The sequence below is a fragment of the Procambarus clarkii genome, chromosome 63 (genome assembly GCF_040958095.1).
Source record: "Procambarus clarkii isolate CNS0578487 chromosome 63, FALCON_Pclarkii_2.0, whole genome shotgun sequence".
Taxonomy (NCBI): Eukaryota; Metazoa; Arthropoda; class Malacostraca; order Decapoda; family Cambaridae; genus Procambarus; species Procambarus clarkii.
Window position 1 is genome coordinate 29221049 of NC_091212.1, and position 60948 is coordinate 29281996.

General features: G+C 57.2%; 11 protein-coding genes across 11 annotated transcripts; 7 read left to right on the forward strand and 4 right to left on the reverse strand.

The window, feature by feature from the left end:
* Positions 1-25949: 25949 nt before the first annotated feature.
* On the forward strand, positions 25950-26276 carry LOC138354587 (putative per-hexamer repeat protein 5). The gene has a single exon (XM_069308961.1). The coding sequence runs from the start codon at positions 25950-25952 to the stop codon at positions 26274-26276; it is 327 nt and encodes a 108-aa protein (XP_069165062.1).
* A 117-nt stretch (positions 26277-26393) lies between these two features.
* LOC138354588 (MAGE-like protein 2) lies at positions 26394-27674 on the reverse strand. Its single transcript, XM_069308962.1, has 2 exons — positions 27330-27674; positions 26394-26510 (listed from the first exon to the last, which is right to left on the reverse strand). Exons 1-2 carry the CDS (start codon positions 27672-27674, stop codon positions 26394-26396), a joined length of 462 nt encoding a protein of 153 aa, XP_069165063.1.
* A 42-nt stretch (positions 27675-27716) lies between these two features.
* Positions 27717-30921, reverse strand: LOC138354589 (MAGE-like protein 2). Its single transcript, XM_069308963.1, has 3 exons — positions 30523-30921; positions 28935-29321; positions 27717-27842 (listed from the first exon to the last, which is right to left on the reverse strand). The coding sequence occupies exons 1-3, from the start codon at positions 30919-30921 to the stop codon at positions 27717-27719; spliced, it is 912 nt and encodes a 303-aa protein (XP_069165064.1).
* Positions 30922-31079: 158 nt separating this feature from the next.
* Positions 31080-34599, reverse strand: LOC138354590 (soluble scavenger receptor cysteine-rich domain-containing protein SSC5D-like). Its single transcript, XM_069308964.1, has 3 exons — positions 34201-34599; positions 32289-32657; positions 31080-31253 (listed from the first exon to the last, which is right to left on the reverse strand). The coding sequence occupies exons 1-3, from the start codon at positions 34597-34599 to the stop codon at positions 31080-31082; spliced, it is 942 nt and encodes a 313-aa protein (XP_069165065.1).
* Positions 34600-34757: 158 nt separating this feature from the next.
* On the reverse strand, positions 34758-36344 carry LOC138354591 (E3 ubiquitin-protein ligase RNF12-B-like). The gene is made up of 2 exons (XM_069308966.1): positions 35967-36344; positions 34758-34931 (listed from the first exon to the last, which is right to left on the reverse strand). The coding sequence occupies exons 1-2, from the start codon at positions 36342-36344 to the stop codon at positions 34758-34760; spliced, it is 552 nt and encodes a 183-aa protein (XP_069165067.1).
* A 7913-nt stretch (positions 36345-44257) lies between these two features.
* Positions 44258-44671, forward strand: LOC138354592 (putative uncharacterized protein FLJ45035). Its single transcript, XM_069308967.1, has one exon. The coding sequence runs from the start codon at positions 44258-44260 to the stop codon at positions 44669-44671; it is 414 nt and encodes a 137-aa protein (XP_069165068.1).
* Positions 44672-46810: 2139 nt separating this feature from the next.
* On the forward strand, positions 46811-47503 carry LOC138354593 (putative uncharacterized protein FLJ45035). The gene has a single exon (XM_069308968.1). The coding sequence runs from the start codon at positions 46811-46813 to the stop codon at positions 47501-47503; it is 693 nt and encodes a 230-aa protein (XP_069165069.1).
* Positions 47504-47563: 60 nt separating this feature from the next.
* On the forward strand, positions 47564-47923 carry LOC138354594 (putative uncharacterized protein FLJ45035). The gene has a single exon (XM_069308969.1). It carries the CDS (start codon positions 47564-47566, stop codon positions 47921-47923), a length of 360 nt encoding a protein of 119 aa, XP_069165070.1.
* Positions 47924-47959: 36 nt separating this feature from the next.
* LOC138354595 (putative uncharacterized protein FLJ45035) lies at positions 47960-48613 on the forward strand. Its single transcript, XM_069308970.1, has one exon. It carries the CDS (start codon positions 47960-47962, stop codon positions 48611-48613), a length of 654 nt encoding a protein of 217 aa, XP_069165071.1.
* Positions 48614-48949: 336 nt separating this feature from the next.
* Positions 48950-49363, forward strand: LOC138354596 (putative uncharacterized protein FLJ45035). The gene has a single exon (XM_069308971.1). It carries the CDS (start codon positions 48950-48952, stop codon positions 49361-49363), a length of 414 nt encoding a protein of 137 aa, XP_069165072.1.
* A 36-nt stretch (positions 49364-49399) lies between these two features.
* Positions 49400-49843, forward strand: LOC138354597 (putative uncharacterized protein FLJ45035). The gene has a single exon (XM_069308972.1). The coding sequence runs from the start codon at positions 49400-49402 to the stop codon at positions 49841-49843; it is 444 nt and encodes a 147-aa protein (XP_069165073.1).
* Positions 49844-60948: the final 11105 nt, after the last annotated feature.

Genomic DNA, 60948 nt, shown 5'->3' on the forward strand with positions numbered 1-60948 from the left:
GCATGAGTGGTACAGTGTAACTACCTCAGTGTTACAGGAGGGTACAGCATGAGTGGTACAGTGTAACTACCTCAGTGTTACAGGAGGGTACAGCATGAGTGGTACAGTGTAACTACCTCAGTGTTACAGGAGGGTACAGCATGAGTGGTACAGTGTAACTACCTCAGTGTTACAGGAGGGTACAGTATGTATGGTACAGTGTAACTATTTCAGTGTTACAGGAGGGTACAGTATGTATGGTACAGTGTAACTACCTCAGTATTGCAGGAGGGTACAGTATGTGTGGAACCATTACCCAACTATCCACGCTCCGGTGTTTCCAACCTGCCCTCTGCCCTCTGTTGGTTCGGAGCACCACTGTCCCTGCGGCCCGGTCTCTGACCTCCAAGTTGGTGGTCTGGTCAACCAGGCTGTTGGACGCCGCTCCTGGCAGTCTTAAGGCCACCAACGGTGTTATAGATCATTGTTCACTGTCCACAGTGTTCCAGATTTTACATTCCTAAAGTTATGATTTTTTTTATTCATTTTAAAACTTGTAATGAAAGATTTTTATTTCATGCCAAATTCTTTATTAAACGACGACCATCTGTGGCTAGTTGGCTAGTACACTGTGGCATGACTACCATCTGTGGCTAGTTGGCTAGTACACTGTGACATGACTAACATCTGTGGCTAGTTGGCTAGTACACTGTGGCATGACTACCGTCTGTGGCTAGTTGGCTAGTACACTGTGACACGACTACCATCTGTGGCTAGTTGGCTAGTACACTGTGACACGACTACCATCTGTGGCTAGTACACTGTGACACGACTACCATCTGTGGCTAGTACACTGTGACATGACTAACATCTGTGGCTAGTTGGCTAGTACACTGTGACATGACTACCATCTGTGGCTAGTTGGCTAGTACACTGTGACATGACTAACATCTGTGGCTAGTACACTGTGACATGACCACCATCTGTGGCTAGTACACTGTGACACGACTACCATCTGTGGCTAGTACACTGTGACATGACTAACATCTGTGGCTAGTTGGCTAGTACACTGTGACATGACTAACATCTGTGGCTAGTTGGCTAGTACACTGTGACATGACTAACATCTGTGGCTAGTTGGCTAGTACACTGTGACATGACTAACATCTGTGGCTAGTACACTGTGACATGACTAACATCTGTGGCTAGTTGGCTAGTACACTGTGACATGACTACCATCTGTGGCTAGTTGGCTAGTACACTGTGACATAACTAACATCTGTGGCTAGTTGGCTAGTACACTGTGACATGACTAACATCTGTGGCTAGTTGGCTAGTACACTGTGACATGACTACCATCTGTGGCTAGTTGGCTAGTACACTGTGACATGACTAACATCTGTGGCTAGTACACTGTGACATGACCACCATCTGTGGCTAGTACACTGTGACACGACTACCATCTGTGGCTAGTACACTGTGACATGACTACCATCTGTGGCTAGTACACTGTGACACGACTACCATCTGTGGCTAGTACACTGTGACATGACTAACATCTGTGGCTAGTTGGCTAGTACACTGTGACATGACTAACATCTGTGGCTAGTTGGCTAGTACACTGTGACATGACTAACATCTGTGGCTAGTTGGCTAGTACACTGTGACATGACTAACATCTGTGGCTAGTACACTGTGACATGACTACCATCTGTGGCTAGTACACTGTGACATGACTAACATCTGTGGCTAGTACACTGTGACATGACTAACATCTGTGGCTAGTTGGCTAGTACACTGTGACATGACTACCATCTGTGGCTAGTTGGCTAGTACACTGTGACATAACTAACATCTGTGGCTAGTTGGCTAGTACACTGTGACATGACTAACATCTGTGGCTAGTTGGCTAGTACACTGTGACATGACTACCATCTGTGGCTAGTACACTGTGACATGACTAACATCTGTGGCTAGTTGGCTAGTACACTGTGACATGACTAACATCTGTGGCTAGTTGGCTAGTACACTGTGACATGACTAACATCTGTGGCTAGTTGGCTAGTACACTGTGACATGACTAACATCTGTGGCTAGTTGGCTAGTACACTGTGACATGACCACCATCTGTGGCTAGTACACTGTGACATGACCACCATCTGTGGCTAGTACACTGTGACATGACTAACATCTGTGGCTAGTACACTGTGACATGACTACCATCTGTGGCTAGTACACTGTGACATAACTAACATCTGTGGCTAGTTGGCTAGTACACTGTGACATAACTAACATCTGTGGCTAGTTGGCTAGTACACTGTGACATGACCACCATCTGTGGCTAGTACACTGTGACATGACCACCATCTGTGGCTAGTACACTGTGACATGACCACCATCTGTGGCTAGTACACTGTGACATGACCACCATCTGTGGCTAGTACACTGTGACACGACTACCATCTGTGCCTAGTTGGCTATTACACTCTGCCTTAACTATCAGCTGGGACTAACAATCCACACACGTATAATTCTGTGGTGGAATTCTGTTTTTCTTTCATCCTGAGGCAAAAAAATCACCTTTAAGACAAAAAAGATGGAAGCCAATGTCCTCCCTTAAAAAAAACTCTACATCATCATGTAATCTAAAAAAATAAAAAAATAGAGGCGTGAGGCTAGAATTCTCAAGGAAACTTTTGAAGAAATAGAATATTGTTTCTAGTAAAAATAATAATAGAAAACTAGAATAGTAATAGAACACGGAGGGCTGTGGAAAGTCCCGCCCTGGTGGTAGTGGACCCCATACCTGTCCTGTGAGTGGTAGTGGACCCCATACCTGTCCTGTGAGTGGTAGTGGACCCCCATACCTGTCCTGTGAGTGGTAGTGGACCCCCATACCTGTCCTGTGAGTGGTAGTGGACCCCATACCTGTCCTGTAAGTGGTAGTGGACCCCATACCTGTCCTGTGAGTGGTAGTGGACCCCATACCTGTCCTGTGAGTGGTAGTGGACCCCATACCTGTCCTGTGAGTGGTAGTGGACCCCCATACCTGTCCTGTGAGTGGTAGTGGACCCCATACCTGTCCTGTGAGTGGTAGTGGACCCCATACCTGTCCTGAGAGTGGTAGTGGACCCCCATACCTGTCCTGTGAGTGGTAGTGGACCCCATACCTGTCCTGTGAGTGGTAGTGGACCCCCATACCTGTCCTGTGAGTGGTAGTGGACCCCATACCTGTCCTGTGAGTGGTAGTGGACCCCATACCTGTCCTGTAAGTGGTAGTGGACCCCCATACCTGTCCTGAGAGTGGTAGTGGACCCCCATACCTGTCCTGTGAGTGGTAGTGGACCCCCATACCTGTCCTGTGAGTGGTAGTGGACCCCATACCTGTCCTGTGAGTGGTAGTGGACCCCATACCTGTCCTGTGAGTGGTAGTGGACCCCCATACCTGTCCTGTGAGTGGTAGTGGACCCCCATACCTGTCCTGTGAGTGGTAGTGGACCCCATACCTGTCCTGTGAGTGCTAGTGGACCCCATACCTGTCCTGTGAGTGGTAGTGGACCCCCATACCTGTCCTGTGAGTGGTAGTGGATCCCCATACCTGTCCTGTGAGTGGTAGTGGACCCCATACCTGTCCTGTGAGTGGTAGTGAACCCCCATACCTGTCCTGTGAGTGGTAGTGGACCCCATACCTGTCCTGTGAGTGGTAGTGGACCCCATACCTGTCCTGTGAGTGGTAGTGGACCCCCTATACCTGTCCTGTGAGTGGTAGTGGACCCCATACCTGTCCTGTGAGTGGTAGTGGACCCCATACCTGTCCTGTGAGTGGTAGTGGACCCCCATACCTGTTCTGTGAGTGGTAGTGGACCCCATACCTGTCCTGTGAGTGGTAGTGGACCCCCATACCTGTCCTGTGAGTGGTAGTGGACCCCATACCTGTCCTGTGAGTGGTAGTGGACCCCCATACCTGTCCTGTGAGTGGTAGTGGACCCCATACCTGTCCTGTGAGTGGTAGTGGACCCCCATACCTGTCCTGTGAGTGGTAGTGGACCCCCATACCTGTCCTGTGAGTGGTAGTGGACCCCATACCTGTCCTGTGAGTGGTAGTGGACCCCATACCTGTCCTGTGAGTGGTAGTGGACCCCATACCTGTCCTGAGAGTGGTAGTGGACCCCATACCTGTCCTGTGAGTGGTAGTGGACCCCATACCTGTCCTGTGAGTGGTAGTGGACCCCATACCTGTCCTGTGAGTGGTAGTGGACCCCATACCTGTCCTGTGAGTGGTAGTGGACCCCATACCTGTCCTGTGAGGGGTAGTGGACCCCATACCTGTCCTGTGAGTGGTAGTGGACCTCCATACCTGTCCTGTGAGTGGTAGTGGGCCCCCATACCTGTCCTGTGAGTGGTAGTGGACCTCCATACCTGTCCTGTGAGTGGTAGTGGACCCCCATACCTGTTCTGTGAGTGGTAGTGGACCCCCATACCTGTCCTGTGAGTGGTAGTGGACCCCATACCTGTCCTGTGAGTGGTAGTGGACCCCCATACCTGTCCTGTGAATTGGTAGTGGACCCCATACCTGTCCTGTGAGTGGTAGTGGACCCCATACCTGTCCTGTGAGTGGTAGTGGACCCCCATACCTGTCCTGTGAATTGGTAGTGGACCCCATACCTGTCCTGTGAGTGGTAGTGGACCCCCATACCTGTCCTGTGAGTGGTAGTGGACCCCATACCTGTCCTGTGAGTGGTAGTGGACCCCCATACCTGTCCTGTGAGTGGTAGTGGACCCTATACCTGTCCTGTGAGTGGTAGTGGACCTCCATACCTGTCCTGTGAGTGGTAGTGGACCCCCATACCTGTCCTGTGAGTGGTAGTGGACCCCATACCTGTCATGTGAGTGGTAGTGGACCCCATACCTGTCCTGTGAGTGGTAGTGGACCCCATACCTGTCCTGTGAGTGGTAGTGGACCCCATACCTGTCCTGTGAGTGGTAGTGGACCCCCATACCTGTCCTGTGAGTGGTAGTGGACCCCATACCTGTCCTGTGAGTGGTAGTGGACCCCCATACCTGTCCTGTGAGTGGTAGTGGACCCCCATACCTGTTCTGTGAGTGGTAGTGGACCCCATACCTGTCCTGTGAGTGGTAGTGGACCCCCATACCTGTCCTGTGAGTGGTAGTGGACCCCATACCTGTCCTGTGAGTGGTAGTGGACCCCCATACCTGTTCTGTGAGTGGTAGTGAACCCCCATACCTGTCCTGTGAGTGGTAGTGGACCCCATACCTGTCCTGTGAATTGGTAGTGGACCCCATACCTGTCCTGTGAGTGGTAGTGGACCCCATACCTGTCCTGTGAGTGGTAGTGGACCCCATACCTGTCCTGTGAGTGGTAGTGGACCCCATACCTGTCCTGTGAGTGGTAGTGGACCCCCATACCTGCTCTGTGAGTGGTAGTGGACCCCATACCTGTCCTGTGAGTGGTAGTGGACCCCATACCTGTCCTGTGAGTGGTAGTGGACCCCATACCTGTCCTGTGAGTGGTAGTGGACCCCATACCTGTCCTGTGAGTGGTAGTGGACCCCCATACCTGTCCTGTGAGTGGTAGTGGACCCCCATACCTGTCCTGTGGGTGGTAGTGGACCCCCATACCCATCCTGTGAGTGGTAGTGGACCCCATACCTGTCCTGTGAGTGGTAGTGGACCTCCATACCTGTCCTGTGAGTGGTAGTGGACCCCATACCTGTCCTGTGAGTGGTAGTGGACCCCCATACCTGTCCTGTGAGTGGTAGTGGACCCCCATACCTGTCCTGTGAGTGGTAGTGGACCCCCATACCTGTCCTATGAGTGGTAGTGGACCCCCATACCTGTCCTGTGGGTGGTAGTGGACCCCCATACCCATCCTGTGAGTGGTAGTGGACCCCATACCTGTCCTGTGAGTGGTAGTGGACCTCCATACCTGTCCTGTGAGTGGTAGTGGACCCCATACCTGTCCTGTGAGTGGTAGTGGACCCCCATACCTGTCCTGTGAGTGGTAGTGGACCCCCATACCTGTCCTGTGAGTGGTAGTGGACCCCCATACCTGTCCTGTGGGTGGTAGTGGACCCCCATACCCATCCTGTGAGTGGTAGTGGACCCCATACCTGTCCTGTGAGTGGTAGTGGACCCCATACCTGTCCTCTGAGTGGTAGTGGACCCCATACCTGTCCTGTGGGTGGTAGTTGACCCCCATACCCATCCTGTGAGTGGTAGTGGACCCCAAACCTGTCCTCTGAGTTGTAGTGGATCCCCATACCTGTCCTGTGAGTGGTAGTGGACCCCATACCTGTCCTGTGAGTGGTAGTGGACCCCATACCCATCCTGTGAGTGGTAGTGGACCCCCATACCTGTCCTGTGAGTGGAGGTGGACCCCCATACCTGTCCTGTGAGTGGTAGTGGACCCCATACCTGTCCTGTGAGTGGTAGTGGACCCCCATACCTGTCCTGTGAGTGGTAGTGGACCCCATACCTGTTCTGTGGGTGGTAGTGGACCCCCATACCCATCCTGTGAGTGGTAGTGGACCCCATACCTGTCCTGTGAGTGGTAGTGGACCCCATACCTGTCCTCTGAGTGGTAGTGGATCCCCATACCTGTCCTGTGAGTGGTAGTGGACCCCCATACCCATCCAGTGAGTGGTAGTGGACCCCATACCCATCCTGTGAGTGGTAGTGGACCCCCATACCTGTCCTGTGAGTGGTAGTGGACCCCCATACCTGTCCTGTGAGTGGTAGTGGACCCCATACCCATCCTGTGAGTGGTAGTGGACCCCCATACCTGTCCTGTGAGTGGAAGTTGACCCCATACCTGTCCTGTGAGTGGTAGTGGACCGCATACCTGTCCTGTGAGTGGTAGTGGACCCCATACCTGTCCTGTGAGTGGTAGTGGACCCCATACCTGTCCTGTGAGTGGTAGTGGACCCCATACCTGTCCTGTGAGTGGTAGTGGACCCCCATACCTGTCCTGTGAGTGGTAGTGGACCCCATACCTGTCCTGTGAGTGGTAGTGGACCCCATACCTGTCCTGTGAGTGGTAGTGGACCCCATACCTGTCCTGATGATCTGAGAGCATATTGCAGTTCCAGTAATAGTCTACATGTAAACTGGCAAATGAACCTTTGTCATAAACAGAGATAATTCTCATGATATAACTTTATTGCACTATAAATCGCTGGTTTAAAATATAAAAGGTGTATGCTGAAAACGTTCCTTTTAAGATTTTGGTTTTCTGTAAACGGAATTCTCAGGTACACTTAAATAGTTTTTTAATTCAATATTTGTCATTATCGTCAATATTAGTGTATTAACATTGTTTTGGAATATACTGAGATTAAATGCATGAGGAGAATTACATAGGACCTAAAATGAGGTTACTAGAACCATGAATTTTAAATTAAATAATTATTGAAATGGATAATAAAGTAGAACACAAAAGCTCTTAGCTGAATACATGGGGCCAGATTCACGAAGAAGTTACGCAAGCACTTTCGAACCTGTACATCTTTTCTCAATCTTTGGCGGCTTTGTTTACAATTACTAAACAGTTAATGAGCTCCGAAGCACCAGGAGGCTGTTTATAACAATAACAACAGTTGATTGGCAAGGTTTCATGCTTCTAAACTGTTCAATAAAAGTAACCAAAGCCGCCAAAGATTGAGGAAAGATGTACACGTTCGTAAGTACTTGCGTAACTGCTTCGTGAATCTGACTCATGGTTCCTATGCTGGAAGGTAAGTCGACTCCTGTGTGACCTTGACACTGGTAATGAGCTGGAGCAGGCAGGTAGGGTCCTACACAACACAATATACCTGCGGCTACACCCACACATGTAACGTAATTTTTACATGTATATGATAAGACAGTTCTATGACTGCAAGCACTGGTAAGGTTCATGATGGAGGACCTCAACTACACACACACACACTAGGCTGGTCCTGGGAACATGTGTGCTCTTACACACAAGGTATAATTAAATAAGGCGTATGTAAATTTGCATACAACAATTATTATATGCAATAAAATAAACTAACTTGATAAATTAAGATAAAGGATAAGGATAAAGGATAATTAAATGTTTGATAAATTAAAGTAAAGAATTATATACACAAGATATAAATATTCAGCAATGTAGGTGGTTCATTCACTGTAAAAGATTAAACTCAGAACTTACTGGATGATGAGGCGTTGCCTCGCTGCCTAACGACTCTCAATATATATATATATATATATATATATATATATATATATATATATATATATATATATATATATATATATATATATATATATACTTATATATATATATATATATATATATATATATATATATATATATATATATATATATATATACTTATATATATATATATACTTATATATATATATATATATATATATATATATATATATATATATATATATATATATATATATATATGGATGTATTAATGTTATAAACCATGTTAATTGGCCAACCTATGCTCTTAAACAATTAATAACTTATCCTGACATTAAGAACCGGAGCCTAACTGACAGTTGCCAGATGGTGTCTCTTCCTGATACAAGACTATATTTTAATGATGGATGTGGCAGCTTTATGTTGATTTGGATGTTGTCACAGCGTTGCTGTAAGGATTGTAATTACTTGCTCAAATATGGAGTACACTTGGTGGTTGAGGTGGTGGTGGGCCTCCTAGCTGGTGGACCTCCACACTCGTCACTGGGGATATATGTACCAGGAATTCCTCCCTATATATGGCTCAAAACCTCTCCCAGTATTCAGGGAACTATCACTGAAGATTATCAATACTTTGTGTGTAAATATCTTGCTGGAAAAAGAGTCTCTGGCCCTACACACGAGAGCACTCCAGGGTGTACACACGAGGCTGCCAGGGTGTACACACGAGAGCACTCCAGGGTGTACACACGAGAGCACTCCAGGGTGTACACACGAGAGCACTCCAGGGTGTACACACGAGAGCACTCCAGGGTGTACACACGAGGCTACCAGGGTGTACACACGAGAGCACTCCAGGGTGCACACACGAGAGCACTCCAGGGTGTACACACGAGAGCACTCCAGGGTGTACACACGAGGCTGCCAGGGTGTACACACGAGAGCTCTCCAGGGTGTACACACGAGGCTGCCAGGGTGTACACACGAGAGCATTCCAGGGTGTACACACGAGTCTGCCAGGGTGTACACACGAGAGCACTCCAGGGTGTACACACGAGGCTGCCAGGGTGTACACACGAGAGCACTCCAGGGTGTACACACGAGGCTGCCAGGGTGTACACACGAGAGCACTCCAGGGTGTACACACGAGGCTGCCAGGGTGTACACACGAGAGCACTCCAGGGTGTACACACGAGGCTGCCAGGGAGTACACACGAGAGCACTCCAGGGTGTACACACGAGGCTGCCAGGGTGTACACACGAGAGCACTCCAGGGTGTACACACGAGGCTGCCAGGGTGTACACACGAGAGCACTCCAGGGTGTACACACGAGGCTGCCAGGGTGTACACACGAGAGCACTCCAGGGTGTACACACGAGGCTGCCAGGGTGTACACACGAGAGCACTCCAGGGTGTACACACGAGGCTGCCAGGGTGTACACACGAGGCTGCCAGGGTGTACACACGAGGCTGCCAGGGTGTACACACGAGGCTGCCAGGGTGTACACACGAGGCTGCCAGGGTGTACACACGAGAGCACTCCAGGGTGTACACACGAGGCTGCCAGGGTGTACACACGAGAGCACTCCAGGGTGTACACACGAGGCTGCCAGGGTGTCCACACGAGAGCACTCCAGGGTGTACACACGAGGCTGCCTGGGTGTACACACGAGAGCACTCCAGGGTGTACACACGAGGCTGCCAGGGTGTACACGCGAGAGCACTCCAGGGTTTACACACGAGGCTGCCAGGGTGTACACACGAGAGCACTCCAGGGTGTACACACGAGGCTGCCAGGGTGTACACACGAGAGCACTCCAGGGTGTACACACGAGGCTGCCAGGGTGTACACACGAGAGCACTCCAGGGTGTACACACGAGGCTGCCAGGGTGTACACACGAGGCTGCCAGGGTGTACACACGAGAGCACTCCAGGGTGTACACACGAGGCTGCCAGGGTGTACACACGAGAGCACTCCAGGGTGTACACACGAGGCTGCCAGGGTGTACACACGAGAGCACTCCAGGGTGTACACACGAGGCTACCAGGGTGTACACACGAGGCTGCCAGGGTGTACACACGAGAGCACTCCAGGGTGTACACACGAGGCTGCCAGGGTGTACACACGAGAGCACTCCAGGGTGTACACACGAGGCTGCCAGGGTGTACACACGAGGCTGCCAGGCACCAGCGACCCTCCTCCCAGGCGCCTGCTGGCGGCCTCCCCTCCACCCTCCAGGTGACGCCAAAGATTATTTTCATTATTTAGAATGATTATTATGATAAGTTATATCACAAGATGATTACTTAGTGGATTTAAAGATTATTAACAGTACTTGATAGTACCTTGGGCTCTTTATTAAGGATTTTGAAATGCCATCAGTGAAAGCTGAAACTTTGGCTCCAGCAATATTTTTTGATTACCTGGAAGCTTCTAGATTCTGGGGATCACACGTACAATGTAATAGACACATTGACCTCAATAGAGTACTTGACCAATGGCCATGCAGGATGCTGATACAGTAGATATGATCAATAGATAATGATTCTGATATATAGATATGATATGGAATAATACATTCCTTAGATAATAATGATTTTAACATGAGTTGAATTTTCCACAAATATAACTAAATGTAATGAAACCTAACCTAACCTTAATCTAACCTAACCTTAACCAAACCTTAACCTAACCTTAACCTAACCTAACCTTAATCTAACGTAACCTTAAAATAACCTTAATTTAACCTAACCTTAACCTAACCTTACCTTAACCTAACATTAACCTAACCTAACCTTAAGCTAACCTAACCTTACCTTAACCTAACCTTAACCTAAACTAACATTAACCTAACCTAACCTTAACCTAACATAACATTAACCTAACCTAACCTTAACCTAACCTAACATTAACCTAACCTAACCTTAACCTAAGCTTACCTTACGGAGCCGGTCGGCCGAGCGGACAGCACGCTGGACTTGTGATCCTGTGGTCCTGGGTTCGATCCCAGGCGCCGGCGAGAAACAATGGGCAGAGTTTCTTTCACCCTATGCTCCTGTTACCTAGCAGTAAAATAGGTACCTGGGTGTTAGTCAGCTGTCACAGGCTGCTTGCTGGGGGTGGAGGCATGGTCGAGGACCGGGCCGCGGGGAGGTTATCTTGAGATGATTTCTGGGCTTAGTGTCCCCGTGGCCCGGTCCTCGACCAGGCCTCCACCCCCAGGAAGCAGCCCGTGACAGCTGACTAACACCCAGGTACCTATTTTACTGCTAGGTAACAGGGGCATAGGGTGAAAGAAACTCTGCCCATTGTTTCTCGCCGGCGCCCGGGATCGAACCCGGGACCACAGGATCACGCGTCCAGTGTTCTGTCCTCTCAGCCACCGGTTCCCTCCCTCCCTCGTTTCGGGGACACTAAAGCCCCGAAATCATCTCAAGATGATTGAACCAACACCCGCTGGGGCACCAACACCCGCTGGGGCACCAACACCCGCTGGGGCACCAACCCCCGCTGGGGCACCAACACCCGCTGGGGCACCAACCCCCGCTGGGGCACCAACACCCGCTGGGGCACCAACACCCGCTGGGGCACCAACCTCCGCTGGGGCACCAACACCCGCTGGGGCACCAACACCCGCTGGGGCACCAACACCCGCTGGGGCACCAACCCCCGCTTGGAAATCAACCCCAGCTGGGGCACCAACCCCCGCTAGGGCACCAACCCCCGCTGGGGCACCAACCCCCGCTGGGGCACCAACACCCGCTGGGGCACCAACCCCTGCTGGGGCACCAACCCCCGCTGGGCCACAAACCCTCGCTGGGACACCAACCCTCGCTAGGGCACCAACACCCGCTGGGGCACCAACCCCCGCTGGGGCACCAACCCCCGCTGGGGCACCAACCCCCGCTGGGGCACCAACCCCCGCTGGGGCACCAACACCCGCTTGGAAATCAACCCCAGCTGGGGCACCAACCCCCGCTAGAGCACCAACCCCAGCTGGGGCACCAATCCCCGCTGGGGCACCAACCCCCGCTGGGGCACCAACACCCGCTTGGAAATCAACCCCAGCTGGGGCACCAACCCCCGCTAGGGCACCAACCCCCGCTGGGGCACCAACCCCCGCTGGGGCACCAACCCCCGCTAGGGCACCCACCCCCGCTGGGGCACCAACACCCGCTGGGGCACCAACCCCCGCTAGGGCACCCACCCCCGCTGGGGCACAAACCCCCGCTAGGGCACCAACCCCCGCTGGGGCACCAACCCCCGCTGGGGCACCAACCCTCGCTGGGGCACCAACCCCCGCTGGGGCACCAACAACCGCTGGGGCACCAACACCCGCTGGGGCACCAACACCCGCTGGGGCACCAACCCCCGCTGGGGCACCAACCCCCGCTGGGGCACCAACCCCCGCTGGGGCACCAACACCCGCTGGGGCACCAACCCCCGCTGGGCACCAACCCCCGCTGGGGCAATAAAACCCGCTGGGGCACTAACACCTGCTGGGGCACCAACCCCCGCTGTGGCAAAAAAACCCGCTGGGGCACTAACACCTGCTGGGGCACCAACACCCGCTGGGGCACCAACCCTCGCTGGGGCACTAACACCCGCTGGGGCACCAACACCCGCTGGGACACCAACCCCCGCTGGGGCACTAACCCCCGCTGGGGCACTAACACCCGCTGGGACACCAACACCCGCTGGGACACCAACCCCCGCTGGGGCACTAACACCCGCTGGGGCACCAACCCCCGCTGGGGCACTAACACCCGCTGGGGCACCAACACCCGCTGGGGCACCAACCCTCGCTGGGGCACTAACACCCGCTGGGGCACCAACCCTCGCTGGGGCACTAACACCCGCTGGGGCACTAACACCCGCTGGGGCACTAACACCCGCTAGGGCACCAACCCTCGCTGGGGCACTAACACCCGCTGGGACACCAACACCCGCTGGGGCACCAACCCTCGCTGGGGCACTAACACCCGCTGGGGCACCAACCCTCGCTGGGGCACTAACACCCGCTGGGGCACTAACACCCGCTGGGGCACTAACACCCGCTAGGGCACCAACCCTCGCTGGGGCACTAACACCCGCTGGGGCACCAACACCCACTGGGGAACTAACACCCGCTGGGGCACCAACCCCCGCTGGGGCACTAACACCCGCTGGGACACCAACACCCGCTAGGGCACCAACCCCCGCTGGGGCACTAACACCCGCTGGGACACCAACACCCGCTGGGGCACTAACACCCGCTGGGGCACTAACACCCGCTGGGGCACTAACACCCGCTGGGGCACTAACACCCGCTGGGGCACTAACACCCGCTGGGGCACTAACACCCGCTGGGGCACTAACACCCGCTGGGACACCAACCCCCGCTGGGGCACCAACCCCCGCTGGGGCACCAACACCCGCTGGGACACCAACACCCGCTGGGGCACCAACACCTGCTGGGGCACCAACCCTCGCTGGGGCACTAACACCCGCTGGGGCACCAACCCTCGCTGGGGCACTAACACCCGCTGGGACACCAACACCCGCTGGGACACTAACACCCGCTGGGACACCAACCCTCGCTGGGGCACCAACACCCGCTGGGACACCAACCCCCGCTGGGGCACTAACACCCGCTGGGACACCAACCCTCGCTGGGGCACCATCCCTCGCTGGGGCACTAACACCCGCTGGGACACCAACACCCGCTGGGACACCAACCCTCGCTGGGGCACCAACCCTCGCTGGGGCACTAACACCCGCTGGGACACCAACACCCGCTGGGGCACCAACACCCGCTGGGGCACCAACACCCGCTGGGGCACCAACACCCGCAGGGGCACCAACACCCGCTGGGGCACCAACACCCGCTGGGGCACTAACACCCGCTGGGGCACTAACACCCGCTGGGACACCAACACCCGCTGGGGCACCAACACCCGCTGGGGCACCAACACCCGCTGGGGCACCAACACCCGCTGGGGCACCAACACCCGCTGGGGCACCAACACCCGCTGAGGCACCAACACCCGCTGGGGCACCAACACCCGCTGGGCACTAACACCCGCTGGGGCACTAACACCTGCTGGGGCACCAACCCCTGCTGGGGCACCAACACCCGCTGGGGCACTAACACCCGCTGGGGCACCAACCCTCGCTGGGGCACCAACCCCCGCTGGGGCACCAACCCCCGCTGGGGCACCAACCCTCGCTGGGGCACTAACACCCGCTGGGACACCAACACCCGCTGGGGCACCAACACCCGCTGGGGCACCAACACCCTCTGGGGCACCAACACCCGCTGGGGCACCAACACCCGCTGACGCACCAACACCCGCTGGGGCACTAACACCCGCTGGGGCACTAACACCCGCTGGGGCACTAACACCCGCTGGGGCACCAACCCCTGCTGGGGCACCAACACCCGCTTGGGCACTAACACCCGCTGGGGCACTAACACCCGCTGGGGCACCAACCCCCGCTGGGGCACTAACACCCGCTGGGGCACTAACACCCGCTGGGGCACCAACCCCCGCTGGGGCACCAACACCCGCTGGAGCACTAACACCCGCTGGGGCACTAACACCCGCTGGGGCACTAACAACCGCTGGGGCACTAACACCCGCTGGGGCACCAACCCCCGCTGGGGCACCAACACCCGCTGGGGCACTAACACCCGCTGGGGCACTAACACCCGCTGGGGCACTAACACCCGCTGGGGCACTAACACCCGCTGGGGCACGAACCCCCGCTGGGGCACCAACACCCGCTGGGGCACTAACACCCGCTGGGGCACTAACACCCGCTAGGGCACTAACACCCGCTGGGGCACTAACACCCGCTGGGGCACTAACACCCGCTGGGGCACCAACACCCGCTGGGGCACTAACACCCGCTGGGGCACTAACACCCGCTGGGGCACCAACCCTCGCTGGGGCACCAACCCCCGCTGGGGCACCAACCCCCGCTGGGGCACCAACCCTCGCTGGGGCACTAACACCCGCTGGGACACCAACACCCGCTGGGGCACCAACACCCGCTGGGGCACCAACACCCTCTGGGGCACCAACACCCGCTGGGGCACCAACACCCGCTGACGCACCAACACCCGCTGGGGCACTAACACCCGCTAGGGCACTAACACCCGCTGGGGCACTAACACCCGCTGGGGCACCAACCCCTGCTGGGGCACCAACACCCGCTTGGGCACTAACACCCGCTGGGGCACTAACACCCGCTGGGGCACCAACCCCCGCTGGGGCACTAACACCCGCTGGGGCACTAACACCCGCTGGGGCACCAACCCCCGCTGGGGCACAGACACCCGCTGGAGCACTAACACCCGCTGGGGCACTAACACCCGCTGGGGCACTAACAACCGCTGGGGCACTAACACCCGCTGGGGCACCAACCCCCGCTGGGGCACCAACACCCGCTGGGGCACTAACACCCGCTGGGGCACTAACACCCGCTGGGGCACTAACACCCGCTGGGGCACTAACACCCGCTGGGGCACGAACCCCCGCTGGGGCACCAACACCCGCTGGGGCACTAACACCCGCTGGGGCACTAACACCCGCTGGGGCACTAACACCCGCTGGGGCACTAACACCCGCTGGAGCACCAACACCCGCTGGGGCACTAACACCCGCTGGGGCACCAACCCCTGCTGGGGCACTAACACCCGCTGGGGCACTAACACCCGCTGGGACACCAACACCCGCTGGGGCACCAACCCCTGCTGGGGCACTAACACCCGCTGGGGCACCAACCCCCGCTGGGGCACCAACCCTCGCTGGGGCACCAACTCTCGGTGGGGCACTAACACCCGCTGGGGCACCAACTCTCGCTGGGGCACTAACACCCGCTGGGGCACCAACCCCCGCTGGGGCACCAACCCTCGCTGGGGCACCAACCCCTGCTGGGGCACCAACCCCCGTTGGGGCACTAACACCCACTGGGGCACCAACCCCCGCTGGGGCACCAACCCCTGCTGGGGCACTAACACCCGCTGGGGCACTAACACCCGCTGGGGCACCAACACCCGCTGGGGCACTAACACCCGCTGGGGCACCAACACTCGCTGGGGCACCAACCCCTGCTGGGGCACGAACCCCTGCTGGGGCACCAACCCCCGCTGGGGCACCAACTCCCGCTGGGGCACTAAGACCCGCTGGGGCACCAACACCCGCTGGGGCACCAACCCCCGCTGGGGCACCAACCCTCGCTGGGGCACCAACCCCCGCTGGGGCACCGACTCTCGCTGGGGCACCAACCCCCGCTGGGGCACCAACCCCCGCTGGGGCACCAACCCTCGCTGGGGCACCAACCCTCGCTGGGGCACCAACCCCCGCTGGGGCACCAACTCTCGCTGGGGCACTAACACCCGCTGGGGCACCAACTCCCGCTGTGGCACCAACACCCGCTGGGGCACCAACACCCGCTGGGGCACTAACACCCGCGGGGGCACTAACACCCGCTGGGACACCAACACCCGCTGGGGCACCAACCCCCGCTGGGGCACCAACACCCGCTGGGGCACTAACACCCGCTTGGGCACTAACACCCGCTGGGGCACTAACACCCGCTGGGGCACCAACCCCAGCTGGGGCACCAACACCCGCTGAAGCACTAACACCCGCTGGGGCACTAACACCCGCTGGGGCACTAACACCCGCTGGGGCACTAACACCCGCTGGGGCACCAACCCCCGCTGGGGCACTAACACCCGCTGGGGCACCAACCCTCGCTGGGGCACTAACACCCGCTGGGGCACCAACACCCGCTGGAGCACTAACACCCGCTGGGGCACCAACACCCGCTGAAGCACTAACACCCGCTGGGGCACTAACACCCGCTGGGGCACCAACCCCCGCTGGGGCACTAACACCCGCTGGGGCACCAACCCTCGCTGGGGCACTAACACCCGCTGGGGCACCAACACCCGCTGGAGCACTAACACCCGCTGGGGCACCAACCCTCGCTGGGGCAACAACCCCTGCTGGAGCACTAACACCCGCTGAAGCACTAACACCCGCGGGGGCACTAACACCCGCTGGGGCACCAACACCCGCTGGAGCACTAACACCCGCTGGGGCACCAACCCTCGCTGGGGCACTAACACCCGCTGGGGCAACAACCCCCGCTGGGGCACTAACACCCGCTGGGGCAACAACCCCTGCTGGGGCACTAACACCCACTGGGGCACTAACACCCGCTGGGGCACTAACACCCGCTGGGGCACTAACACCCGCTGGGGCACTAACACCCGCTGGGGCACTAACACCCGCTGGGGCACTAACACCCGCTGGGGCACTAACACCCGCTGGGACACCAACCCCCGCTGGGGCACCAACCCCCGCTGGGGCACCAACACCCGCTGGGACACCAACACCCGCTGGGGCACCAACACCTGCTGGTGCACCAACCCTCGCTGGGGCACTAACACCCGCTGGGGCACCAACCCTCGCTGGGGCACTAACACCCGCTGGGACACCAACACCCGCTGGGACACTAACACCCGCTGGGACACCAACCCTCGCTGGGGCACCAACACCCGCTGGGACACCAACCCCCGCTGGGGCACTAACACCCGCTGGGACACCAACCCTCGCTGGGGCACCATCCCTCGCTGGGGCACTAACACCCGCTGGGACACCAACACCCGCTGGGACACCAACCCTCGCTGGGGCACCAACCCTCGCTGGGGCACTAACACCCGCTGGGACACCAACACCCGCTGGGGCACCAACACCCGCTGGGGCACCAACACCCGCTGGGGCACCAACACCCGCAGGGGCACCAACACCCGCTGGGGCACCAACACCCGCTGGGGCACTAACACCCGCTGGGGCACTAACACCCGCTGGGACACCAACACCCGCTGGGGCACCAACACCCGCTGGGGCACCAACACCCGCTGGGGCACCAACACCCGCTGGGGCACTAACACCCGCTGGGGCACCAACACCCGCTGGGGCACCAACACCCGCTGGGGCACCAACACCCGCTGGGCACTAACACCCGCTGGGGCACTAACACCTGCTGGGGCACCAACCCCTGCTGGGGCACCAACACCCGCTGGGGCACTAACACCCGCTGGGGCACCAACCCTCGCTGGGGCACCAACCCCCGCTGGGGCACCAACCCCCGCTGGGGCACCAACCCTCGCTGGGGCACTAACACCCGCTGGGACACCAACACCCGCTGGGGCACCAACACCCGCTGGGGCACCAACACCCGCTGGGGCACCAACACCCGCTGGGGCACCAACACCCGCTGACGCACCAACACCCGCTGGGGCACTAACACCCGCTGGGGCACTAACACCCGCTGGGGCACTAACACCCGCTGGGGCACCAACCCCTGCTGGGGCACCAACACCCGCTTGGGCACTAACACCCGCTGGGGCACTAACACCCGCTGGGGCACCAACCCCCGCTGGGGCACTAACACCCGCTGGGGCACTAACACCCGCTGGGGCACCAACCCCCGCTGGGGCACCAACACCCGCTGGAGCACTAACACCCGCTGGGGCACTAACACCCGCTGGGGCACTAACACCCGCTGGGGCACTAACACCCGCTGGGGCACCAACCCCCGCTGGGGCACCAACACCCGCTGGGGCACTAACACCCGCTGGGGCACTAACACCCGCTGGGGCACTAACACCCGCTGGGGCACTAACACCCGCTGGGGCACGAACCCCCGCTGGGGCACCAACACCCGCTGGGGCACTAACACCCGCTGGGGCACTAACACCCGCTAGGGCACTAACACCCGCTGGGGCACTAACACCCGCTGGGGCACTAACACCCGCTGGGGCACCAACACCCGCTGGGGCACTAACACCCGCTGGGGCACTAACACCCGCTAGGGCACCAACACCCGCTGGGGCACTAACACCCGCTGGGGCACTAACACCCGCTGGGGCACTAACACCCGCTGGAGCACCAACACCCGCTGGGGCACTAACACCCGCTGGGGCACCAACCCCTGCTGGGTCACTAACACCCGCTGGGGCACTAACACCCGCTGGGACACCAACACCCGCTGGGGCACCAACCCCTGCTGGGGCACTAACACCCGCTGGGGCACCAACCCCCGCTGGGGCACCAACCCTCGCTGGGGCACCAACTCTCGGTGGGGCACTAACACCCGCTGGGGCACCAACTCTCGCTGGGGCACTAACACCCGCTGGGGCACCAACCCCCGCTGGGGCACCAACCCTCGCTGGGGCACCAACCCCTGCTGGGGCACCAACCCCCGCTGGGGCACTAACACCCACTGGGGCACCAACCCCCGCTGGGGCACCAACCCCTGCTGGGGCACTAACACCCGCTGGGGCACTAACACCCGCTGGGGCACCAACACCCGCTGGGGCACTAACACCCGCTGGGGCACCAACACTCGCTGGGGCACCAACCCCTGCTGGGGCACGAACCCCTGCTGGGGCACCAATCCCCGCTGGGGCACCAACTCCCGCTGGGGCACTAAGACCCGCTGGGGCACCAACACCCGCTGGGGCACCAACCCCCGCTGGGGCACCAACCCTCGCTGGGGCACCAACCCCCGCTGGGGCACCGACTCTCGCTGGGGCACCAACCCCCGCTGGGGCACCAACCCCCGCTGGGGCACCAACCCTCGCTGGGGCACCAACCCTCGCTGGGGCACCAACCCCCGCTGGGGCACCAACTCTCGCTGGGGCACTAACACCCGCTGGGGCACCAACTCCCGCTGGGGCACCAACACCCGCTGGGGCACCAACACCCGCTGGGGCACTAACACCCGCGGGGGCACTAACACCCGCTGGGACACCAACACCCGCTGGGGCACCAACCCCCGCTGGGGCACCAACACCCGCTGGGGCACTAACACCCGCTTGGGCACTAACACCCGCTGGGGCACTAACACCCGCTGGGGCACCAACCCCAGCTGGGGCACCAACACCCGCTGAAGCACTAACACCCGCTGGGGCACTAACACCCGCTGGGGCACTAACACCCGCTGGGGCACTAACACCCGCTGGGGCACCAACCCCCGCTGGGGCACTAACACCCGCTGGGGCACCAACCCTCGCTGGGGCACTAACACCCGCTGGGGCACCAACACCCGCTGGAGCACTAACACCCGCTGGGGCACCAACACCAGCTGAAGCACTAACACCCGCTGGGGCACTAACACCCGCTGGGGCACCAACCCCCGCTGGGGCACTAACACCCGCTGGGGCACCAACCCTCGCTGGGGCACTAACACCCGCTGGGGCACCAACACCCGCTGGAGCACTAACACGCGCTGGGGCACCAACCCTCGCTGGGGCAACAACCCCTGCTGGAGCACTAACACCCGCTGAAGCACTAACACCCGCGGGGGCACTAACACCCGCTGGGGCACTAACACCCGCTGGGGCACTAACACCCGCTGGGGCACCAACACCCGCTGGAGCACTAACACCCGCTGGGGCACCAACCCTCGCTGGGGCACTAACACCCGCTGGGGCAACAACCCCCGCTGGGGCACTAACACCCGCTGGGGCAACAACCCCTGCTGGGGCACTAACACCCACTGGGGCACTAACACCCGCTGGGACACCAACACCCGCTGGGGCACCAACCCCTGCTGGGGCACTAACACCCGCTGGGGCACCAACCCCCGCTGGGGCACCAACCCCCGCTGGGGCACCAACTCTCGCTGGGGCACTAACACCCGCTGGGGCACCAACTCTCCCTGGGGAACTAACACCCGCTGGGGCACCAACCCCCGCTGGGGCACCAACCCTCGCTGGGGCACCAACCCCTGCTGGGGCACCAACCCCCGCTGGGGCACTAACACCCACTGGGGCACCAACCCCCGCTGGGGCACTAACACCCACTGGGGCACCAACCCCCGCTGGGGCACCAACCCCTGCTGGGGCACTAACACCCGCTGGGGCACTAACACCCGCTGGGGCACCAACCCCCGCTGGGGCACCAACACCCGCTGGGGCACTAACACCCGCTGGGGCACTAACACCCGCTGGGGCACTAACACCCGCTGGGGCACTAACACCCGCTGGGGCACCAACCCCCGCTGGGGCACTAACACCCGCTGGGGCACCAACCCTCGCTGGGGCACTAACACCCGCTGGGGCAACAACCCCCGCTGGGGCACTAACACCCGCTGGGGCAACAACCCCTGCTGGGGCACTAACACCCGCTGGGGCACTAACACCCGCTGGGACACCAACACCCGCTGGGGCACCAACCCCTGCTGGGGCACTAACACCCGCTGGGGCACCAACCCCCGCTGGGGCACCAACCCCCGCTGGGGCACCAACTCTCGCTGGGGCACTAACACCCGCTGGGGCACCAACTCTCCCTGGGGAACTAACACCCGCTGGGGCACCAACCCCCGCTGGGGCACCAACCCTCGCTGGGGCACCAACCCCTGCTGGGGCACCAACCCCCGCTGGGGCACTAACACCCACTGGGGCACCAACCCCCGCTGGGGCACTAACACCCACTGGGGCACCAACCCCCGCTGGGGCACTAACACCCACTGGGGCACCAACCCCCGCTGGGGCACCAACCCCTGCTGGGGCACCAACACCCGCTGGGGCACTAACACCCGCTGGGGCACCAACACTCGCTGGGGCACCAACCCCTGCTGGGGCACCAACCCCTGCTGGGGCACCAACCCCCGCTGGGGCACCAACTCCCGCTGGGGCACTAACACCCGCTGGGGCACCAACACCCGCTGGGGCACCAACCCCCGCTGGGGCACCAACCCTCGCTGGGGCACCAACCCCCGCTGGGGCACCGACTCTCGCTGGGGCACCAACCCCCGCTGGGGCACCAACCCCCGCTGGGGCACCAACCCCCGCTGGGGATCCAACCCCCGCTGGGGCACCAACCCCCGCTGGGGCACCAACCCTCGCTGGGGCACTAACACCCGCTGGGGCACCAACACTCGCTGGGGCACTAACACCCGCTGGGGCACCAACCCCCGCTGGGGCACCAACTCCCGCTGTGGCACCAACACCCGCTGGGGCACCAACACCCGCTGGGGCACTAACACCCGCGGGGGCACTAACACCCGCTGGGACACCAACACCCGCTGGGGCACCATCCCCCGCTGGGGCACCAACACCCGCTGGGGCACTAACACCCGCTTGGGCACTAACACCCGCTGGGGCACTAACACCCGCTGGGGCACCAACCCCCGCTGGGGCACCAACACCCGCTGGGGCACCAACCCCTGCTGGGGCACTAACACCCGCTGGGGCACTAACACCCGCTGGGACACCAACACCCGGTGGGGCACCAACCCCTGCTGTGGCACTAACACCCGCTGGGGCACCAACCCCCGCTGGGGCACCAACCCCCGCTGGGGCACCAACTCTCGCTGGGGCACTAACACCCGCTGGGGCACCAACTCTCGCTGGGGCACTAACACCCGCTGGGGCACCAACCCCCGCTGGGGCACCAACCCTCGCTGGGGCACCAACCCCTGCTGGGGCACCAACCCCCGCTGGGGCACTAACACCCACTGGGGCACCAACCCCTGCTGGGGCACTAACACCCACTGGGGCACCAACCCCCGCTGGGGCACCAACCCCTGCTGGGGCACTAACACACGCTGGGGCAGTAACACCCGCTGGGGCACCAACACCCGCTGGGGCACTAACACCCGCTGGGGCACCAACACTCGCTGGGGCACCAACCCCTGCTGGGGCACCAACCCCTGCTGGGGCACCGACCCCCGCTGGGGCACCAACTCCCGCTGGGGCACTAACACCCGCTGGGGCACCAACACCCGCTGGGGCACCAACCCCCGCTGGGGCACCAACCCCCGCTGGGGCACCAACCCCCGCTGGGGCACCAACCCCCGCTGGGGCACCGACTCTCGCTGGGGCACCAACCCCCGCTGGGGCACCAACCCCCGCTGGGGCACCAACCCCCGCTGGGGAACCAACCCCCGCTGGGGCACCAACCCCCGCTGGGGCACCAACCTTCGCTGGGGCACTAACACCCGCTGGGGCACCAACTCTCGCTGGGGCACTAACACCCGCTGGGGCACCAACCCCCGCTGGGGCACCAAATCCCGCTGTGGCACCAACACCCGCTGGGGCACCAACACCCGCTGGGGCACCAACACCCGCTGGGGCACTAACACCCGCGGGGGCACTAACACCCGCTGGGACACCAACACCCGCTGGGGCACCAACCCCCGCTGGGGCACCAACACCCGCTGGGGCACTAACACCCGCTGGGGCACTAACACCCGCTGGGGCACTAACACCCGCTGGGGCACCAACCCCCGCTGGGGGACCAACACCCGCTGGGGCACTAACACCCGCTGGGGCACTAACACCCGCTGGGGCACTAACACCCGCTGGGGCACTAACACCCGCTGGGGCACCAACCCCCGCTGGGGCACTAACACCCGCTGGGGCACCAACCCCCGCTGGGGCACTAACACCCGCTGGGGCACCAACACCCGCTGGAGCACTAACACCCGCTGGGGCACTAACACCCGCTGGGGCAACAACCCCCGCTGGGGCACCAACTCCCGCTGTGGCACCAACACCCGCTGGGGCACCAACACCCGCTGGGGCACCAACACCCGCTGGGGCACTAACACCCGCGGGGGCACTAACACCCGCTGGGACACCAACACCCGCTGGGGCACCAACCCCCGCTGGGGCACCAACACCCGCTGGGGCACTAACACCCGCTGGGGCACTAACACCCGCTGGGGCACTAACACCCGCTGGGGCACCAACCCCCGCTGGGGCACCAACACCCGCTGGGGCACTAACACCCGCTGGGGCACTAACACCCGCTGGGGCACTAACACCCGCTGGGGCACTAACACCCGCTGGGGCACCAACCCCCGCTGGGGCACTAACACCCGCTGGGGCACCAACCCTCGCTGGGGCACTAACACCCGCTGGGGCACCAACACCCGCTGGAGCACTAACACCCGCTGGGGCACTAACACCCGCTGGGGCAACAACCCCCGCTGGGGCACCAACACCCGCTGGGGCACTAACACCCGCTAGGGCACCAACACCCGCTGGGGCACTAACACCCGCTGGGGCACTAACACCCGCTGGGGCACCAACCCTCGCTGGGGCACCAACACCCGCAGGAGCACTAACACCCGCTGGGGCACTAACACCCGCTGGGGCACCAACCCCCGCTGGGGCACCAACACCCACTGGGGCACTAACACCCGCTGGGGCACCAACACCCGCTGGGGCACTAACACCCGCTGGGGCACTAGCACCCGCTGGGGCACCAACCCCCGCTGGGGCACCAACACCCGCTGGGGCACTAACACCCGCTGGGGCACTAACACCCGCTGGGGCACTAACACCCGCTGGGGCACCAACACCCGCAGGGGCACTAACACCCGCTGGGACACTAACACCCGCTGGGGCACTAACACCCGCTGGGGCACCAACCCACGCTGTGCCACCAACACCCGCTGGGACACCAACACCCGCTGGGGCACCAACCCTCCCTGGGGCGCTAACACCCGCTGGGGCACCAACACCCGCTGGGGCACTAACACCCGCTGTGGCACCAACACCCGCTGGGGCACCAACTCCCGCTAAGGGGAACCAATCCTCGCTGGGGCATTAACACCCGCTGGGGCACCAACACCGGCTTGGGCCCCAACACCGGCTGGGGCCCCAACACCGGCTGGGGCACTAACACCCGCTGGGGTACTAACACCCGCTGGGGCACCAACACCCGCTGGGATACTAACACCCGCTGGGGCACCAACACCCGCTGGGGCACTAACACCCGCTGGGGCACCAACCCCGGCTAGGGCACTAACACCCGCTGGGGCACCAACACCCGCTGGGGCACCAACCCCGGCTAGGGCACTAACACCCGCTGGGGCACCAACCCCTGCTGGGGCACCAACCCCTGCTGGGGCACCAACCCTCACTGGGGCACCAACACCGGCTGGGGCACCAACCCCTGCTTGGGCACCAACCCCTGCTGGGGCACCAACCCTCACTGGGGCACCAACACCGGCTGGGGCACCAACTCCTGCTGGGGCACCAATCCCGGCTAGGGCACTAACACCCGCTGGGGCACCAACACCCGCTGGGGCACCAACCCCTGCTGGGGCACCAACCCTCACTGGGGCACCAACACCGGCTGGGGCACCTACCCTCGCTGGGGCACCAACCCTCGCTTGGGCACCAACACCGGATGGGGCACCAACACCAGCTGGGGCACCAACCCCTGCTGGGGCACCAACACCGGCTGGGGCACCAACACCGGCTGGTGCACCAAGACAGGCTGGGGCACCAACACCGGCTAGGGCACCAACACCCACTGGGGGCACCAACCCCCGCTGGGGCACCAACCCTCGCTGGGGCACGAACCCCCGCTGGGGCACCAACTCTCGCTGGGGCACCAACCCTCGCTGGGGCACCTACACCCGCTGGGGCACCAACACCCGCTGGGGCACTAACACCCGCTGGGGTACTAACACCCGCTGGGGCACCAACACCCGCTGGGGCACCAACACCCACTGGTGCACTAACACCCGCTGGGGCACTAGCACCCGCTGGGGCACCAACACCCGCTGGGGCACTAACACCCGCTGAGGCACCAACACCCGCTGCGGCACCAACACCCGCTGGGGCACCAACACCCGCTGGGGCACCAACACCCGCTGGGGCACCAACACCCGCTGGGGCACCAACACCCGCTGGGGCACCAACCCTCGCTGGGGCACTAACACTCGCTGGGGAACTAACACCTGCATGGTCACCAACACCCGCTGGGGAACTAACACCCGCTGGGGCACCAACACCCGCTTGGGCACTAACACCCGCTGGGGCACCAACACCCGCTGGGGCACCAACACCCGCTGGGGCACCAACTCCTGCTGGGGCACTATCACCCGCTGGGGCACTAACACCCGCTGGGGCACCAACACCGCCTGGGGCCCCAACACCGGCTGGGGCACCAACACCTGCTGGGGCCCCAACACCGGCTGGGGCACCAACACCAGCTGGGGCACCAACACCGGCTGGGGCACCAACAACGGCTGGGGCACCAACACCCGCTGGGGCACCAACACCCGCTAAGGGGAACCAACACCGGCTGGGGCACCAACACCGGCTGGGGCACCAACACCCGCTGGGGCTCCAACATCCGCTGGGGCACTAACACCCGCTAAGGGGAACCAACCCTCGCTGGGGCACTTACACCCGCTGGGGCACCAACACCGGCTGGGGCCCCAACACCGGCTGGGGCAGCAACACCCGCTGGGACACTAACACCCGCTGGGGCACCAACACCCGCTGAGGCACTAACACCCGCTGGGGCACCAACACCCGCTGGGGCACTAACACCCGCTGGGGCACCAACCCCGGCTGGGGCACTAACACCCGCTGGGGCACCAACACCCGCTGGGGCACTAACACCCGCTGGGGCACCAACACCCGCTGGGGCACTAACACCCGCTGGGGCACCAACCCCCGCTGAGCCACCAACCCCTGCTGGGGCACCAACCCTCTCCTGGGCACCAACACCGGTTGAGGCACCAACCCTCGCTGGGGCACCAACCTTCGCTTGGGCACCAACACCGGCTGGGGCACCAACACTGGCTGGGGCACCAACCCCGGCTGGGGCACCAACACCGGCTGGGGCACCAACACCGGCTGGGGCACCAACCCCCGCTGGGCCACCAACACCCGCTGGGGCACCAACCCCCGCTGGGGCACCAACCCCCGCTGGGGCACCAACCCCCGCTGGGGCACCAACCCCCGCTGGGGCACCAACCCCCGCTGGGGCACCAACACTCGCTGGGGCACCAACCCCCGCTGGGGCACCAACCCCTGCTGGGGCACCAACCCCCGCTGGGGCACCAACCCCCGCTGGGGCACCAACCCCCGCTGGAACATCAACCCCTGCTGGGGCACCAACACCCGCTGGGGCACCAACACCCGCTGGGGCACCAACCCCTGCTGGGGCACTAACACCCGCTGGAGCACTAACACCTGCAGGGACACCAACACCCGCTGTGGCACTAACCCCCGCTGGGGCACCAACCCCCGCTGGTGCACCAACCCCCGCTGGGGCACCAACCCCCGCTGGGGCACCAACCCCCGCTGGGGCACCAACCCCTGCTGGGGCACCAACACCCGCTGGGGCACCAACACCCGCTGGGGCACCAACCCCTGCTGGGGCACTAACACCCGCTGGAGCACTAACACCTGCAGGGACACCAACACCCGCTGGGGCACTAACACCCGCTGGGGCACCAACACCCGCTGGGGCACCAACACCCGCTGGGGCACTAACACCTGCAGGGACACCAACACCCGCTGGGGCACTAACACCCGCTGGGGCACCAACACCCGCTGGGGCACCAACACCCGCTGGGGCACTAACACCTGCTGGGGCACCAACATCCGCTGGGCCACCAACCCCTGCTGGGGCACTATCACCCGCTGGGGCACTAACACCCGCTGGGGCACCATCACCGGCTGGGGCCCCAACACCGGCTGGGGCACCAACACCTGCTAGGGCCCCAACACCGGCTGGGGCACCAACACCAGCTGGGGCACCAACACCGGCTGGGGCACCAACACCGGCTGGGGTCCCAACACCGGCTGGGGCACCAACACCCGCTGGGGCACTAACACCCGCTAAGGGGAACCAATCCTCGCTGGGGCATTAACACCCGCTGGGGCACCAACACCGGCTTGGGCCCCAACACCGGCTGGGGCCCCAACACCGGCTGGGGCACTAACACCCGCTGGGGTACTAACACGCGCTGGGGCACCAACACCCGCTGGGATACTAACACCCGCTGGGGCACCAACACCCGCTGGGGCACTAACACCCGCTGGGGCACCAACCCCGGCTAGGGCACTAACACCCGCTGGGGCACCAACACCCGCTGGGGCACCAACCCCGGCTAGGGCACTAACACCCGCTGGGGCACCAACCCCTGCTGGGGCACCAACCCCTGCTGGGGCACCAACCCTCACTGGGGCACCAACACCGGCTGGGGCACCAACCCCTGCTTGGGCACCAACCCCTGCTGGGGCACCAACCCTCACTGGGGCACCAACACCGGCTGGGGCACCAACTCCTGCTGGGGCACCAATCCCGGCTAGGGCACTAACACCCGCTGGGGCACCAACACCCGCTGGGGCACCAACCCCTGCTGGGGCACCAACCCTCACTGGGGCACCAACACCGGCTGGGGCACCTACCCTCGCTGGGGCACCAACCCTCGCTTGGGCACCAACACCGGATGGGGCACCAACACCAGCTGGGGCACCAACCCCTGCTGGGGCACCAACACCGGCTGGGGCACCAACACCGGCTGGTGCACCAAGACAGGCTGGGGCACCAACACCGGCTAGGGCACCAACACCCACTGGGGGCACCAACCCCCGCTGGGGCACCAACCCTCGCTGGGGCACGAACCCCCGCTGGGGCACCAACTCTCGCTGGGGCACCAACCCTCGCTGGGGCACCTACACCCGCTGGGGCACCAACACCCGCTGGGGCACTAACACCCGCTGGGGTACTAACACCCGCTGGGGCACCAACACCCGCTGGGGCACCAACACCCACTGGTGCACTAACACCCGCTGGGGCACTAGCACCCGCTGGGGCACCAACACCCGCTGGGGCACTAACACCCGCTGAGGCACCAACACCCGCTGGGGCACCAACACCCGCTGGGGCACCAACACCCGCTGGGGCACCAACACCCGCTGGGGCACCAACACCCGCTGGGGCACCAACACCCGCTGGGGCACCAACCCTCGCTGGGGCACTAACACTCGCTGGGGAACTAACACCTGCATGGTCACCAACACCCGCTGGGGAACTAACACCCGCTGGGGCACCAACACCCGCTTGGGCACTAAGACCCGCTGGGGCACCAACACCCGCTGGGGCACCAACACCCGCTGGGGCACCAACTCCTGCTGGGGCACTATCACCCGCTGGGGCACTAACACCCGCTGGGGCACCAACACCGCCTGGGGCCCCAACACCGGCTGGGGCACCAACACCTGCTGGGGCCCCAACACCGGCTGGGGCACCAACACCAGCTGGGGCACCAACACCGGCTGGGGCACCAACACCGGCTGGGGCACCAACACCCGCTAGGGCACCAACACCCGCTAAGGGGAACCAACACCGGCTGGGGCACCAACACCGGCTGGGGCACCAACACCCGCTGGGGCCCCAACATCCGCTGGGGCACTAACACCCGCTAAGGGGAACCAACCCTCGCTGGGGCACTTACACCCGCTGGGGCACCAACACCGGCTGGGGCCCCAACACCGGCTGGGGCAGCAACACCCGCTGGGACACTAACACCCGCTGGGGCACCAACACCCGCTGGGGCACTAACACCCGCTGGGGCACCAACACCCGCTGGGGCACTAACACCCGCTGGGGCACCAACCCCGGCTGGGGCACTAACACCCGCTGGGGCACCAACACCCGCTGGGGCACTAACACCCGCTGGGGCACCAACACCCGCTGGGGCACTAACACCCGCTGGGGCACCAACCCCCGCTGAGCCACCAACCCCTGCTGGGGCACCAACCCTCACCTGGGCACCAACACCGGTTGAGGCACCAACCCTCGCTGGGGCACCAACCTTCGCTTGGGCACCAACACCGGCTGGGGCACCAACACTGGCTGGGGCACCAACCCCGGCTGGGGCACCAACACCGGCTGGGGCACCAACACCGGCTGGGGCACCAACCCCCGCTGGGCCACCAACACCCGCTGGGGCACCAACCCCCGCTGGGGCACCAACCCCCGCTGGGGCACCAACCCCCGCTGGGGCACCAACCCCCGCTGGGGCACCAACCCCCGCTGGGGCACCAACACTCGCTGGGGCACCAACCCCCGCTGGGGCACCAACCTCTGCTGGGGCACCAACCCCCGCTGGGGCACCAACCCCCGCTGGGGCACCAACCCCCGCTGGGGCATCAACCCCTGCTGGGGCACCAACACCCGCTGGGGCACCAACACCTGCTGGGGCACCAACCCCTGCTGGGGCACTAACACCCGCTGGAGCACTAACACCTGCAGGGACACCAACACCCGCTGGGGCACTAACACCCGCTGGGGCACCAACCCCCGCTGGGGCACCAACCCCCGCTGGGGCACCAACCCCCGCTGGGGCACCAACCCCCGCTGGGGCACCAACCCCCGCTGGGGCACCAACACTCGCTGGGGCACCAACCCCCGCTGGGGCACCAACCCCTGCTGGGGCACCAACCCCCGCTGGGGCACCAACCCCCGCTGTGGAACCAACCCCCGCTGGGGCACCAACCCCTGCTGGGGCACCAACACCCGCTGGGGCACCAACACCCGCTGGGGCACCAACCCCTGCTGGGGCACTAACACCCGCTGGAGCACTAACACCTGCAGGGACACCAACACCCGCTGGGGCACTAACACCCGCTGGGGCACCAACACCCGCTGGGGCACCAACACCCGCTGGGGCACCAACATCCGCTGGGCCACCAACCCCTGCTGGGGCACTATCACCCGCTGGGGCACCAACACCCGCTGGGGCACCAACACCCGCTGGGGCACTAACACCTGCTGGGGCACTAACACCCGCTGGAGCACTAACACCCGCTGGGGCACTAACACCTGCTGGGGCACCAACATCCGCTGGGCCACCAACCCCTGCTGGGGCACTATCACCCGCTGGGGCACTAACACCCGCTGGGGCACCATCACCGGCTGGGGCCCCAACACCGGCTGGGGCACCAACACCTGCTAGGGCCCCAACACCGGCTGGGGCACCAACACCAGCTGGGGCACCAACACCGGCTGGGGCACCAACACCGGCTGGGGTCCCAACACCGGCTGGGGCACCAACACCCGCTGGGGCACTAACACCCGCTAAGGGGAACCAATCCTCGCTGGGGCATTAACACCCGCTGGGGCACCAACACCGGCTTGGGCCCCAACACCGGCTGGGGCCCCAACACCGGCTGGGGCACTAACACCCGCTGGGGTACTAACACCCGCTGGGGCACCAACACCCGCTGGGATACTAACACCCGCTGGGGCACCAACACCCGCTGGGGCACTAACACCCGCTGGGGCACCAACACCCGCTGGGGCACCAACCCCGGCTAGGGCACTAACACCCGCTGGGGCACCAACCCCTGCTGGGGCACCAACCCCTGCTGGGGCACCAACCCTCACTGGGGCACCAACACCGGCTGGGGCACCAACCCCTGCTTGGGCACCAACCCCTGCTGGGGCACCAACCCTCACTGGGGCACCAATCCCGGCTAGGGCACCAACCCCTGCTGGGGCACCAACACCAGCTGGGGCACCAACCCCTGCTGGGGCACCAACACCGGCTGGGGCACCAACACCGGCTGGTGCACCAAGACAGGCTGGGGCACCAACACCAGCTGGGGCACCAACCCCTGCTGGGGCACCAACACCGGCTGGGGCACCAACACCGGCTGGTGCACCAAGACAGGCTGGGGCACCAACACCGGCTAGGGCACCAACACCCACTGGGGGCACCAACCCCCGCTGGGGCACCAACCCTCGCTGGGGCACGAACCCCCGCTGGGGCACCAACTCTCGCTGGGGCACCAACCCTCGCTGGGGCACCAACACCCGCTGGGGCACCAACCCTCGCAGGGGCACCAACGCCCGCTGGGGCAAGAACTCCCGCTGGGGCACCAACCCCCGCTGGGGCACTAACCCTCGCTGGGGCACCAACCCCCGCTGGGGCACCAACCCCGGCTGGGGCACCAACCCCGGCTGGGGCACCAACCCCGGCTGGGGCACCAACATTGGCTGGGGCACCAACCCCGGCTGGGGCACCAACCCCGGCTGGGGCACTAACACCCGCTGGGGCACAACACCGGCTGGGGCACCAACCCCGGCTGGTGCACTAACCCCCGCTGGGGCACCAACCCCGGCTGGGGCACCAACCCTGGCTGGGGCACCAACCCCGGCTGGGGCACCAACACCGGCTGGGGCACCAACCCCGGCTGGGGCACCAACACCGGCTGGGGCACCAACACCTGCTGGGGCACCAACACTGGCTGGGGCACCAACCCCGGCTGGGGCACCAACACCTGCTGGGGCACTAACACCGGCTGGGGCACCAACACCGGCTCGGGCACTAACACCGGCTGGGGCATCAAAACCGGCTGGGGCACCAACACCGGATGGGGCACCAGCCCCGGATGGGGCACCAACACCGGCTGGGGCACCAACACCCGCTGGGGCACTAACACCGGCTGGGGCACCAACACCGGCTGGGGCACTAACACCGGCTGGGGCACCAACACCGGATGGGGCACCAGCCCCGGCTGGGGCACCAACACCGGCTGGGGCACTAACACCGGCTGGGGCACTAACACCGGCTGGGGCACCAACACCGGCTGGGGCACTAACACCGGCTGGGGCTCCAACACCGGCTGGGGCACTAACACCGGCTGGGGCATCAAAACCGGCTGGGGCACTAACAGCGGCTGGGGCACCAACACTGGCTGGGGCACCAACCCCGGCTGGGGCACTAACACCGGCTGGGGCACTAACACCGGCTGGGGCACCAACACCGGCTGGGGCACCAACACCGGCTGGGGCACCAACACCGGCTGGGGCACCAACCCCGGCTGGGGCACTAACACCGGCTGGGGCACTAACACCGGCTGGGGCACCAACACCGGCTGGGGCACCAACACCTGCTGGGGCCCCAACACCGGCTGGGGCACCAACACCAGCTGGGGCACCAACACCGGCTGGGGCACCAACACCGGCTGGGGCACCAACACCCGCTAGGGCACCAACACCCGCTAAGGGGAACCAACACCGGCTGGGGCACCAACACCGGCTGGGGCACCAACACCCGCTGGGGCCCCAACATCCGCTGGGGCACTAACACCCGCTAAGGGGAACCAACCCTCGCTGGGGCACTTACACCCGCTGGGGCACCAACACCGGCTGGGGCCCCAACAACGGCTGGGGCAGCAACACCCGCTGGGACACTAACACCCGCTGGGGCACCAACACCCGCTGGGGCACTAACACCCGCTGGGGCACCAACACCCGCTGGGGCACTAACACCCGCTGGGGCACCAACCCCGGCTGGGGCACTAACACCCGCTGGGGCACCAACACCCGCTGGGGCACTAACACCCGCTGGGGCACCAACACCCGCTGGGGCACTAACACCCGCTGGGGCACCAACCCCCGCTGAGCCACCAACCCCTGCTGGGGCACCAACCCTCACCTGGGCACCAACACCGGTTGAGGCACCAACCCTCGCTGGGGCACCAACCTTCGCTTGGGCACCAACACCGGCTGGGGCACCAACACTGGCTGGGGCACCAGCCCCGGCTGGGGCACCAACACCGGCTGGGGCACCAACACCGGCTGGGGCACCAACCCCCGCTGGGCCACCAACACCCGCTGGGGCACCAACCCCCGCTGGGGCACCAACCCCCGCTGGGGCACCAACCCCCGCTGGGGCACCAACCCCCGCTGGGGCACCAACCCCCGCTGGGGCACCAACACTCGCTGGGGCACCAACCCCCGCTGGGGCACCAACCTCTGCTGGGGCACCAACCCCCGCTGGGGCACCAACCCCCGCTGGGGCACCAACCCCCGCTGGGGCATCAACCCCTGCTGGGGCACCAACACCCGCTGGGGCACCAACACCTGCTGGGGCACCAACCCCTGCTGGGGCACTAACACCCGCTGGAGCACTAACACCTGCAGGGACACCAACACCCGCTGGGGCACTAACACCCGCTGGGGCACCAACCCCCGCTGGGGCACCAACCCCCGCTGGGGCACCAACCCCCGCTGGGGCACCAACCCCCGCTGGGGCACCAACCCCCGCTGGGGCACCAACACTCGCTGGGGCACCAACCCCCGCTGGGGCACCAACCCCTGCTGGGGCACCAACCCCCGCTGGGGCACCAACCCCCGCTGTGGAACCAACCCCCGCTGGGGCACCAACCCCTGCTGGGGCACCAACACCCGCTGGGGCACCAACACCCGCTGGGGCACCAACCCCTGCTGGGGCACTAACACCCGCTGGAGCACTAACACCTGCAGGGACACCAACACCCGCTGGGGCACTAACACCCGCTGGGGCACCAACACCCGCTGGGGCACCAACACCCGCTGGGGCACCAACATCCGCTGGGCCACCAACCCCTGCTGGGGCACTATCACCCGCTGGGGCACCAACACCCGCTGGGGCACCAACACCCGCTGGGGCACTAACACCTGCTGGGGCACTAACACCCGCTGGAGCACTAACACCCGCTGGGGCACTAACACCTGCTGGGGCACCAACATCCGCTGGGCCACCAACCCCTGCTGGGGCACTATCACCCGCTGGGGCACTAACACCCGCTGGGGCACCATCACCGGCTGGGGCCCCAACACCGGCTGGGGCACCAACACCTGCTAGGGCCCCAACACCGGCTGGGGCACCAACACCAGCTGGGGCACCAACACCGGCTGGGGCACCAACACCGGCTGGGGTCCCAACACCGGCTGGGGCACCAACACCCGCTGGGGCACTAACACCCGCTAAGGGGAACCAATCCTCGCTGGGGCATTAACACCCGCTGGGGCACCAACACCGGCTTGGGCCCCAACACCGGCTGGGGCCCCAACACCGGCTGGGGCACTAACACCCGCTGGGGTACTAACACCCGCTGGGGCACCAACACCCGCTGGGATACTAACACCCGCTGGGGCACCAACACCCGCTGGGGCACTAACACCCGCTGGGGCACCAACACCCGCTGGGGCACCAACCCCGGCTAGGGCACTAACACCCGCTGGGGCACCAACCCCTGCTGGGGCACCAACCCCTGCTGGGGCACCAACCCTCACTGGGGCACCAACACCGGCTGGGGCACCAACCCCTGCTTGGGCACCAACCCCTGCTGGGGCACCAACCCTCACTGGGGCACCAATCCCGGCTAGGGCACCAACCCCTGCTGGGGCACCAACACCAGCTGGGGCACCAACCCCTGCTGGGGCACCAACACCGGCTGGGGCACCAACACCGGCTGGTGCACCAAGACAGGCTGGGGCACCAACACCAGCTGGGGCACCAACCCCTGCTGGGGCACCAACACCGGCTGGGGCACCAACACCGGCTGGTGCACCAAGACAGGCTGGGGCACCAACACCGGCTAGGGCACCAACACCCACTGGGGGCACCAACCCCCGCTGGGGCACCAACCCTCGCTGGGGCACGAACCCCCGCTGGGGCACCAACTCTCGCTGGGGCACCAACCCTCGCTGGGGCACCAACACCCGCTGGGGCACCAACCCTCGCAGGGGCACCAACGCCCGCTGGGGCAAGAACTCCCGCTGGGGCACCAACCCCCGCTGGGGCACTAACCCTCGCTGGGGCACCAACCCCCGCTGGGGCACCAACCCCGGCTGGGGCACCAACCCCGGCTGGGGCACCAACCCCGGCTGGGGCACCAACATTGGCTGGGGCACCAACCCCGGCTGGGGCACCAACCCCGGCTGGGGCACTAACACCCGCTGGGGCACAACACCGGCTGGGGCACCAACCCCGGCTGGTGCACTAACCCCCGCTGGGGCACCAACCCCGGCTGGGGCACCAACCCTGGCTGGGGCACCAACCCCGGCTGGGGCACCAACACCGGCTGGGGCACCAACCCCGGCTGGGGCACCAACACCGGCTGGGGCACCAACACCTGCTGGGGCACCAACACTGGCTGGGGCACCAACCCCGGCTGGGGCACCAACACCTGCTGGGGCACTAACACCGGCTGGGGCACCAACACCGGCTCGGGCACTAACACCGGCTGGGGCATCAAAACCGGCTGGGGCACCAACACCGGATGGGGCACCAGCCCCGGATGGGGCACCAACACCGGCTGGGGCACCAACACCCGCTGGGGCACTAACACCGGCTGGGGCACCAACACCGGCTGGGGCACTAACACCGGCTGGGGCACCAACACCGGATGGGGCACCAGCCCCGGCTGGGGCACCAACACCGGCTGGGGCACTAACACCGGCTGGGGCACTAACACCGGCTGGGGCACCAACACCGGCTGGGGCACTAACACCGGCTGGGGCTCCAACACCGGCTGGGGCACTAACACCGGCTGGGGCATCAAAACCGGCTGGGGCACTAACAGCGGCTGGGGCACCAACACTGGCTGGGGCACCAACCCCGGCTGGGGCACTAACACCGGCTGGGGCACTAACACCGGCTGGGGCACCAACACCGGCTGGGGCACCAACACCGGCTGGGGCACCAACACCGGCTGGGGCACCAACCCCGGCTGGGGCACTAACACCGGCTGGGGCACTAACACCGGCTGGGGCACCAACACCGGCTGGGGCACCAACCCCGGCTGGGGCACCAACACCGGCTGGGGCACTAACACCGGCTGGGGCACCAACACCGGCTTGGGCACCAACCCCGGCTGGGGCACTAACATCGGCTGGGGCACTAACACCGGCTTGGGCACCAACACCCGCTGGGGCACCAACACCGGCTGTGGCACTAACACCCGCTGGGGCACCAACACCGGCTGGGGCACCAACACCGGCTGGGGCACCAACACCCGCTGGGGCACCAACACCGGCTGGGGCACTAACACCGGCTGGGGCACCAACACCGGCTGGGGCACTAACACCGGCTGGGACACCAACACCGGCTGGGGCAACAACACCCGCTGGGGCACCAACACCGGCTGGGGCACTAACACCCGCTGGGGCACCAACACCGGCTGGGGCACCAACACCTGCTGGGTCACCAACACCGGCTGGGGCACCAACCCTGGCTGGGGCACCAACACCAGCTGGGGCACCAACACCGGCTGGGGCACCAACACCGGCTGGGGCACCAACACCGGCTGGGGCACCAACACCGGCTGGGGCACCAACACCGGCTGGGGCACCAACACCCGCTGGGGCACCAACACCGGCTGGGGCACTAACACCCGCTGGGGCACCAACACCGGCTTTGGCACCAACACCGGCTGGGGCACTAACACCGGCTGGGACACCAACACCGGCTGGGGCACCAACACCCGCTGGGGCACCAACACCGGCTGGGGCACTAACACCCGCTAGGGCACCAACACCGGCTGGGGCACCAACACCGGCTGGGGCACCAACACCGGCTGGGGCACCAACCCTGGCTGGGGCACCAACACCGGCTGGGGCACCAACACCGGCTGGGGCACCAACACCGGCTGGGGCACCAACACCGGCTGGGGCACCACCACTGGCTGGGGCACCAACACCGGCTGGGGCACTAACACCGGCTGGGGCACCAACACCCGCTGGGGCACCAACACCGGCTGGGGCACTAACACCCGCTGGGGCACCAACACCCGCTGGGGCACCAACACCGGCTGGGGCACTAACACCCGCTGGGGCACTAACACCGGCTGGGGCACTAACACCCGCTAGGGCACCAACACCGGCTGGGGCACTAACACCCGCTAGGGCACCAACACCGGCTGGGGCACTAACACCCGCTGGGGCACCAACACCCGCTGGGGCACCAACACCGGCTGGGGCACTATCACCCGCTAGGGCACCAACACCGGCTGGGGCACTAACACCCGCTAGGGCACCAACACCGGCTGGGGCACTAACACCCGCTGGGGCACCAACACCCGCTGGGGCACCAACACCGGCTGGGGCACTAACACCCGCTGGGGCACCAACACCGGCTGGGGCACTAACACCCGCTAGGGCACCAACACCGGCTGGGGCACCAACCCCGGCTGGGGCACCGACACCGGCCGGCTGGGGCACCAACACCGGCTGGGGCACCAACCCCGGCTGGGGCACCAACCCCGGCTGGGGCACCAACCCCGGCTGGGGCACCAACACCGGCTGGGGCACCAATACCGGCTGGGGCACCAACACCGGCTGGGGCACCAACACAGGCTGGGGCACCAACACCGGCTGGGGCACTAACACCCGCCTCCACATGACATTGCACCTTGTGAAATCGTTTATGAAAAAGTCTTACTCAAGAAACACGGATGTTTTTCTCCACCTTCCAGGAGTCAAGGTTTTTCGCATCACTTCTTTACTGGAGAAAAATATCGCTGGCTGTTTTGTCACGGCGCCTGTCTCCTGAGGAGGAAGGTGAGGTAAGACACACCAGGTTGTGCTGCGGGGGTTGAGTTACAGCTCCTGATCCCGCCTCTGAACCTTCGGTCAACTGGTGTAGGTTGCTATAGGTACGCTGAGGGAGAACTCTATTAACATCAAGGGCCCAAAACCACCATCACTCTCCCGCTACACGTAAGGAGCATAACTGGCCAAGAAAGACCTCGACAAACACCTCCAAAGACTACCTGTTCAAGCAGGCTGTGATTCATGCTTCAGGCTGCGAACAGCCGCGTCTAACAGCCTGGTTGACCAGACGATCAACCGGACTGGTCAACTTCGGGAGCGTCAGAGGTCGGAGGCCGGGTGCATGAACCAGGCCTCCAGGTGTGGTGGGAGAGCAGGTCGCGAGGCCCGTGACCCCCAGAGGCTACACAAGGAAGGTAGAGGTTGTAGAACATATTGGGCTCCGTTGTGTGTACATCTAAAGCTGCGTATGGAACTTTGCATAACAACTTGTTATTACAGTCCATGTATTGACTGGTTCCTGTACTGCTTGGTCTCCACCCGTGCTAGAGACTATCGCCATCTGCCCTATTCATTTCACTGCGTATTTTGCATGGTTTTTCATTTCCTCGCGCTTGTGTATCTCGCTTCTTTGCACTCACCATTTTTTTCTGACCTTCTTGTACAGCCAGTAGCACGCATAGTGTTCCGGGCAGGTTCTTAATCCTAATTTTCCCTGGAATATGACCCGCCAAATTGCTTTACAACCAGGTACCCATTCACTGCTGGGTGAACAGAGGCTGCAGTTAAGGATACTTAGCAGAGACTGAAGCATTCATATCAGACCTGAAGAAATGCAACTAGAACAGAAAGTAGCACAAGAGATACAGAAAAACAAAATATTTCTTCACATATGGGAAATCAAAAGCAAAAACCACTGCCAGTATTGGACCTATTCGTACAAGTGAAGGTTCATACACTGAGGATGACAAAGAAATTAGTGAAATCCTAAAAAAAAAAAAAAATCAGTATGAGGACATGTTTAGCACCCCAATAAACAGCATGAAAGTATAAGATCCGGACAACTTCTTATGCATGATATCCAAACCCATGAAAATATAACTGATATCAACACGAGCGTGGCAGATTTTGAAAGAGAAAATGACAACATGCCCATGCACTCAGCCCCGGGTCCAGACTCGTGGAATTCAATATTTATAAAAAAATGCAAAGTGTCAGTAAGCAGAGGCACTCATTGTAGTGAGGAGGAAGAGGTTGGACACCAAACTCATTGATTATTTTCGAAATATTATTTTCCTTATTATTTAAGCGCATATACCAGATGCGCTTAAATCAGCAGACATAGCTCCTCTACACAAGGAAGGGAGCGAAGCATTGGTTAAGAATTATAGACCAGTTGCACTTACGTCCTACATACTAACAAATTTTGATAGAGTGATCAGGAGCCAGGTCATCAGTTTAATTAATGGAGACTAATGACCTCCACAACCTAGACCAACATGGATTTAGAGCGGGAAGAACATGCCACTTATAACTACTTGACCACTACGACAAAATCACTAAGGCATTAGAAGAAAAACAAAATGCAGATGTGGTATACACGGACTTCGCAAAGGCATTTGGTAAATGTGATCATGGAGTGATAGCACACAAAATGAATTCAATGGGAATAACAGGTAAAGTAGGACGCTGGATATTAAATTTTCTTTCAAACAGAACACAAAGAGTAACAGTCAACCAAATAAAATCGAGTCCGGTTAAAAGTTCTGTACCTCAGGGTACAGTCCTTGCACCACTGCTTTTCCCTATTCTCATATCAGATATAGACAAAAATACAAGTCACAGCTTCGTATCATCCTTTTCAGATGACACAAAAATCAGCATGAAAATTACCTCTGCTGAAGACATTGACAAAATATATGCAGGTACAGTATTAATAAAGTTTTCGACTGGGCAGAAGAAAATAACATGATGATTAGCATTGAAAATTCCAGGTACTCAGGTACCGTAAAATTGAGGACTTTAAATATAACACAGAGTACAAAACACAACCAAATCTGCCCATAGAAGGAAAACAGCATGTAAAGGATTTGAGAATAATGATGTCTGACGATCTAACGTTTAGGGAGCATAACCAAGCAAATATCGCGTCAGCCAGAAAAATGATTGGATGGATTACGAGAACCTTCAAATCCAGGGATCCCATCACAATGGTTGTACTCTTCAAGTCACTTGTGCTGTCCCGTCTTGAGTACTGCTCAGTACTCACTTTCCCCTTCAGAGCAGGAGAGAGTGCTGAAATAGAGGGAATACAGAAAACATTTACGGCATACATAGACGAGATAAAACACCTTAATTATTGGGATCGTCTCAAAGCTCTCTAAATGTACAACCACCACCACCACCACCCTAGAAAGGAGACGAGAGAGATACCAAATAATATACACACGGAAAATACTAGAAGGCCAAGTACCAAATCTACACAGTAAAATAACAACGTACTGGAGTGAACGATATGGAAGAAAATGTAGAATAGAACCAGTGAAGAGCAGAGGTGCCATAGGCACAATCAGAGAACACTGTATAAACATCAGAGGTCCGCGGTTGTTCAACACCCTCCCAGCGAGCATAAGAAATATTGCCGGAACAACCGTGGACATCTTCAAAAGATGAAGAGAAAACTAGATAATTTACTTCAAGAAGTGCTGGACCAACCAGGCTGTGGTGGGTATGTGGGCCTGCGGGCCGCTCCAAGCAACAGTCTGGTGGACCAAACTCTCGCAAGTCAAGCCTGGCCTCGGGCCGGGCTTGGGGGAGTAGAAGAACTCTCAGAACCCCATGCAGGTACAATCCAGATTGGCTCCTAATCAGTCCTCCCCGGCCAGGATACGAGGCCAGGCCAAACCGCTCGTGAAGCATGGGGCTAGTATCTTACCAGTGCGCCACGGGGACTGAACCATTACAGTCTTTCATTGTGTTCTTGTTGAACAGAAACTGACATGTTGACTGCTTCCTGGCATTTGTGTTTCGTCTTCTGTGTGATGTCCTCATATCTTCTCGCGTCTTCCCTCTAAATTATGCGTACCATGGTATTCCTGAGACAAGTTCTCACATTCCCCTCAACTCCCTGTGCGGTATGCCAGTCCTACATGTCGAAGACAATGAATCTGTCTAGTAATTCATTATTCTAGTAATTCAGTTGTCTATTGAGTAATGCTTCTTTTGCTACCAGGATTAGAGGCAGCACGGGACGGAGTTCTTTCTCTCAGTGATCTTTGTTACTTTACAATATATATTAGTTATTAGAATAGTAACTTGAGAGAGAGAAAGAGGGAGAGAGAGAGAGAGAGAGAGAGAGAGAGTGTGTGTGTGTGAGAGAGAGAAAGTGAGAGAGAGAGAGAGAGAGAGAGAGAGAGAGAGAGAGAGAGAGAGAGAGAGAGAGAGAGAGAGAGAGAGAGAGAGAGAGAGAGAGAGAGAGAGAGAGAGAAAGTGAGAGAAAGAGAGAGAGAGAGAGAGAGAGAGAGAGAGAGAGAGAGAGAGAGAGAGAGAGAGAGAGAGAGAGAGAGAGAGAGAGAGAGAGAGAGAGAGAGAGAGAGAGAGAGAGAGAGAGAGAGAGAGAGAGAGAGAGAGAGAGAGAGAGAGCGAGAGAGAGAGAGAGAGAGAGAGACAGAGAGAATATTTTCAATCAAGATTTTTTGGGGGTAAACTAAACTAGTTTTTTCCTTGTTTCCTTTGTGTGGTGATGAAGTATTACGTTGTGTCCTTGTATCCACCTGGCCAGCACTACTGCCTCGTGTCACCTTTTTCTTACACTGGATGGCCGCGGGTGTACTGTCGGCCGCGGGTGCACTGTCGGCCGCGGGTGTATTGTCGGCCGCGGGTGTACTGTCGGCCGCGGGTGTACTGTCGGCCCAGTGTGTTCTGGGTCTCGTTCTCTGCGGCTCCTGACAGCATTTTCGCCCTTTTTCTAAGTATTTTGGTTCTGATAGTTAATGCTTCAGGGCGTATTCTGGTTCTGGTTCTTTGTTGCTTTTGAGTGAATTTTGGCTCTGGTTGTTCCATTTGTGTTGTCTGTGATTTAACTTAACAAGATAAACAAATGTCAGTACATAGTGATAACTCATTCCCAAGAGTGCTTCCAATCTGATGGGTTGATCCTTTATATCTCAGTCAGTGAGAATGAGTATCAGGTGGAGTCTGATACTCATTCTCGTCACGACCTGTGTGTGTATCCATCATGTCTCACTCACATGACTCAAGCAGGTTTTTCATTTCTGCTCTTCCATATATTGAGAAGTTGTCTACTTTCCCTGTCTATTTCACCGTGATTAAAGTATCCTATGACTAAGAATCGAAATCTATTCTTGGTTGCAACTGAAGAAGCCGTTTTATGTGATAGTAATAGTTGACTTGTTGTAGCTGTCATACTTGTGTCTGTTCTGTGACCTTTTGTGGATGGTTGTGGAAGGTTATGGAAGGTTGTGGAGGGTTGTGGATGGCTATGGAAGGTTGTGGATGGTTATCGAAGGTTGTGGATGGTTATGGAAGGTTGTGGAGGGTTATGGAGGATTGTGGATGGTTATGGAAGGTTGTGGATGGTTATGGACGGTTGTGGAGGGTTATGGAGGATTGTGGATGGTTATGGAAGGTTGTGGATGGTTATGGAAGGTTGTGGATGGATAGTTATGGAAGGTTTTGGATGGTTATGGAAGGTTGTGGATGGTTATGGAAGGTTGTGGATGGTTATGGAAGGTTGTGGATGGATAGTTATGGAAGGTTTTGGATGGTTATGGAAGGTTGTGGATGGTTATGGAAGGTTGTGGATGGTTATGAAAGGTTGCGGTTGGATAGTTATGGAAGGTTTTGGATGGTTATGGAAGGTTGTGGATGGTTATGGAAGGTTGTGGATGGATATGGAAGGTTGTGGATGGTTATGGAAGGTTGTGGATGGATAGTTATGGAAGGTTTTGGATGGTTATGGAAGGTTGTGGATGGTTATGGAAGGTTGTGGATGGTTATGGAAGGTTGTGGATGGTTATGGAAGGTTGTGGATGATTATGGAAGGTTGTGGATGGTTATGGAAGGTTGTGGATGGTTATGGAAGGTTGTGGATGGTTATGGAAGGTTGTGGATGGTTATGGAAGGCTTTGAATGGTTATGGATGTTATGGAAGGTTGTGGATGGTTATGGAAGGTTGTGGATGGTTATGGAAGGTTGTGGATGGATAGTTATGGAAGATATTGGATGGTTATGGAAGGTTGTGGATGGATAGGTATGGAAGGTTTTGGATGGTTATGGAAGGTTGTGGATGGATAGTTATGGAAGGTTTTGGATGGTTATGGAAGGTTGTGGATGGTTATGGAAGGTTTTGGATGGTTATGGAAGGTTTTGTATGGTTATGGAAGGTTGTGGATGGTTATGGAAGGTTTTGGATAGTTATGGAAGGTTGTGGATGGTTATGGAAGGTTTTGGATGGTTATGGAAGGTTGTAGATGGTTATGGAAGGTTGTGGATGGATATGGAAGGTTGTGGATGGTTATGGAAGGTTGTGGATGGATAGTTATGGAAGGTTTTGGATGGTTATGGAAGGTTGTGGATGGTTATGGAAGGTTGTGGATGGTTATGGAAGGTTGTGGATGGTTATGGAAGGTTGTGGATGATTATGGAAGGTTGTGGATGATTATGGAAGGTTGTGGATGGTTATGGAAGGTTGTGGATGGTTATGGAAGGTTGTGGATAGTTATGGAAGGCTTTGAATGGTTATGGATGTTATGGAAGGTTGTGGATGGTTATGGAAGGTTGTGGATGGTTATGGAAGGTTGTGGATGGATAGTTATGGAAGATTTTGGATGGTTATGGAAGGTTGTGGATGGATAGGTATGGAAGGTTTTGGATGGTTATGGAAGTTTGTGGATGGATAGTTATGGAAGGTTTTGGATGGTTATGGAAGGTTGAGGATGGTTATGGAAGGTTTTGGATGGTTATGGAAGGTTTTGGATGGTTATGGAAGGTTGTGGATGGTTATGGAAGGTTTTGGATGGTTATGGAAGGTTGTGGATGGTTATGGAAGGTTTTGGATGGTTATGGAAGGTTGTGGATGGTTATGGAACGTTGTGGATGGATAGTTATGGAAGGTTTTGGATGGTTATGGAAGGTTGTGGATGGTTATGGAAAGTTGTGGATGGTTATGGAAGGTTGTGGATGGATAGTTATGGAAGGTTTTGGATGGTTATGGAAGGTTGTGGATGGTTATGGAAGGTTGTGGATGGTTATGGAAGGTTGTGGATGGATAGTTATGGAAGGTTTTGGATGGTTATGGAAGGTTGTGGATGGATAAATATGGAAGGTTTTGGATGGTTATGGAAGGTTGTGGATGGATAGTTATGGAAGGTTTTGGATGGTTATGGAAGGTTGTGGATGGTTACGGAAGGTTGTGGATGGTTATGGAAGGTTGTGGATGGTTATGGAAGGTTGTGGATGGATAGTTATGGAAGGTTTTGGATGGTTATGGAAGGTTTAGGATGGTTATGGAAGGTTGTGGATGGATAGTTATGGAAGGTTTTGGATGGTTATGGAAGGTTGTGGATGGTTATGGAAGGTTGTGGATGGTTATGGAAGGTTGTGGATGGTTATGGAAGGTTGTGGATGGTTATGGAAGATTGTAGAGGGTTGTGGATGGTTATGAAAGGTTGTGGATGGTTACGGAAGGTTGTGGATGGTTATGGAAGGTTGTGGAGGGTTGTGGATGGTTGTGGAAGGTTTTGGATGGTTATGGAAGGTTGTGGAGGGTTGTGGATGGTTATGGAAGGTTTTGGATGGTTATGGATGGTTATGGAGGGTTATGGAAGGTTGTGGATGGTTATGGAAGGTATTCGATGGTTATGGAGGGTTATGGAAGGTTATGGAAGGTTGTGGATGGTTGTGGAGGGTTATGGAAGGTTGTGGATGGTTATGGAAGGTTGTGGATGGTTATGGAGGGTTATGGAATGTTTTGGATGGTTATGGATGGTTATGAAGGGTTATGGAAGGTTGTGGAGGGTTATGGAAGGTTGTGGAGGGTTATGGAGGGTTATGGAAGGTTGTGGATGGTTGTGGATGGTTATGGAGGGTTATAGAAGGTTGTGGAGGGTTGTGGAGGGTTACGGAAGGTTGTGGATGGTTATGGAGGGTTATGGAGGGTTATGGAAGGTTGTGGATGGTTATGGTGGGTTATGAAGGGTTATGGAAGGTTGTGGATGGTTATGGAGGGTTTTGGAAGGTTATGGAAGGTTGTGGATAGTTATGGAAGGTTTTGTGACCTTCCATAACCATGGATGGTTATGGAAGGTTGTGGATAGTTATGGAAGGTTGTGGATAGTTATGGAAGGTTTTTTAGAGAGAGAGAGAGAGAGAGAGAGAGAGAGAGAGAGAGAGAGAGAGAGAGAGAGAGAGAGAGAGAGAGAGAGAGAGAGAGAGAGAGAGAGAGAGAGCGAGAGAGAGAGAGAGAGAGAGAGAGAGAGAGAGAGAGAGAGAGAGAGAGAGAGAGAGAGAGAGAGAGAGAGAGAGAGAGAGAGAGAGAGAGAGAGAGAGAGAGAGAGAGAGAGCGAGAGAGAGAGAGAGAGAGAGAGAGAGACAGAGAGAATATTTTCAATCAAGATTTTTTTGGGGTAAACTAAACTAGTTTTTTCCTTGTTTCCTTTGTGTGGTGATGAAGTATTACGTTGTGTCCTTGTATCCACCTGGCCAGCACTACTGCCTCGTGTCACCTTTTTCTTACACTGGATGGCCGCGGGTGTACTGTCGGCCGCGGGTGTACTGTCGGCCGCGGGTGTATTGTCGGCCGCGGGTGTACTGTCGGCCGCGGGTGTACTGTCGGCCCAGTGTGTTCTGGGTCTCGTTCTCTGCGGCTCCTGACAGCATTTTCGCCCTTTTTCTAAGTATTTTGGTTCTGATAGTTAATGCTTCAGGGCGTATTCTGGTTCTGGTTCTTTGTTGCTTTTGAGTGAATTTTGGCTCTGGTTGTTCCATTTGTGTTGTCTGTGATTTAACTTAACAAGATAAACAAATGTCAGTACATAGTGATAACTCATTCCCAAGAGTGCTTCCAATCTGATGGGTTGATCCTTTATATCTCAGTCAGTGAGAATGAGTATCAGGTGGAGTCTGACTGGCTCGTCACGACCTCTGTGTGTGTCCATCATGTCTCACTCACATGATTCAAGCAGGTTTTTCATTTCTGCTCTTCCATATATTGAGAAGTTGTCTACTTTCCCTGTCTATTTCACCGTGATTAAAGTATCCTATGACTAAGAGTCGAAATCTATTCTTGGTTGCAACTGAAGAAGCCGTTTTATGTGATAGTAATAGTTGACTTGTTGTAGCTGTCATACTTGTGTCTGTTCTGTGACCTTTTGTGGATGGTTGTGGAAGGTTATGGAAGGTTGTGGAGGGTTGTGGATGGCTATGGAAGGTTGTGGATGGTTATGGAAGGTTGTGGATGGTTATGGAAGGTTGTGGAGGGTTATGGAGGATTGTGGATGGTTATGGAAGGTTGTGGATGGTTATGGACGGTTGTGGAGGGTTATGGAGGATTGTGGATGGTTATGGAAGGTTGTGGATGGTTATGGAAGGTTGTGGATGGATAGTTATGGAAGGTTTTGGATGGTTATGGAAGGTTGTAAATGGTTATGGAAGGTTGTGGATGGATAGTTATGGAAGGTTTTGGATGGTTATGGAAGGTTGTGGATGGTTATGGAAGGCTGTGGATGGTTATGAAAGGTTGCGGTTGGATAGTTATGGAAGGTTTTGGATGGTTATGGAAGGTTGTGGATGGTTATGGAAGGTTGTGGATGGATATGGAAGGTTGTGGATGGTTATGGAAGGTTGTGGATGGATAGTTATGGAAGGTTTTGGATGGTTATGGAAGGTTGTGGATGGTTATGGAAGGTTGTGGATGGTTATGGAAGGTTGTGGATGGTTATGGAAGGTCGTGGATGATTATGGAAGGTTGTGGATGATTATGGAAGGTTGTGGATGGTTATGGAAGGTTGTGGATGGTTATGGAAGGTTGTGGATAGTTATGGAAGGCTTTGAATGGTTATGGATGTTATGGAAGGTTGTGGATGGTTATGGAAGGTTGTGGATGGTTATGGAAGGTTGTGGATGGTTATGGAAGGTTGTGGATGGATAGTTATGGAAGATTTTGGATGGTTATGGAAGGTTGTGGATGGATAGGTATGGAAGGTTTTGGATGGTTATGGAAGGTTGTGGATGGATAGTTATGGAAGGTTTTGGATGGTTATGGAAGGTTGTGGATGGTTATGGAAGGTTTTGGATGGTTATGGAAGGTTTTGGATGGTTATGGAAGCTTGTGGATGGTTATGGAAGGTTTTGGATGGTTATGGAAGGTTGTGGATGGTTATGGAAGGTTTTGGATGGTTATGGAAGGTTGTGGATGGTTATGGAACGTTGTGGATGGATAGTTATGGAAGGTTTTGGATGGTTATGGAAGGTTGTGGATGGTTATGGAAGGTTGTGGATGGTTATGGAAGGTTGTGGATGGATAGTTATGGAAGGTTTTGGATGGTTATGGAAGGTTGTGGATGGATAGTTATGGAAGGTTTTGGATGGTTATGGAAGGTTGTGGATGGATAGTTATGGAAGGTTTTGGATGGTTATGGAAGGTTGTGGATGGTTATGGAAGGTTGTGGATGGTTATGGAAGGTTGTGGATGGTTATGGAAGGTTGTGGATGGATAGTTATGGAAGGTTTTGGATGGTTATGGAAGGTTTTGGATGGTTATGGAAGGTTGTGGATGGATAGTTATGGAAGGTTTTGGATGGTTATGGAAGGTTGTGGATGGTTATGGAAGGTTGTGGATGGTTATGGAAGGTTTTGGATGGTTATGGAAGGTTGTGGATGGTTATGGAAGGTTTTGGATGGTTATGGAAGGTTGTGGATGGTTATGGAAGGTTTTGAATGGTTATGGATGGTTATGGAAGGTTGTGGATGGTTATGGAAGGTTGTGGATGGTTATGGAAGGTTGTGGATGGTTATGGAAGGTTGTGGATGGTTATGGAAGGTTGTGGAGGGTTATGGAAGGTTGTGGATGGTTATGGAAGGTTTTGGATGGTTATGGAAGGTTGTGGATGGCTATGGAAGGTTGTGGATGGTTATGGAAGGTTGTGGAGGGTTATGGAAGGTTGTGGATGGTTATGGAAGGTTGTGGATGGATAGTTATGGAAGGTTTTGGATGGTTATGGAAGGTTGTGGATGGATAGTTATGGAAGGTTTTGGATAGTTATGGAAGGTTGTGGATGGTTATGGAAGGTTGTGGATGGTTATGGAAGGTTGTGGATGGATAGTTATGGAAGGTTTTGGATGGTTATGGAAGGTTGTGGATGGATAGTTATGGAAGGTTTTGGATGGTTATGGAAGGTTGTGGATGGATAGTTATGGAAGGTTTTGGATGGTTATGGAAGGTTGTGGATGGTTATGGAAGGTTGTGGATGGTTATGGAAGGTTGTGGATGGTTATGGAAGGTTGTGGATGGATAGTTATAGAAGGTTTTGGATGGTTATGGAAGGTTGTGGATGGATAGATATGGAAGGTTTTGGATGGTTATGGAAGGTTGTGGATGGTTATGGAAGGTTGTGGATGGTTATGGAAGGTTTTGGATGGTTATGGAAGGTTGTGGATGGTTATGGAAGGTTTTGAATGGTTATGGATGGTTATGGAAGGTTGTGGATGGTTATGGAAGGTTGTGGATGGTTATGGAAGGTTGTGGATGGTTATGGAAGGTTGTGGATGGTTATGGAAGGTTGTGGATGGTTATGGAAGGTTGTGGAGGGTTATGGAAGGTTGTGGATGGTTATGGAAGGTTTTGGATGGTTATGGAAGGTTGTGGATGGCTATGGAAGGTTGTGGATGGTTATGGAAGGTTGTGGATGGTTATGGAAGGTTGTGGATGGTTATGGAAGGTTATGGAGGGTTGTGGATGGTTATGGAAGGTTTTGGATGGTTATGGAAGGTTGTGGAGGGTTGTGGATGATTATGAAAGGTTGTGGATGGTTATGGAAGGTTTAGGATGGTTATGGAAGGTTGTGGATGGATAGTTATGGAAGGTTTTGGATGGTTATGGAAGGTTGTGGATGGTTATGGAAGGTTGTGGATGGTTATGGAAGGTTGTGGATGGTTATGGAAGGTTGTGGATGGTTATGGAAGATTGTGGAGGGTTGTGGATGGTTATGAAAGGTTGTGGATGGTTACGGAAGGTTGTGGATGGTTATGGAAGGTTGTGGAGGGTTGTGGATGGTTGTGGAAGGTTATGGATGGTTATGGATGGTTATGGAGGGTTATGGAAGGTTGTGGATGGTTATGGAAGGTATTCGATGGTTATGGAGGGTTATGGAAGGTTATGGAAGGTTGTGGATGGTTGTGGAGGGTTATGGAAGGTTGTGGATGGTTATGGAAGGTTGTGGATGGTTATGGAGAGTTATGGAATGTTTTGGATGGTTATGGATGGTTATGAAGGGTTATGGAAGGTTGTGGAGGGTTATGGAAGGTTGTGGAGGGTTATGGAGGGTTATGGAAGGTTGTGGATGGTTATGGATGGTTATGGATGGTTATGGAGGGTTATAGAAGGTTGTGGAGGGTTGTGGAGGGTTATGGAAGGTTGTGGATGGTTATGGAGGGTTATGGAGGGTTATGGAAGGTTGTGGATGGTTATGGAGGGTTATGAAGGGTTATGGAAGGTTGTGGATGGTTATGGAGGGTTTTGGAAGGTTATGGAAGGTTGTGGATAGTTATGGAAGGTTTTGTGACCTTCCATAACCATGGATGGTTATGGAAGGTTGTGGATAGTTATGGAAGGTTTTGTGACCTTCCATAACCATGGATGGTTATGGAAGGTTGTGGATAGTTATGGAGGGTTGTGTGACCTGTTGTTATTGATGTCACTGGGAGCGACATCAATAACAACAGGTCACTTTTCTTCATCATCTCTGTTGTTTATTCAACAAGTTGCCTTTTCCGTTTTGTTTACAATATGTAAGAGTTTACATTTATCAGGAGTAAACCTAAACAGCTATTCACAGACCAATTGATTAAAGTGTTTAAGCTGTTCTATCATGTCATGTCATGGCTTGTACTGTCCTGTTCTGTTCTGTCTTGTCCTGTTCTGTCCTGGTCTGTCCTGGTCTGTCCTGGTCTGTCCTGGTCTGTCCTGGTCTGTCCTGGTCTGACCTGGTCTATCCTGGTCTGGCCTGGTCTGTCCTGTTCTGTCCTGATCTGTCCTGGTCTGTCCTGGTCTGTCCTGGTCTGGCCTGGTCTGTCCTGATCTATCCTGGTCTGGCCTGGTCTGTCCTGTTCTGTCCTGATCTGTCCTGGTCTGTCCTGGTCTGTCCTGGTCTGTCCTGGTCTGTCCTGTTCTGTCCTGATCTATCCTGGTCTGGTCTGGTCTGTCCTGTTCTGTCCTGATCTGTCCTGGTCTGTCCTGGTCTGTCCTGGTCTGTCCTGGTCTGGCCTGGTCTGTCCTGGTCTGTCCTGTTCTGTCCTGGTCTGTCCTGGTCTGTCCTGGTGTGTCCTGGTCTGGCCTGGTCTGGCCTGATCTGGCCTGGTCTGTCCTGGTCTGGCCTGGTCTGGCCTGGTCTGTCCTGGTCTGTCCTGGTCTGGCCTGGTCTGTCCTGGTCTGGCCTGGTCTGTCCTGTTCTGTCCTGGTCTGGCCTGGTCTGTCCTGGTCTGTCCTGTTCTGTCCTGGTCTGTCCTGGTCTGGCCTGGTCTGTCCTGGTCTGGCCTGCTCTGTCCTGGTCTGTCCTGGTCTGTCCTGGTCTGGCCTGGGCCTGGCCTATAATGTCCTGTTTTGTTCTGGCCTGTTCTAGTCTATCCTGTTCTATCCTGTGCAATCCAGTGCAGTATAATTGATCTGACTCTGTGGTTTCCAGCAACGAGAACGAGGGAGGGGGAACCTGAGTGAAGGGGGGGTTGGGGTGGAAGGGGTGGTGGGTGAGGGGGAGGCCTCGGGTATGGGGCATTAGAAGGGGTGGTGGGTGAGGGGCGGACCTAGAGGAGTCGATGCTCCCTTACCTTGCTCTTCGCTGCAAGAAACTTGCAGATTGTCTCTCCACTAAGGAGATGACAAACATTCACGCAGCGGCTCTTCACCTTCACGTAACATTGACAAAGAAAAAAATTGTATTTTTTTTTATCCCATCCAGTTTTTGCAGAGTGGCGCGACATCCGGGATACCCCGAGCCTCGGGTGGCACGAGGCCTCGCCCACTGCTGAAGCCTAGCCGCTGCGGGAACCTTGGCCGCCGCCTGAAGTAGGAACCTTGGCCGCCGCCTGAAGTAGGAACCTTGGCCGCCGCCTGAAGTAGGAACTTTGGCCGCCGCCTGAAGTAGGAACCTTGGCCGCCGCCTGAAGTAGGAACCTTGGCCGCCGCCTGAAGTAGGAACCTTGGCCGCCGCCTGAAGTAGGAACTTTGGCCACCGCCTGAAGTAGGAACCTTGGCCGCCGCCTGAAGTAGGAACCTTGGCCGCCGCCTGAAGTAGGAACCTTGGCCGCCGCCTGAAGTAGGAGGAACCTTGGCCGCCGCCTGAAGTAGGAGGAACCTTGGCCGCCGCCTGAAGTAGGAGGAACCTTGGCCGCCGCCTGAAGTAGGAGGAACCTTGGCCGCCGCCTGCAGCAGGAACCTTGGCCGCCGCCTGAAGTAGGAACTTTGGCCACCGCCTGAAGTAGGAACCTTGGCCGCCGCCTGAAGTAGGAGGAACCTTGGCCGCCGCCTGAAGTAGGAGGAACCTTGGCCGCCGCCTGCAGCAGGAACCTTGGCCGTGTCTGTAGTAGAGAGGGGCATGTGGTAGGAGCCGTTGACCACCAGCAGGAGGAGCCCTTATGGTGAATATTTTGTGGCAGACATTTAGTGTTAGCAGGTCCTAGCAGGTGCCAGGTAGAGACGCTGGACCCGCCACCGATGGAGTCCGCGCTCTCTTGGGTCCTCGAGAGAGCGTGTACCTCTTCCCTGCTACACATTCCAATGCTAATTTATGATTTAAATAATTAGTAAATTGACAACTCTTTAACAAAAAAATTAAGATACTCTAAGCTAAAAATTATTGTTATCTGTGAAGGAAATGAACAGAAGGGTGAAGAATTTTCAGAGCTTTATGTTAACTTTATTAGCATGCCTCATACCTCAAAGTAGCATGAATACACTATAATAAAACTCTGAAATTAGCCAGTTCTACGGGATGAACCACCAAATGCTTTCACAGTAACCGGATATTATCAGCTGCATATGCAAGGCTGGCTAGCATGAGGCAGCCTTGTGGAAGGAGTCACTCAGGAGCCTGTATACCACATATGCCAGACCAGCTATGAGATATGTAGCGCCAGTGTACTCGCCTTGTGGGGGTTGAGCTCTGGCTCTTTGGTCCCGCCTCTCAACCGTCAATCTACTGGTGTACAGATTTCTGAGCCTACTGGGCTCTATCATATCTACATTTGAAACTGTGTATGGAGTCAGCCTCCACCACATCATTTCCTAGTACATTTCATTTACTAACTACTCTGACACTGAAAAAGTTCTTTCTAATGTCTCTGTGGCTCATTTGGGTACTCAGCTTCCACCTGTGTCCCATTGTTCGTGTACCACCCGTGTTAAATAATCCATCCTTGTCTACCCAATCAATTCCCCTGAGAATTTTGTATGTGGTGATCATGTCTCCCCGAGCTCTTCTGTCTTCCAGCGACGTGAGGTGCAGTTTACGCAGCCTTTCCTCATAACTCATGCCTCTTAGTTCTGGGACTAGCCTAGTGGTATACCTCTGAACTTTTTCCAGCTTCGTCTTGTGCTTGACAAGGTACGGGCTCCATGCTGGACCCGCATACTCCAGGATTGGTCTTACGTATGTGGTATACAAGGTTCTGAAGGATTCTCTACACAGGTTTCAAAAAGCAGTTCTGATGTTAGCCAGCCTCGCATAGACCGCTGATGTTATTCTTTTGATGTAGGCTTCAGGGGACAGGTTTGACGTGATAACAACTCCCAGATCTTTCTCTCTGTCCGTTTCGTGAAGGACTTCATCTGCCATTCGGTATCCTGTGTCTGGCCTCCTGTTTCCTCCTAGTTTCATTACTTTACATTTACTTTGCTTGAACTTTAGACGCCATGTGTTAGAACATTACTTCAGTTTGTCTAAGTCATCTTGTAGCCTCATACTATCTTCCTCTGTCTTGATCCTCCTCAAAATTTTGCATCATCAGCAAACATTGAGAGGAACGAGTCTATTCCTTCTGGGAGATCATTTACTATATCAGAAACAATATAGGTCCAAGGACTGATCCCTGTGGGACTCCACTGGTGACTCCTCGCCACTCCGAAAACTCACCCCTCACAGTGACTCGCTGTATCCTGTTGCTTAAGTACTCCCTTATCCAGTAGAGTACCTTCCCTTCACTCCTGCCTGCATCTCCAGTTTGTGCACTAGTCTTTTATGTGGTACTGTGTCAGAAGCTTTCTGGCAGTCCAGAAATATGCAGTCTGCCCACCTCTCTCTCTCTTGGCTATTTTTTTTTTTGCCTGGTCATAGAACTTAATTAAACCTGTCAGGCATGATTTGCCATCCCTGAACCCATGTTGATGTTGTGTTACAAAGTTCCTCCGCTCCAGATGTTCCACTAGCTTTTTTCGCACAATCTTCTCCATCATCTTGCATGGGATGCAAGTTAGGGACACTGGCCTGTAGTTCAGTGCCTCCTGTCTATCACCCTTCTTGTATATTGGGACTACATTGGCCGTCTTCCAAACTTTTGGCAGTTTACTTGTTATCAGTGATTTACTGTACACCATGGAGAGTGGCAGGCACAGAGCTGCTCCTTCATATAGAATTCTCGGTGAGTCCATCCGGGCCTATAGCCTTTGTCACGTCCAAGTCTAGCAGATGCTTCCTCACCTCCCCACTGGTAATCACAAACTCCTCTACTGATGTCTGATTTTATATTCCCTCTCTTATCTCTGGGATTTCTTGCTCTGTGGTGAAAACCTCTTGGAATTTCTTATTGAATTCCTCGCACACTTCCTTGTCGTTTGTAGTGAATCTGTCTGCCCCTATCCTCAGTTTCATTACCTGTTCCTTCACTGTTGTTTTCCTCCTGATGTGGCTATGCAGCAGTTTGGGTTGAGTCTTTGCCTTGCTCGCTATGTCATTTCATACTGCCTCTCTACCTCTCTTCTCACCCTGACGTATTCATTCCTGGCGCTCTGGTATCTTTCTCTGCTCTCTAGTGTTCTGTTGTTTCTATAGTTTCTCCACGTCCTTTTATTTAGTTGCTTTGCTAACTTACATCTCTGATTAAACCTTGGGTTTCTCATCTGCATTTCATTTTGGACTGGGACGAAAGTGTTAATCCATACTTTGCTAAGTCGATGTTCCTTGTGGTATAGTGCAGGCATGAGGGTCCTCACACTGAGGGTCCCCCGAGGGCCATATGGGCCATATTTGTGTTGTCATGAGGGCCACACACCACAACTGTGGGTCCCCCGAGGGCCATATTGGCCACATGTGTGTTGTCATGAGGGCCACACACCGCAACTGAGGGTCCCCCGAGGGCCATATTGGCCACATGTGTGTTGTCATGAGGGCCACACACCACAACTGAGGGTCCCCCGAGGGCCATATTGGCCACATGTGTGTTGTCATGAGGGCCACACACCACAACTGAGGTCCCCCGAGGGCCATATTGGCCACATGTGTGTTGTCATGAGGGCCACACACCACAACTGAGGGTCCCCCGAGGGCCATATTGGCCACATGTGTGTTGTCATGAGGGCCACACACCACAACTGAGGGTCCCCCGAGGGCCATATGGGCCACATGTGTGTTGTCATGAGGGCCACACACCACAACTGTGGGTCCCCCGAGGGCCATATTGGCCACATGTGTGTTGTCATGAGGGCCACACACCGCAACTGAGGGTCCCCCGAGGGCCATATTGGCCACATGTGTGTTGTCATGAGGGCCACACACCACAACTGAGGTCCCCCGAGGGCCATATTGGCCACATGTGTGTTGTCATGAGGGCCACACACCACAACTGAGGGTCCCCCGAGGGCCATATTGGCCACATGTGTGTTGTCATGAGGGCCACACACCACAACTGAGGGTCCCCCGAGGGCCATATTGGCCACATGTGTGTTGTCATGAGGGCCACACACCACAACTGCGGGTCCCCCGAGGGCCATATGGGCCACATGTGAGTTGTCATGAGGGCCACACACCACAACTGAGGGTCCCCCGAGGGCCATATTGGCCACATGTGTGTTGTCATGAGGGCCACACACCACAACTGAGGGTCCCCCGAGGGCCATATTGGCCACATGTGTGTTGTCATGAGGGCCACACACCACAACTGAGGGTCCCCCGAGGGCCATATTGGCCACATGTGTGTTGTCATGAGGGCCACACACCACAACTGCGGGTCCCCCGAGGGCCATATTGGCCACATGTGTGTTGTCATGAGGGCCACACACCACAACTGCGGGTCCCCCGAGGGCCATATGGGCCACATGTGTGTTGTCATGAGGGCCACACACCACAACTGCGGGTCCCCCGAGGGCCATATTGGCCACATGTGTGTTGTCATGAGGGCCACACACCACAACTGCGGGTCCCCCGAGGGCCATATTGGCCACATGTGTGTTGTCAAGTGTCATGTCACAGTTCAACTAATTGATCATCATTCATCATCATAATTTGATCGTTATTCATCATTTAATAACAAAAAATGCAGAATATTTTTATTAAACTTAGAAACATACAATGTTCATACCAATGGTTCAGCAGCTGGCCACATTCATTAATGTAAAGTAATCAATGTGGTAATTTTAACAAAAGAAAAGAACTAAATATTAAACGGCAACATAGACTTCTAAGCAACAACAACAAATACATTGCACAAAAATTACAACAGGTCAAAATGAACATTTTACTTACGAATATTCAATCATTTTTAGTGTTTTGTCCTGAGGCTTGACACCTCTTGAGGGAGCCGGTCGGCCGAGCGGACAGCACGCTGGACTTGTGATCCTGTGGTCCCGGGTTCGATCCTGGGTGCCGGCGAGAAACAATGGGCAGAGTTTCTTTCACCCTATGCCCCTGTAACCTAGCAGTAAAATAGGTACCTGGGTGTTAGTCAGCTGTCACGGGCTGCTTCCTGGGGGTGGAGGCCTGGTCGAGGACCGGGCCGCGGGGACACTAAAAGCCCCGAAATCATCTCAAGATAACCTCAAGATAACCTCTCTTTAATGACCAATTTTTGGTGCCTGGCAGAAATGTGTGAGCAGTTCCCACTGTGATCAGACATGACATGTGTTGATCAGTCGGCCTTGTTCTCTGTGAAGTTTTCACCAGTTAAAAAATTGAAGCGAAATTTAGGTCAGATTAAGAATTAACGTCACGTCTGTTTTTTGTAGAAGTGTTAACTCTCTTGCCTCACAGCTGCCTTCGTGTTTCTTGTGTGCTTTTGAAATCTATTACAAGGTGATAGTTTAAATAATAAAATGGCAGTTTTGGCTGTTAAATGACCAAATTACAGTACCCTCACAAGTGTATATCACTCACCCGGTACCCTCACAAGTGTATACCACTCACCCGGTACCCTCACAAGTGTATACCACTCACCCGGTACCCTCACAAGTGTATACCACTCACCCGGTACCCTCACAAGTGTATACCACTCACCCGGTACCCTCACAAGTGTATACCACCCACCCGGTACCCCTCACAAGTGTATACCACTCACCCGGTACCCTCACAAGTGTATACCACTCACCCGGTACCCTCACAAGTGTATATCACTCACCCGGTACCCTCACAAGTGTATACCACTCACCCGGTACCCTCACAAGTGTATACCACCCACCCGGTACCCTCACAAGTGTATACCACCCACCCGGTACCCTCACAAGTGTATACCACTCACCAGGTACCCCTCACAAGTGTATACCACTCACCCGGTACCCTCACAAGTGTATACCACTCACCCGGTACCCTCACAAGTGTATACCACTCACCCGGTACCCTCACAAGTGTATACCACTCACCCGGTACCCTCACAAGTGTATACCACTCACCCGGTACCCTCACAAGTGTATACCACTCACCCGGTACCCTCACAAGTGTATACCACTCACCCGGTACCCTCACAAGTGTATACCACTCACCCGGTACCCTCACAAGTGTATACCACCCACCCGGTACCCTCACAAGTGTATACCACCCACCCGGTACCCCTCACAAGTGTATACCACTCACCCGGTACCCTCACAAGTGTATACCACTCACCCGGTACCCTCACAAGTGTATATCACTCACCCGGTACCCTCACAAGTGTATACCACTCACCAGGTACCCTCACAAGTGTATACCACTCACCCGGTACCCTCACAAGTGTATATCACTCACCCGGTACCCTCACAAGTGTATATCACTCACCCGGTACCCTCACAAGTGTATACCACTCACCCGGTACCCTCACAAGTGTATATCACTCACCCGGTACCCTCACAAGTGTATACCACTCACCCGGTACCCTCACAAGTGTATACCACTCACCCGGTACCCTCACAAGTGTATACCACATACCCGGTACCCTCACAAATGTATACTACTCACCCGGTACCCTCACAAGTGTATACCACCCACCCGGTACCCCTCACAAGTGTATACCACCCACCCGGTACCCCTCACAAGTGTATACCACCCACCCGGTACCCTCACAAGTGAGAACGACCCAGGTTTGAGACACATGTGAGAATGGACGAGTGAGTACCAGTTCTTCACTGTTCACTCACTTCCTCTACAGTGAATGAGGCTCCACTATTTACAACCTGGTCTTGGTTGTAAAGCACGGAGAGGAAGGTGTTCTGGGACAATAAGGAGGCTGAGGCTTCACATGAGCTGTGGGACGGAGAGTCCTCCATCCCATAGCTCATCTTCTATATAATGACTCCAACGCTCCTCTATTATCAGGAACGTTGTAAATAGCAAAGATGCCTCTTTTTAACAGGCACCTTTGCTATTCTTAACTGCTTTCTTAATCCTCCTAATACAGCTTGAAGTTGCAGCCCGTCCTCTCAGGTGTTCCCAATGGCACTAAACTGATGTACAAATTGTCCTAACCTAACCTAACGGATTACCCACGGATAGAAAACGGGACATGACGGCAATTTTTCAAGCCCCTGTGATTTTTAGTACCATCTTTTGAACTGAAGGGATTAACTAATTAACTCCCCCCCCCCCTCGTTACCTACATTTATCTCAGGAACTATCCCCATTACTCTCTAAATTCAATTCCATCATTACCTCAATCATACCATTTCTTGGATATCCTAAGATTATTATCATGTTCAATTCAAGTTCAAATTTGTTTATTGAGACAATAAAATACATCTTAAAGGGATAGAGTAGCTTAGGCTATTTCTACCCCTCTGCTTCAGGTCCCTCAAGGGGCGCACTAATACAGTGAGTACAAACCCACAAATCACAATACAAGAATCACATTTAACATTACACACAGAAATCACAATAGTGTGATGCATCAAATGAACAAATCCACAAGGACCGTGATGAGGATTCGAACCTACGCCTGAGAGGATCCCCGACGTGCCTTAATCGACTGTGCATGGTAAAAGAATTGCAACCGGAAGGTCTACTCACCTCGTTTGTGTCTCGGAGAGACTGCAGGATCCATGTGAGGTGAGTAGAATTCCCGGTTGCATTCTTTTACCATGTCATGGCACAGTTGCTTAAGGCGCGTCTGGAATCCTCTCGGACGTAGGTTCGAACCCTCATCACATCACGATCCTTGTAGATTTCTTCGTGTGATGCATCACGCTGTTGTGATTTCTGCGTGTAAGGTAGGAGTAAAGAACAATGTATGTTAAAGTATAATAGTTTACCTCAAAACTATCAGACAGCTCAAGCACAGCGGACTGTGCGTGAGCTGTCCTTACAGCGTGCAGTCTAAAAGAAATACCGACGCCAGCAGACAGCTGATTCTTTATTTTGTTTCGGAAGACAAGTACGGTGGCCCGTAGGACCATCCTTACAGCTAAACGTGAGAGTTGGAAATCTTATATCTCCATCATTATGTCCAATACTCCTCTACCGCAGATCTGGAACAAAATCCGCATGATAGCGGGTAAGTTTGTTCCAGATGTCTCGCCGGTCCTATACCTCCGTGGTACTCTTGTGGCGGATCCAGTGACTGTCACGACCGAACTAGGTTTCCACTTTTCGGCTGTTAGCACCGGTTCTCACCTTCCTTCTTTGTAACCCCGTCCTTGACTCTCATCCCTTAGATTTCCGGACTCATCTCCGACTTCCCTATAATGATCTCTTCTCTCTCTCTCTGAACTTCAATCTGCTCTGGCCCTCTGCAGTTCTACGGCAGCGGGATCAGATGACATTCATTATGTTATGCTTCGTCATCTCCCTCCATGCGTGTCTCAGTATTTACTGAATCTGTATAACCAGGTCTGGGAGTCGTCAGTCCCCGAGGGTTGGCTCGATGTGGTTGTAATCCTTATTCGGAAACCAGGGTTTCTGGGGACATCCCCTAAGGACTTCCACCCTATTGCACTCATAAGTTACGTTTGCAAACTCTTTGAACGTATAGTCAATGTCCATCTGATGTGGTTCTTAGAGCACTATCACCACCTCTCTTCTTCTCAATTTGGTTTTTGCAAGTGCCGCAGCACTACTGATGTTTTGATGAACTTGGAGGTCTATATTCGTACTGCTTTTGCTGCGAAGACCTCCGTTGTTGCTGTCCTTTTTTACCTAGAAAAAGCATATGACTCCACCTGGAGATACCATATTCTGTCCCAACTTCGTTCTTTTGGCCTTCAAGGTAATTGAAGTAATCTCCCTCTCTTCCTCCAAAGCTTCCTTTTTAGTCGTTCCTGTAGAGTGAGGCTTGGTACCACTCTCTCTGTCTCTTTTCGGAAATACGAAGGTGTACCCCAAGGTAGTGTTCTGAGCACTACTCTTTTACTGGTTGCCCTCAATGGTCTTCTTTCCTTCCTTCCCTCTGACCTCTTCTCAGCACTCTATGTTGATAATCTTACCCTTTGTTGTCGAAAAGACTCTCCTTCAACGACGACTTCAACTTGCGACTGATGCCGTCGTCTTGGGCCACCAATCATGGCTGTAAGTTCTCTACAACTAAGACTTGCTTCATGACTTTTACTTGAACGTAAGTAGTTCTTCGTCCCTCTTTGCCACTTTATGGTCACCCCTTGTGTACAAAGATTCTGCTAAGCTTTTGGGGTTAATCTTTGACACTCGTTTGTCTTGGTCGCCCCATATCTCTTACCTCCGAGTTGAATGCTCTAATAATATTAAGGCCCTTAACCTCCTTAAGGTTTTGTCCCATACTTCTTGGGGAGCTGATTGGTCAACGCTCCTCTCTTTACATTCCTCTCTACTTATGTCTAAACTCGATTATGGTTGCCCTGCTTACTCGTCTGCTTCTCCCACTCTTTGCCGTCTTGGTGCTCTACACCATACTGGGTTGCCCCTCAGCTCTGGTGCCTTTCGTTCGACTCCCGCCCTCAGCTTGTATGTTGAAACCGGC

What these genes read in the sequence shown, in the direction of transcription:
- LOC138354589 (XM_069308963.1), bottom strand. Translation starts at nt 30,921, where the DNA reads ATGGTGCCCCAGCGGGTGTTAGTGCCCCAGCGGGTGATAGTGCCCCAG. An exon ending in TGGTGCCCCAGCGGGTGTTG is followed by an intron (nt 29,322 to 30,522) that starts GTGCCCCAGCAG and finishes TTGGTGCCCTAG; the next exon opens with CGGGTGTTGGTGCCCCAGCC. An exon ending in TGGTGCCCCAGCGGGTGTTG is followed by an intron (nt 27,843 to 28,934) that starts GTGCCCCAGCGG and finishes GGTTCCCCTTAG; the next exon opens with CGGGTGTTAGTGCCCCAGCG.
- LOC138354593 (XM_069308968.1), top strand. Translation starts at nt 46,811, where the DNA reads ATGGTTATGGAAGGTTGTGGAGGGTTATGGAGGATTGTGGATGGTTAT.
- LOC138354590 (XM_069308964.1), bottom strand. Translation starts at nt 34,599, where the DNA reads ATGGTGCCCCAGCGGGTGTTAGTGCCCCAGCGGGTGATAGTGCCCCAG. An exon ending in TGGTGCCCCAGCGGGTGTTG is followed by an intron (nt 32,658 to 34,200) that starts GTGCCCCAGCAG and finishes TTGATGCCCCAG; the next exon opens with CCGGTGTTAGTGCCCCAGCC. An exon ending in TAGTGCCCCAGCAGGTGTTG is followed by an intron (nt 31,254 to 32,288) that starts GTGCCCCAGCCG and finishes TTGGTGCCCCAG; the next exon opens with CGGGTGTTAGTATCCCAGCG.
- LOC138354597 (XM_069308972.1), top strand. Translation starts at nt 49,400, where the DNA reads ATGGTTATGGAAGGTTGTGGATGGATAGTTATGGAAGGTTTTGGATGG.
- LOC138354595 (XM_069308970.1), top strand. Translation starts at nt 47,960, where the DNA reads ATGGATAGTTATGGAAGGTTTTGGATGGTTATGGAAGGTTGTGGATGG.
- LOC138354587 (XM_069308961.1), top strand. Translation starts at nt 25,950, where the DNA reads ATGGTCACCAACACCCGCTGGGGAACTAACACCCGCTGGGGCACCAAC.
- LOC138354588 (XM_069308962.1), bottom strand. Translation starts at nt 27,674, where the DNA reads ATGGTGCCCCAGCGGGTGTTAGTGCCCCAGCGGGTGATAGTGCCCCAG. An exon ending in TGGTGCCCCAGCGGGTGTTG is followed by an intron (nt 26,511 to 27,329) that starts GTGCCCCAGCAG and finishes TTGGTGCCCCAG; the next exon opens with CGGGTGTTAGTGCCTCAGCG.
- LOC138354594 (XM_069308969.1), top strand. Translation starts at nt 47,564, where the DNA reads ATGGTTATGGAAGGTTGTGGATGGATAGTTATGGAAGGTTTTGGATGG.
- LOC138354592 (XM_069308967.1), top strand. Translation starts at nt 44,258, where the DNA reads ATGGAAGGTTTTGGATGGTTATGGAAGGTTGAGGATGGTTATGGAAGG.
- LOC138354596 (XM_069308971.1), top strand. Translation starts at nt 48,950, where the DNA reads ATGGTTATGGAAGGTTGTGGATGGTTATGGAAGGTTTTGGATGGTTAT.
- LOC138354591 (XM_069308966.1), bottom strand. Translation starts at nt 36,344, where the DNA reads ATGCCCCAGCCGGTGTTAGTGCCCCAGCCGGTGTTGGAGCCCCAGCCG. An exon ending in TAGTGCCCCAGCAGGTGTTG is followed by an intron (nt 34,932 to 35,966) that starts GTGCCCCAGCCG and finishes TTGGTGCCCCAG; the next exon opens with CGGGTGTTAGTATCCCAGCG.